The sequence below is a fragment of the Uranotaenia lowii genome, chromosome 2 (assembly GCF_029784155.1).
Source record: "Uranotaenia lowii strain MFRU-FL chromosome 2, ASM2978415v1, whole genome shotgun sequence".
Lineage (NCBI taxonomy): Eukaryota > Metazoa > Arthropoda > Insecta > Diptera > Culicidae > Uranotaenia > Uranotaenia lowii.
In genome coordinates this window covers 354710260-354782348 of record NC_073692.1, presented here as the reverse complement: position 1 = coordinate 354782348, position 72089 = coordinate 354710260, and the positions used below count along the sequence as shown (strand labels likewise).

General features: G+C 36.8%; 2 protein-coding genes across 3 annotated transcripts; one reads left to right on the top strand and one right to left on the bottom strand.

Moving 5' to 3' along the window:
• The first annotated feature begins 26243 nt into the window (after positions 1 to 26243).
• On the top strand, positions 26244 to 27137 carry LOC129748215 (uncharacterized). The gene is made up of 3 exons (XM_055742730.1): positions 26244 to 26420; positions 26484 to 26624; positions 26691 to 27137. Exons 1-3 carry the CDS (start codon positions 26363 to 26365, stop codon positions 26984 to 26986), a joined length of 495 nt encoding a protein of 164 aa, XP_055598705.1. The 5' UTR covers positions 26244 to 26362; the 3' UTR covers positions 26987 to 27137.
• A 1852-nt stretch (positions 27138 to 28989) lies between these two features.
• On the bottom strand, positions 28990 to 58509 carry LOC129747217 (NADH-cytochrome b5 reductase 2). 2 transcript variants are annotated; one of them, XM_055741313.1, is made up of 5 exons: positions 58299 to 58509; positions 57408 to 57498; positions 39183 to 39765; positions 30148 to 30245; positions 28990 to 30085 (listed from the first exon to the last, which is right to left on the bottom strand). In XM_055741313.1, exons 2-5 carry the CDS (start codon positions 57426 to 57428, stop codon positions 29813 to 29815), a joined length of 975 nt encoding a protein of 324 aa, XP_055597288.1. In that variant the 5' UTR covers positions 57429 to 57498; positions 58299 to 58509; the 3' UTR covers positions 28990 to 29812. The 2 variants fall into 2 exon arrangements, with proteins under 2 accessions (XP_055597288.1, XP_055597289.1); XM_055741314.1 differs by lacking the exons at positions 57408 to 57498; positions 58299 to 58509 and adding an exon at positions 50681 to 50916.
• Positions 58510 to 72089: the final 13580 nt, after the last annotated feature.

Here is a 72089-nt window from a genome sequence, read left to right as displayed (position 1 = left end):
GTCGTCGCTTTGCGTGAGCATATATTCCTATATGTTGTTGACTGAAATACGTATCATATGTTTCTTTTATTTATCAAGCAAAAAAAAGTTAGAAAAATTTACTTACATAATTAAAAAAAACACCCGCTAATTTCATTGGTGGGGAACCTAAAGTGCATAACAAAAATAAGCTCATACGCTTATGATCTTAGTTTTGTCATGATTTTTCACGTCTAAAAGGAATTTTTGATGAAACATCAATAAGTCACACAAACGCAACCAATTTGCAAATCATAGCTTGTGGGGAATCGTGGGCCACACATCGTAAATCACCTATATTTTTATGTTTTTATACACAATCAGAACTTAAAATACGTTTTCCCTATCTGCAAAGTTTTCTTATGCAAAATAAAGAGTTATGAAAAATATTTTGTCCATCTTATATAAGAAATTTTGCCAAAACGTTCGCTAGCCAGGTTTTGGAATCTATGCGATCATACACAGCTCTCTTTTTTATTTCATCATCTGAAATTGCTTTAAAATAACGAAATGAATTAGGAAATCACAGTTTTGGGTCAACTAATAAACTTTGCATGTTATTTGGTCAATTTGGATTTGGTGGCCCACAATTCCCCACCATTTTTTTAAATCTAAAAATAATTGCTTTTTTTCAAACAGTCGAAAATTAGGGGAAAACAACTTATTAAAAAAATTTAAAAAATACCTTATGATACCTTGAAATGTAGAAAACCAAACCATTTTATATTTTCACTTTATCTTTTATAATAAAGAAGTTATGGAACAACGAAAAAAGTGGCCCATGATTCCCCACTCTCCCATACCAATTCCAAAAATAAACTGGAGCTAAAGAACCAGATGATTTCAGGAGGATATCATTATGTAATTTGGTATATAAAGTCTATGCAAGATGGTTAGATAAGAAGATAAGGTCTTTTACAGAGGAAGTAGGATTACATCAGCTTTTGCAGCTTTTACAAATAACCGATCTACAGAAGACCATAACTTTGTAGCTAGACGAATGATGGAGGAATATTGGAATGCAGGACAGGATCTTTATGTTTTGGCACTAGATACTAGGTATTAGAAAAGCATTCGATAATGTAGATTTAAAATGCATAGGAAATGTATTAATCAGTTTGAATGTACCATCTCGTCTGACTGACAGAGTTCTAGCAGCCATCAGAAACGAAATGACGAGAATAAGATGGGAGAATCAGCTTTCGGAGGAAGTTAAGAGAGGAAATGGTATCAAACAGGGTTGCCCTTTATCTCCACTGTAGTTTAACTTAACAATGCAAGAAGTTCTGCTAAAAGTACAAGAAAAAGGACCTGAATTAAAACTAATGGGACATTTTACAATTACCACTTCTCTTAGCTTTGTTGCTGATAGCCTTAAACAAAGCTTAACGCGCAGCTACACAAGCTCACTACATGCGCAGCTATTTTGGCTCGCTTCATGCGCAAACAATTAAAGATAAAATAAACAATTTAAACAATTTAGATAAAATAACTGAAGCTATAGAACTAGAACTAGGAAAAGTAGGACTTAACATCAATTGTCATAAGAGTCAAGTATTGGAGAAGTACCCAGATAATTCCAAACAACCAGAAGAGTTAGTAATAAATGGGAATAAGTTCAAAGTATGCTCAAAACTGATACATTTAGGAGTTTGCATTACTGCAACATTGAAAAGGAAAATGTCCAACAGAGGTAGATGTAGAAATGCGCTGAGGGTATCTATGTTAGTGATAGAATTCTGTAAAAAATTCAAACCCAGTTGGGAATTGGGAAAGCTTATATATAAAACTGTGATCGCACCATCACTTCTATATGGAACTAAAGTGTCAGTTATTCTGGTCAAGAAAAGTAGGATTTCAATGGCCAATTATGAAAAGTTTATCCTCCGACATAATCCTCCGGTGATGAAATTAAACATTGAAAACTCAAAAAAAATTAATGATGAATGAAGAATGAATGAATATGCCATCGTTTTATTTATCTTTCAGTTTTTTTATTTCCTACTGTTTAGTACTCTTCTTCATTTCTTTTACATCCGGCATAACCATTTTGTTCATCAACATTTAATAATTATTCAATTTTTATTTCAGGAAGTACAGGTTTGCTATAACTATCATTATTGCCTATATATTCATATTTGGAGGGATGCACATCCTATGGAACATTCCACATAACAATGACTTGATTTTCAATTGATTGTCAATAAATTGTACTTTCGGTGAAGACATACTATCCTTACCCCACAGAATAGTACAGGTTACTCTACTTGTACATTCATTCTCTTGAAACAGTCCACTGAAAGGCATTTTTAGTCAATGATTTGGAAATCAAGATCGAATTGTTATGTGCGAATAGTTCGCTGCAAACTGGCTGTGCCACGCTACATAGGATGTTAGCTTACATCATACATCATACTCATAAATTTTGCGCGTTATCTAGTCAGTTTTGATATAGTGGCCCACGTTTGCCCACAGTTTTTTTAAATAAAAAAAAACTTTTTTAAAACAGTCAGAACTTAGGGAATTAATATAATTAAAAAAAATACATAAAATGCCAAATGATACATTAAGAATGTAGAAAACCTTTCTATTTATTTTTTCTTTTATGATAAAGAAGTTATGAAGCAAAGAAAAAAAGGAGCCCATGATACCCCACTTTCCCTATACAATGGATAGAAAACTTTAAAAAAATGGCCGAAAATAAATATAGATTCGAAACTTTAGGTCTGTTTTTCGTATTTACTTAATTAGAATAATTTTTTTAAGTTATTTTTCAATTTTTTTCCATGTTATTTTTGCTCACTATTTTGGAATTTCGAAAACAAAATATGTATTGAATTTTTCGATAAACACACAAAAGTTAAAATTAACTTATGTAAACGTTACTTTTAAATTTTGCAAAAAAAATATGGATGAATATTGTTTTACCCCGGAGTTTGAGAAATCAAAGAATGACCCTAAGTCGATCCAGTCTACTCAGCATTCTGTTTTCAAGTTACCTTTATAAACATGTTCCCAGAATTAAAAATTAAAATTTTTAATTAAATTTAATGTTCCAATTCAAAGCCATAATGACTCACTGCTTTAGTAAAAAAAATCATCACAGGAACAATACCGAACAAAGAAAATCTGTCTTGGAGAATATCTCATTTACAGGGTGTCAAGGGTGTGTGGATTATACTGAACACTACTAATGCCCTGTGCATATATGAGCGCCCTTCCCTCTAACTCGCTAGTCGTGGTTATGCATCACTATTATAACAGACCTTACTTCGTGCCACCCGGCCAGCAGTCAGCTTAACATCAGCTTGGCATTATGTGGTTTCCACAATGGCGAGTCTTAAGAATAAACTCCTAAAATTGAATTAGTTAATACAATATTACAAAATTGAATAATTAGCGAGGCAATTTGGCTGCATATTAAGCGAACCCGAGTGGTTGCGCATGGAGCGAGCCAGAATGGCTGCGCATGTAGCGAGCTTGTGTAGCTGCGCGTTAAGCGAAACCGGTTGCGCATTGAGCGAGCTTAAGTAGCTGCGCGTTTAGCGAACCTCAGTGGTTGCGCATGGAGCGAGCCAGAATGGCTGCGCATGGAGTGAGCTTGTTTAGCTGCGCGTTTAGCGAACCCGAGTGGTTGCGTATTGAGCTAGCTTAAGAGCTGTGCGTTAAGCGAACCTCAGTGGTTGCGCATGAAGCGAGCCAAAATAGCTGCGCATGTAGTGAGCTTGTGTAGCTGCGCGTTAAGCGAACCTGAGTGGTTGCGCATCGAGCGAGCGAGCTTAAGTAGCAGTAGCCTGAATGGCTGCGCATGTAATGAGCTTGAGTAGCTGCGCATGAAGCGAGCCCGAGTTGTCGCGCACTAAGCGAGCTTGAGAAGCTGCGCGTTAAGCGAGCACTAGTGGTTGCGCATTGAGCGAGCTTAAGTAGCTGCGCGTTACGCGAATCTTAGTCGTTGCGCATGAAGCGAGCTTGAATGGCTGCGCATGTAGCGAGCCTGAATACCTGCGCGTTAAGCTAACACGAGTAGTTGCGCATTGAGCGAGCTTGAGTAGTCATGGATTGTTCTGAGTGTTTTAGCGTTAAGTGATCAGTGGTTGCGCATTTAGCGAGCTTAAAAGGCTGCATAATAGGTACATTTAGGTGGCTGCGCAACAAATAAGCCAACTAGAGCTAGAGATGCTGCGTAACAAGCGACCTTGAATGCCTACGCTAGACCGAGATTGATCAGCTGCATGATGTACAGTTGTGCGCAACGAGCGAGTCTGTATGGCTGCGCAATAAACGAGTCTTGGAAAAAGGAGGTGACGCGAATCTGCAATATAAAAGAATGGCAACTGGATGTTCAACATGCAAATACCTAAAACTTAGTTAAAAGTTGCCGAAACTGAACAAACAACCGAAGGTTTATAGTTAAGAAGATTATAATAAAGGTAATTACCCGTGATGGTGATGGTCGTTCGATCATTTGTAGAAGAGAACACCTTCATTTATGTGTTCCTCAAAGTAAAGACCTTCCGAAGACGAAATAGGTTGGTCGTTGAATGGAGTCAATGTTGCCACCGTCGAGCTCATGCCGGCAAGAAAGTGCTATGATGAAATGCCAGAACCCAGAATGAAAGTTCACGAAATTAATTGACTGTAAGTCGTTAGTTGGCACTGTTCTATTCCAGTTGATCCGTCTATGGACTGCGCTGTTTAAGTCACCATGATCACCACGGTAAGCAATCATGGTTTTGTTATTATTCCCTTTGCTCAGGCGAGTAAAGAAGAAACGACTTGCAGTGGTCGAAGCTTGGATGGACACCTTCGACATTGGTGAACTCCTCCTTGCATTGCAACCATCATTACAACAGCCCAAAGGTGCTACTGTTTGTTTCTGTTTTGTTTTTTTCGGAGAAGAGGGTGAATGTGTGGATTATACTGAACACTACTAATGCCCTGTGCATATATGAGCGCCCTTCCCTCTAACTCGCTAGTCGTGGTTATGCATCACTATTATAACAGACCTTACTTCGTGCCACCCGGCCAGCAGTCAGCTTAACATCAGCTTGGCATTATGTGGTTTCCACAAAGGGATCGATTTCTCTTTCGCTGTAGGAATTAGCAATTCCATTTTTCATGAAAGCTTTTGCAGCATTGGTGTTTATAAAAGGGTTTATAAAATTTAACTAAGTCTTCGAAAAAAAAAACTCCTCTAGTTAATTCGATTCCATCGTGGGACAATATTTTCCCAAAACACAAAACAACACGTCGGTCCATCATAGGCTTAACTTTTGATCAAAGATGAAAAAGCTCCGCCATCATCAGGACCTGCCGGCCATCCGGTAGGGAACGCCAAACAATATTCCATTTCAGCTGGGGACAACACGTAGCAATTTAATCGTTCCATTCTGTAGATGGGCAGAAAAAAACCCTCGGAAAAACGGGGCCAAAAGTTTCGCTGTATCGATTTGACTGAGCGGAAAACTTTTTACGTTTTCGTCGAGCGCGCGCGGGAAAACTGAAACTTTGCAGCAAAAAAGCGTTTGGTAAACAAAGCAGTATCAGCGCGCGTTATGTTCCCAACGCTTTTGGACTCCCATTCAGTCAAACCGGTCAAACGATATGGTCGAAAAAAAAATGGATCCATCGAAAAAACTTTGCTGCATTTGCTTGCCGGGTGCCACTACGTGTTTAACTTTTATGTGTTTTTTTAGTCAAGGGGAAAATTTGATACACCAAGTGTAAGGGAAAACAAAAATAAAATAAAAACTCAAACTGCATATTTATTGACAAATTTTAATACTTAAACGTGCTTAAACTGTTAGTTTATAAACGGAAGTTATGATTCTGTAATTTCTGATATTTGTCTTTTCTAATCTTTATATATATTTTCAAAGTGTAGACATTACGGTGGTCCAGTAAACCGATATGTCTCGAAAGCGAAGCTTTGAGACAAATTTAGGGTGGAATAGAAGTATTTTCCCTTAAAATTGATAACATTTAGCATGGTGTCTTCTTTCAGGTCAAGGCACTAAATAAGCTCCCAAGTTTTTGGCTACGGGATATATTTTTTTACCACCCTAATAGGCTTCGATATACCAGTTCCTGAAACGAAGTCGAGGTGCTCCCAAAATCCAAACAGAAGGGTATTAGCATCAAAACTTTCAGCATGATTGGATTGCCCTTTTTGTTTACCGTGAGCGAAAAACATCTGCACAGTAAACGAAAATTACCGAGTTCGGTATTTTTTTTACCGAAATCCTAACATGTGTAAATCGTTAAACTGTTCGGTAATTTTTTCGGTAAAAAATAAACGAACATCGGTAAATGAAGAGTTGATTTACCGATGTTCGTTTATTTTTTACCGAAAAAATTACCGAACAGTTTAACGATTTACACATGTTAGGATTTCGGTAAAAAAATTACCGAACTCGGTAATTTTCGTTTACTGTGTGGAAGCATTCTTTTCTTGGTTGGTTGAAACGAATTCATTCCAGAATAAAACTCGTTATGGGGAACTTATTTCTTAAAATACATAACAAATCGGAAGTTGGTTAAAAAATACCATTTATGCAGGTGATGGAAAGAATTAAAGAAACATAAGCTATCAAAGAACGAAAGAACATAAGCCGTAAATATCATTAATTTTTCGAAAAAGATACAACGGCTCACCGGCAGGACTTGAACCTGCAATCTCCGCTTCAGTAACGGCGTAACGGAGTAACGGCGCGTTAGCCAATTTCACCACGGTGAACGTGGTGAAACCGGCGAACACGAGCAATCCAGCTCTGCCGATCAACTGCTGGACCTTCTATCGAAACACCATGTATATCCCGCATGTGATCTTTCCCGCTATTGATCTCTCTTGTTTCTCTAACCCCACCCATCGACTCGGGATTTCACGCCTAACCTTCGTTCACCGTGGTGAAATTGGCTAACGCGCTGTTGTACTGAAGCGGAGATTGCAGGTTCAAGTCCTGCCGGTGAGCCGTTGTATCTTTTTTGAAAAATTAATGGTATTTACGGCTTATGTTCTTTCGTTCTTTGATAGCTTATGTTTCTTTAATTCTTTCCATCACCTACGAAAATAGGAATATTTTCAGGTACAAAAATGTACCAAAGCGATTTCATAACATCAGTATTGATACCATTTATGCAATTTAGTGTTAAAAAGTGAACATTTCGACACTGAAAACAGTATCGAAAATTGCTACTTTCGCTTCATGTAGGGGAAAGTCGGGTAAGACGGACACAGCGGGTAAAACGGACACTTTCAATATTGCGAAAATCACGATGTTTGTCTCAAATCTAATGATGGGAATTTGTTTGCCTAAGTGTTTCAACACTTTCGAGACCCTTTGTTTATTTACAGCAAGCAAGGTCTCATAATAGTAAACAAAACAAACAAAAACTTTAAAGATCCAGTATCTGATGTAATTTTCTCTTCTCAGAGAATAGTTTATAATTCGCATCATTTTCGAAAGCTTCAATAGCTTTCAAAGGTGGAGTGTTTATTAGGCTTCTCCTCAACCATCTGCAGGAAAATCAACTAATTTCGATCAAAAGGCTTGAGCAACAAACGTTTTGAAAAATCCTCCTCAAGGTCGGGTAAAACGGACACATGAGTTTCTCCAGGTATTTCAAATTTTTCATCGGTTAGATCCTTTATATGCATTAAAAGACTTTGGTAAGAGCAATCGTCGGTAGAAAAGCACTCACCATCTCAAACAAGCCATAAAAAACTGTAAAAACTTGATCACCGATGAAAACAGCGCCTATAAAATACGGAATTCCGAAAATCACACTGTTTCGCTACTAGACTGGGACCAGTTGGTTCCGTTTTGATTCAAAAACGTTCTGATATAATAAGCTAACAAAAATAAGTACCTTTACAGCAAATTTTCCAGAAAAATGTATCACTTTTAGGCAGTGTCCGTTTTACCCGACCATTTTTGAAAAGTTCAATTTACAAGCATCTTTGAGATTGTTATAGAAACAGTCTTGATGGAGGAAATTTATTATTTCCAATGGTTAATGCGATAGCAAACAACCTAAACTACCTATCTGCACGAAAACTGCGATGAGAAAGGCAATATCTGATTTTCTATTGCGATTCTACCTTAAGGTGTCCGTCTTACCCGACTTTCCCATAGGTAAATTAATGAATATTCAAGAGAATTATTCTGATTTGCACAAAATTGTGTATGCAACTCGTTGCAAAACTCGATTTTTCCAGCACTATTTACTTCAGTGCTATTTTTCGAAACTGTTTTGATTTGAAAGTTATAAACTATAGAGGAAAACCACATTATCTAAGGAGTGTATTCGAAAAAATGCAACACTTTGTTTTGTGAATAACTTTTGAATACATGAATGGAAATTGATGAAATTTTCAGCAAAGTTACCTGATATTTGATTGATTACATGTGCAAAGTTTTGTGAAGTTATGTTAAGTGGTTTTTGAGATAGCATCCAATGAAGAATTTTTTCGACTTTAATTTTTGGGCAACACGTGCGCCATCTGTAACGCATACTATGAATCACCTTTTTTTTCTAAACAAAGCTATTTTTGATTCCGTTTGCTGTTTCCTGAAGCATGACTTTCAAAACAACTCAACATTTTTAGTTTGGTCGAAGTTATAACAAATTTAGCTGATTTTCCTCCTTCGGCACAAAAACTTCATATTTGACTTTTTATCACTTCACCACCGTTTTTGCGTAATGGCACGGTTCCAGATCAAACTTAAACAGAGTATAAACTTTGACCTATTGGAGTGCTTTGCAGAGAAAACGCTCGCATTTTGAGACAGTTTTCTTTATATTTTTAGCCATTAATCGTGTCGATCGTTATGATAGACTGAGTAATTTGCAGTTTCTACAGATCGTTAGCCTCCTCAAGTACTAGACGTTGAATTTTTCGAATTTTTTTAAGCTTGTTTATCTCCGGGAAACACAGGAGAGGCTTGACAACGAAAAGTTTCTGGTTTGCAACCTGCCAGGTGACTGCTAAAGAGTTCGTTTTACTGTCCATTATAGAATTTTTCAAAATATCTCCCCACAAGCAGTTCAAATATTTTGCGCAAGATTTGACCACCGTATTTTGTTTATTTAAACGGTGAGCAGCTTTTTAACCTTGTAGAAATGAAGCCAGACCTATTTATAAGTCAGCTAGACGAACCAGTCAGAAAAATTTAACTTTTTTATCACTTCCTCTTCAGATTGAGATTGAAAAAACCTCTCACAATCCTCTCACCACATGGAATCAATAACACTAGTTTACAAAATTTGAAAAAAATCGTTAACTTTATTAACCGACCTATATTTTTAATGTAGAATCGGGCGCTGAATCCGTAAATGAAATTCAAAAAATCTCAGTAGAACAGTCTTTGGGTTATGCTTCAAATATGAAATTTTGGAAAAATAAAAAAAGTACATGTACTTAGATTGAAATATCTCGGACTGCATAACCGTAAACCTTATCATAGTATAGGAAAAAATCAACCGTACGTATACTGCGGTTCTTTAAATTATTCAAAAATGCAAAAATTACTGTTATGGTAAAGTAACCGTAACTTCTTCAATTTTAAACCGATTTTGAAAAATAACCACTTGAAATCTTTGTTTTGAATTTCCATTTAAGGCCAGTAGAAAATCAGATTTTTTAAATGTTACCATCGAGCCTAAAATTTTCACTCAAACAAAATTTTATCTAAAAAAAATGCGTTTTTTATAATTTTTTCTTCCATAAAGCCACTTATATCAACAATACTGTTGATGATGCGCAAAAATGACGTTCAGATGTTCGATTGCGAATTTGTTCACATTTAATCTGCAAAACAGATATTTCAAATTACTGTTATGTAGTCCGAGATATTTCAATCTAAGTACATGTACTTTTTTTATTTTTCCAAAATTTCATATTTCGAGCATAACTCAAAAACTGTTCTACTGAGATTTTTTTTAATTTCACTTCCGGATTCAGCGCCAGATTTTACATTAAAAATGATCTTCAGTTTACTACACAGTAAACGAAAATTACCGAGTTCGGTAATTTATTTTACAGAAACAGTTCTGTAATTCGAAAATTTTCGGTAATTGATTGAACTGTTTTTACAGATCTTCATTAATTCACATCTAGAATTACCGAAGCTCGATAATTTATATGTAAACAAATCATTTTGCAATATATTTTTGGTAAAAAACACCGAAAACTGTAAAGTAAAACTGAAAATATCGTTTCTTTCAAGACAAACATCAAAATTCGATGGCAGTATTTCTCATTCCCCTTCTCGCTTTTGCAACCGTGTTCAATCGTGTGCTTGAGAAGCCGTCCGTCAAATTATTTAACAAGCAAGGGTCGCCATGATCGTCGGTTCGCTTGCGTGGAATTGTTTGTGGATTTGTTTATTTTAGCGTCAAATTAAAGGTAAGTATGAAATTGTTAATAGTGCCCCATCAACCTCACTAAAACCAGCAAAGCCGCCACACTTGCTGCAATAGGATTCGTCCAGATGGAGCAAAAGTGCACAGCAGCTGGAATGTCAAAATCACCAAACATCCGCACTTTTTTTTCCTTTAATCAACTTGCATTTCCGTTTCTTCCAGAGCAGAACGTCACTACTACCGGAATGGGAATTAACATAGTGGCGGCCGCAACATGCATTATCATCCACGTAAATAAAGACAAATGATTTTTTGAGAGAAGTTAACCATCGTTAATTAATTTTGTAAATTTATTTTTCGGCATATCGGTGAAAAGTAGTTCTGAAATTGATAAAGATGGATAGAGAAGTGAGGAGAAAATTTACAGATGTTGAAAAGAGCGAAAGAGCATTTTTGCGAGGAAACTTATTAACGTACACCATACTTTACCCTGCAACATTTCATTATTTAGGAGAAGTAGTACCGGTATAGAGGTGGCACTACCTTAACCTATACAATGAAATCTGGTTGGTCCGAAGTCTACATGTGGTGAACACGTATACTCCGGACGGGCCCGTCCGAAGTATACGTGTTCACCACATGTAGACTTCGGACCAACCAGATTTCATTGTATAGGTTAAGGTAGTGCCACCTCTATCCCGGTACTACTTCTCCTAAATAATGAAATGTTGCAGGGTAAAGTATGGTGTACGTTAATAAGTTTCCTCGCAAAAATGCTCTTTCGCTCTTTTCAACATCTGTAAATTTTCTCCTCACTTCTCTATCCATCTTTATCAATTTCAGAACTACTTTTCACCGATATGCCGAAAAATAAATTTACAAAAATAAAGACAAATGTTTATTCAGAAACATAACCATATAAGTTTAGTTGTTTTATATTTACTCACCATACCTTTTACCGAAAATTTTGTAGTATTATCGAAATGCCGGTAACGTTTACCGAAAACTGTAATATTTTCGGTTATGTTAATCAATTTATTAGCCATATCGATGAAAGTTATGTTCTTTTATTAAGAACATTCAAGATTATGAAAATTACAGATGTGTTAAAAATTAGAAGAAACCAAAAGACCTTCAAAATGATCGAGTAGAATTTGATTCAGAAGCATTTTCATCACATATCATCAACGATCATTCGTTCTTACTTCAAGCTACACTTGCTGGGAAAACAACACTTTGTCAACTACTTTGGGATGGTGGGGTCAACTTTTTATGACAGCCTTATTTCAAAATAGTTGATCGGTGCTAAACAAATTCATGACGTGTGATGAAAATGCCTCTAAATAAAATTCGCTGATTTTCAAGGTCTTTTGATTTCTTCTAATTTTAACACATCTGTAATTTTCCTAATCTTGAATGTTCTTAATAAAAGAACACAACGTCCACCGATAAACAAATAAATTGATGACAATCACCGAAAATTTTACTATTTTCGGTAAATATTACCGGCATTTCGGTAATAATTACAGAAATTTCGGTAAAAACTACCGGCTTTTCGGTAAAATTTACCGGTTGTTCTGTAAATATTACCGAACTTTAACAGCTTTTCGGTAAAAAAAAACACAGTATTTCGGTAATATTTACAAGTATTTCGATAATAATTACAGGTATTCGGTAATAATTTAAGATATTTCGGTAATAACTACAGGTGTTTCGGTAAACTGTACTGGTTGTTCGGTATACATTACTCAGCTTTTATTGCTTTTCGGTTGAACATTACCGGCTTTTCGGTGTAAATTACAGGCATTTCGGTTCAACAATACCGGTTGATCTGTAATATAACGAGCTGTCACGTTGACTACTGTCAATATTTTGACAGATGAACTTAGACATGATCAGCCGAGTTCGGTATTTTTCACCGAAAAAGGTCCGTAATATTTGACAGCTCTCACTTCTTGGCCATGAAAAAATTACCGAACAGTTTAACGAACTCCACATGTTAAGATTTCGGTAAAAAAATTACCGAACTCGGTAATTTTCGTTTACTGTGTATCACAGTAAACGAAAATTACCGAGTTCGGTAATTTTTTCACCGAAATCCTAACATGTGTAAATCGTTAAACTGTTCGGTAATTTTTTCGGTGAAAAATCAACGAACATCGGTAAATAAAGAGTCGATTTACCGATGTTCGTTTATTTTTTACCGAAAAAATTACCGAACAGTTTAACGATTTACACATGTTAGGATTTCGGTAAAAAAATTACCGAACTCGGTAATTTTCGTTTACTGTGTGTGTTTTTGTTAATTTGCTCCAGTATTTTTACGACTTGTTCAAGATAATTTTTATTGTTAATTTAATTTTTAATATTTTTGCCAAAGTTTTTGATTAAAAATCCTCTTTTGTAAACATTTTTTCAAGTAATTATTCATTTTTGAAGGAATCTTAACACATCTAAGTTCAAAAATTTAAAATTTGGAGTTCTTGAGAAAAAATATAAGCGAAAACTTGAAAATTTCGCTTAAGTATTTTGTTAGCCAAATCTTAAAAAAAAAGCTGTTCTAGAGCTCCCGATCGATTTTTTTCCTGAAAAGCGCGTTAGATGAGGGAAAGTCTCCTCTAACTAAATATATAATGTGGTTCAAATCAAAACAGTGTCAAAAATAGCACTGAAGCATCGCTGAAAAAAATCGAGTTTTGTAACAAGATGTGCAAATGAAAATAAAATCCCTTGAATATTTATTAATTAACCTTAGGAGGGTATTTATAAAAAAAGCAACACTATTGAATAATTTTGAATGCATGGATGAAAATTGATTAAATTTTCAGTGAAACTACCTAGTAATGTAATGTGTATGTGTACAAAATTTTGTGTCAACGTGTCAAGTGGTTTTTGAAATAACGTCCGATAATGAAATTCATTGACATAATTTTTTGGGCAAGATCCAGAGAAATCCAGGAAAGTCCCAATAATAGACCCAAACTCAGCTGAAAATCAACTATTCGACCAAAGTGCGCAAGGTAAATCCTTTATGAAGTCTTAGGGGATCAGTGAGTTAAAATTTGAATAAAAGTGAAGAGTGAAGATTACACTAGTTTACAGCATTTTTGAACTTACACAGTAAACGAAAATTACCGAGTTCGGTAATTTTTTTACCGAAATCCTAACATGTGTAAATCGTTAAACTGTTCGGTAATTTTTTCGGTAAAAAATAAACGAACATCGGTAAATGAAGAACCGATTTACCGATGTTCGTTTATTTTTTACCGAAAAATTTACCGAACAGTTTAACGATTTACACAGTAAACGAAAATTACCGAGTTCGGTAATTTTTTTACCGAAATCCTAACATGTGTAAATCGTTAAACTGTTCGGTAATTTTTTCGGTAAAAAATAAGCGAACATCGGTAAATCGATTCTTCATTTACCGATGTTCGTTTATTTTTTACCGAAAAAATTACCGAACAGTTTAACGATTTACACATGTTAGGATTTCGGTAAACAAATTACCGAACTCGGTAATTTTCTTTTACTGTGTACACAGTAAATGAAAATTACCGAGTTCGGTAATTTTTTTACCGAAATCCTAACATGTGTAAATCGTTAAACTGTTCGGTAATTTTTTCGGTAAAAAATAAACGAACATCGGTAAATCGATTCTACATTTACCGATTTTCGTCAATTTTTTACCGAAAAAATTACCGAACAGTTTAACGAATTACACATGTTAGGATTTCGGTAAAAAAATTACCGAACTCGGTAATTTTCGTTTACTGTGTACACAGTAAATGAAAATTACCGAGTTCGGTAATTTTTTTACCGAAATCCTAACATGTGTAAATCGTTAAACTGTTCGGTAATTTTTTCGGTAAAAAATAAACGAACATCGGTAAATCGATTCTACATTTACCGATTTTCGTCAATTTTTTACCGAAAAAATTACCGAACAGTTTAACGAATTACACATGTTAGGATTTCGGTAAAAAAATTACCGAACTCGGTAATTTTCGTTTACTGTGTACACATGTTAGGATTTCGGTAAAAAAATTACCGAACTCGGTAATTTTCGTTTACTGTGTAAGTTATGTCAAAATCAGTTGAGAAACAAGAATGATATACATATCTAGCGATTTTAAGCGAGGAGTGTCGAATTGACAGTCAAGGTCTGATTATTTAAGGGGTTTTTTGTATGAGCTTTCATAAAAAAGTAATGATGCGAAATTAATGATTTCAAGAATTCATTGAGATTCCTAAAAGAAATCGTTTTATTTGTTAATTGTAATTGTAATTTGTTAAGTTACAAGCCGTTACAAACTTCCAATAGCGTCATAATGCAACTCAAAAGCTTGGGGATTAGAGCTTGTCACAAAATTTTGCGCAGTTTTCAGATTTCGAAACGCAAGATTCGGTTGATGTAATAAAACACCTTCTGGTTGTGCAAAAAAAAATTAAAATGGCACTGAACATTCTCTTTAAAAACCAAGGTGGAAAGTTTTCTGAAAAGAGAGACAATATAAATTCATACAAACCTCTCGAGGGATACAAATTAATTCAATTGATTCTCCGTCTGTGACGAAAAAAAAAAGCCACCACTAAAATAGCTTCCTTAGTATCTTCTCTAACATAAAGCGATACAAAAATTCTAAGTATAATAGACTCTCCATCGCTGCTGCGGATTCTAAATTTGAATTTCCAATCAATCATGAGCTGCTTCCAAATTTCTCAAGGTTGTGGGCACTCTGGGAAAAAGTTTCTCATCCTTATGACAGCTTACCTTCCCATGTGTTTAGGCTAAAACTGAGCTGGAGGAGGTAAGAAAAACGAAAAATTGTATCGTTTTGTCCTGCTACACAGTAAACGAAAATTACCGAGTTCGGTAATTTTTTTACCGAAATCCTAACATGTGGAGTTCGTTAAACTGTTCGGTAATTTTTTCGGTAAAAAATAAACGAACATCGGTAAATGAAGAATTGATTTACCGATGTTCGTTTATTTTTTACCGAAAAAATTACCGAACAGTTTAACGAACTCCACATGTTAGGATTTCGGTAAAAAAATTACCGAACTCGGTAATTTTCGTTTACTGTGTAGAACCGCGCCGAAACGAGCGACATCGAATAGAGCAAACTTCGTAGAAATTGCCCCAACAACGTTGACGAAGAAAAGTTCACCGAAACAGATTAAATATTAAGCATTATTCGTTATTGAATTTTATATTTCTGTGCCGCTGTCAACGCGGCGTTTTTCTCACATCCTCGCACCATTCCGAAAATCTTCTTCTGATGAAATTCTTCCAAGAAAAAAAATCGTCTTCCAAGATCAGCCGACCAAAGATGCTGGGATGAGGCACAGCGAGATTTTCCATCATCAACAATGCCATGTTTGCAGATTGGTTTCAAACAGTCTCACTGACTCAATCCGCTCCTTTGGGACGAGGACGAGCGAGAAAAATTTCACATGCTCAAGGGAAGGACAGAATTTCGTGGAAATTTACCTATCTACACAGTAAACAAAAATTACCGAGTTCGGTAATTTTTTTACCGAAATCCTAACATGTGGAAATCGTTAAACTGTTCGGTAATTTTTTCGGTAAAAAATAAACGAACATCGGTAAATCCATTCTTCATTTACCGATGTTCGTTTACTTTTTACCGAAAAAATTACCGAACAGTTTAACGATTTACACATGTTAGGATTTCGGTAAAAAAATTACCGAACTCGGTAATTTTCGTTTACTGTGTATAGAATAGGAGTTTTCCCGCCAAAGATACTCCAGCACGTGGGTGTGTATTTTTTTCCTGGATGTAAAAAACCACATCACATTCAACAATTTGACTAGGGAAAAGAACAGATAACACAGAAACAGAAAAATTTGGCAATTCCTTAGAGACTTTTTGAGTAAAATATTTACAATTCTTAAAGCTTTTGGAAGAGTCAGCTATTTTTAAATTTACAAAAACATGCAATTTTCACCCTTTTAAATGCGATTTCCACCCGTTTAAGAAAAAGCAACAAACTTTGATTCTAATGAAAAATCAAATGAAAACGATTCCAAAATTTATAGTTTTTAATATATTTGTCATGTCTTTACTCATAGAGCACCAATTTCAGTAATTTTTGGTATTGTTCGAAATAAATTTAAATAAAAATTAAATCTGAATTCTGAACTTGAATTCTGAATCTGAATTCTGAATCTGAATTCTGAATCTGAATTCTGAATCTGAATTCTGAATCTGAATTCTGAAGCTGAATTCTGAATCTGAATTCTGAATCTGAATTCTGAATCTGAATTCTGAATCTGAATTCTGAATCTGAATTCTGAATCTGAATTCTGAATCTGAATTCTGAATCTGAATTCTGAATCTGAATTCTGAATCTGAATTCTGAATCTGAATTCTGAATCTGAATTCTGAATCTGAATTCTGAATCTGAATTCTGAATCTGAATTCTTTTTTTTTTTTTTTTTTTTTTTTTTTTTTTTTTTTTTTTTTTTTTTTTTTTTTTTTTTTTGTACGCTTTATTTATAGAGGGTTTAACCAATTGTTTTCGCCCTCATTTCAAAGTTTCGACTGTTTTACATTTCACTAGATTTCACTGAACAATTCACTTTGTTTAAGAAATTCAATAAGTTTTTTCTCACTATCCTTGTTGTTTTCCAAAATTTTTTGTAATCCACCTTCTATTGAAAAATTTTGTCTTTGGATGGAGTATTTTCGGCAGTCTGATAATAAATGTTTCACTGATATCACTACACCACAAGCACTACATGTTGGTTCTTCTTTCGCTTCAAGAATATGACCGTGAGTCATCCTCGTGTGCCCCGTTCTTAGTCTTGTGAGAATCCTTTGTTCCTTCCTGCTTTTGACGTCCGTCCATTTTCCTGTCGTAGATTTTATTTCTCGAAGTGCTGTTTCCTGTTCGTTTCGCCAGTTCTGTCCATGTGATCTCCAAAGTGTTTGTCGAACCCACTTTTGCGCGTCCGCTTTGGGTGTTTTAATCTGGATCATTTCACCTTCTCTTCCAAAATTAGCAAGTTGGTCTGCTCTCTCGTTTCCAGCTATTCCAATATGGCTCGGAATCCAAACCAGTGTTACATGTTTTATATTTTTGTGATTCAGAATATTTTGAACTATTGGATGTTTCACTCCGCTTTCTAAGGACTGAAGTACGCTGGCTGAATCTGTAAATATCGCTGTTGTTCTATTCGCCTGTTGAATTGCAAATTGGATTGCTAGTGCTTCAGCAGAGAATATGGAGTATGAATTCGGCAATTGGCTTGATATATTCTCATCATTTGAGTTGAATACACCAACACCCACTTTACCATTTGCTAATGATCCATCAGTATAGATTTGTTGACTGCAACGGTAATCTGTGTTTTTAAGATTTGTATACATTGCAATCGCAGATTGCTTGTTTTCTCCAGTCTTGAACCTTTTTTTTATGGTCCAGTCAATCTTAGGAGTATTATCATTCCAGATTTTTCCGTTTTCTGTTTGTAGTTTTAAAACAAGAGGGATTTTGTAGCTAGTGATACTTTCAAGAAGTGTATTGGCTCTGTTCAAAATATAATTCTCATAAGAGTTCACCCTTTCGGCTATCCAAACAGCTTTCCTAGCCCAGTTTTCGGCCGCAAGGAATTCAAATGGAAGAACGCCGTTTTCTACACATAGAGCTGGTATTGGTGTAGTGTAAAACGCCCCAGATGCCGTTCTTAACATGGTATGGTATATGGGCTTAAGTTTTATTATGTCTTGTGGTTCAAAGTTCTCGCATCCGTAGAAGAGTTTAGATATTACTGTAGCAAAGCCAATTTTTAAAAGTGTTTCACGACTACCATATCTACCGATTATTTTTAAAAATCGATTTCTGACTTCACAATCTTTTTTTACAGTTTTGATATGATCGTTGGCATTTCCTTTTTGGTTTATGGTTACTCCTAGTATTCTCATGTTTCTTTTTCTTGAGATTTCTGCTCCACTTGCTGTCAGTGTTTTCATTCTAAAGAAATGGTGACGACCTTTCGTACCTGAACAAGTGTGAAGAAGAGCGCTCTTTTCGGCATTTATAGAAAATCCGTTTTTTTCTGCCCATCTTATTGTAGCATCTATTCCTTTTTGCAGGTTTTTCCGACAAACTGCGGAAAATTTACTCCCACAAATCAATAGTATATCATCAGCATATATTAATACGGTTGTGCATCTAGGAATGACTTCGAAGACACCGTTAATCACCAAAAGAAACAATGTTGGCGAAATAACGGAGCCTTGAGGAACCCCTGTTTCTTGCTGGCGGGCAGAAGAAATTGCACCACTTACTCCAACGCGGAACGTTCTATTCTGTAGGAATTGCTTCACCATTTGATATGTCCTATTTCCGATTTTTGATTTAATTAGAGCTTGTAGTATACCTTGTCGACAGGTTCGATCGAAAGCTTTAGAGAGGTCTAAAGACACTAGTTCTGAGTGCTTTTTTTCATGGCGGTGTTCCGTTAAGGTATCCTTTAATTGGCTAAGATAGCTAGTGGTGCCTCTGCCGCTTCGAAAAGCATGCTGATTTCGGTGCAGGATATTATTTTCTTCTAAATAATGCTGAATCCTACGGTTGATCATTCTTTCGTATATTTTTGCTACGCATGAAGTCAGTGCGATTGGGCGAAAGCTGACAATTTCGCCAGGTTTGGGAATTGGAATTATTCTGCTTTCCCGCCATTCTAGTGGGTAATCTCCCTTTTGCCATAAATTATTGAAGAATTTTAAAATTATTCTTTTAGCAATGGGCGGCATGTTTGTTATCATGCTATATGTGATTTCATCCGGCCCTGTAGCTTTACCAGCACATTTGCTCAACGCGAAATTCAGTTCTGCTCCTGAGAAATCTGTATCCATACATTCGTTGACTGGAATGAATGGGGGTAGTGTATAAATGCTTTGACCAGTATAGTTGTGCGTGAAATTTTCTTGAAAATTATCTGCTATGTAATTGGCTATCTTAATTGGGTCTTCTGAATATTCTCCGTTTATCGTCATTGTTATTTTACGACTTCCCAAGTAACCAAAATTTCCATAAAACAGTCTCTTAAAAGCTTACTCAGCCCTTCTCGAAGGCTGTATAGTATTCTATTCAGTTGAAAATTTAAGTTCTTATCCACACTTTCAATTTCTATAATCAAAGCTGAGTAGAAGGCTATTCAGCCTTTGCATGAAACTTTCAGTAAAGAGAAAAAAGGAAAAAAAAACATAGCGTTCACTTTTTACGTACTTTGAAATCTATCAACTCTCAAATCTGTTGTAAGCTAATTTTAACTGTTTTCTAAATTCATTTCATACTTACTTAAAATTATTGGCATGTTTGAAGATTTGAACCTGGACCTACGTAGTGAGAACTGAACACGCTACCGCTGTACCATGGCCAATGCTTAAATTGATGTTATTAAAAACATCAATTCAAAGTTTTCACTTTTTCTAAGCAGGCTAAATTTAAAAATGTAAACATTTGTTTTCAACACATTATGCATAACATATTTTCAAACAAGACCTGCACGATTCGAAATCAAACTAAGTTTATTTAAGTTTTATTTTACTTTTAATGATTTGTGTGCCAATGCTGTATTGTGTTTTTGCCTTTACTTTTTCTTTGAAAGAAGGAATAGTCCTTGCGGTTAGTCGGCAAGGTATTTTTTATATAATCCGACGATAAAGTGCTGCGGAATCAGTTTCGAAAAAAATAAATGGAATGCCAAATGGAGCTCGTGAAGAAGTACGGTATTTCAAATTTGTATTTTGTTTTGTTTTATTTGTACCACTAACGATTATTTTCCAAATTTTAGATTGGATTGGAGACTAAAATCGCTGTTTTTCAAAATAGATATGAAAAAAAAACGGAAAAGATGCATATATTTGATTATTCTCAGCAGTAACAAACCAAGTAAACGGTTGGTTTTAATATTATGTGTGATTCCGGTCGCATTAAACCATCCGTGTCAGCCAGTGACGACCTTGCTGTAGGTGCGGAGGTGTTGCTCTGTTTCTACTGTGGCAATTTTTCTTCTAAAGAAACAATCAAGGAGATTCGGTGTGTGTAATATAAACAAAGAAAATTTTCAAAACAAAATGTAAATAAAATATCAAACTGTTATGTTCGTTTGGTGAAAAAACTATACTTTCAATGATTATGATGTATGACCCTGTGATAGATTAATGATGTTGCTAAAGTTTACGTCGTGATTCTTTTCCCTAAGCCAAATTTTGTTCAAATTATGGGCTTCTTTATTTTCCGAATAATCCATATATCATTCGTTGTTAAAAATTGAGAACAACTCCGAAAAGTTTTCAGGAGAGTGTTAAAAACCATCGGAAAGTTATCGACAATATTCAATACACATGGAGTTCCATAGAAGTTCAGAATAGAACCAATAAGTTCGTTGGGAATTCAGAATGGAACCAACAAGTTCGTTAGGAATCCAGAATGGAACCAAAAAGTTCGTAAGGAGTTCATTAGAAGGTACGAGGGTTGACATTGATATTCAAACTACACAAGTCACTTAGAACGCACAAACATGAACTATGATACTTCTAGGGACTATTCATGTCCGTCCAGAAGTACAAATTGAGCACTTACGAGAATCGGTTATCATTTCTCTCGAGTACCTTTTACTCAGCCAAATGTGAACTTTTATTGTACACGATTAAGTAACTATGTGACTTTTGGTTACTTGGGTTGTTTTCTTTCCTGTAATTTTTCCGAATCTCTGCCACATCAAGGAGGCTGGTGTGTGGATGTTGAAGGAGCTTGCAAATTCTATCCATGCTTCTTTCTTGGCCTTCTGAACTGCCTCCTTTGCCACAGCTCTAGCTCTTCTGAAATCGTTGTTTCTTTCTGCCCAGTTTTCATCAGTTTTAAGCGTTTTGCGTAGAATTTTCCAATATTCTTTACGAGTTTTAATTTTTTCGTTTATGTCCTCAGTCCACCAGGAGGCATACTTTGGAGCAGTGTTTCCTGTAGTTCGTGGGATTGTTCGTTTAGCTGTTTCATATATAGCTTTTGTAATGTTGTTAACGTTTGATTCCGTAATAGAAAGAAGTTCGTCGCTTATTTCTTCTTGGAATTTCACCCAATTGGCCTCTTTAATTTTCCATTTCTTGATAACAGGCAATTGTGGGCAGTCACCATTTAGCATAACGAAAATCGGTAAGTGATCGCTATTGCATGGATCCGAATGGATTGACCACTTTAATCTTTCGAGGATTGAAGAAGATGCAAAAGTCACGTCTATTGATGTATCTTGATTATCTCGAGATGGACTGAATCTTGTAATAGAGCCATCATTTAGTGGTGCCATTTCGTAGTCTGCTGCCCAATTGAAAACTGTTTCACCCATGAAATTGGTGACTCTATCCCATGATATGTGACGTCCATTAAAGTCTCCACCAACAAGAAAGGGGGGATGAAGATTTTCTATAAGTGATGTTAGCGCTTTTTTTGCACTGCTTCGGTAACCAGATTTGAAGTGGTTGTAAACACATATCAGAGTTATTTTTATGGGGGAAAGTAACCTAACTGCTACCGCTGGAATTTGTGGATCAAGTTCGATGACTTCATGTGGTACATTTTTCAATATACCAAGAACTGCGTGCCCCTTTTTTGAGTTCGGTCGGAATTTAGATTGGTATATGTTATAGTTACCCTCCCAGAAAGAGTTGTAAGTATCGGTTAGTGTCTCTTGTAACATTATACTTATCGGTAATTTGTTCCAGACCAGTTTCGTGAGCTCCGTTTCGTTCCTCCAAAATCCTCGAATATTCCATTGTAGAACTAGTGGCTGACCTCTAGACCTCGCGGGACGAGGCGTCGAAGTTGTGGATGGATTTGTAAAATTCCTACTGGTTCCTTCGCCGGGGTCAAAGTCTGTTGTTCTGTTCGCCCTTTCTGGTGTAAGCGAATTGTAGGAGATGTGTTGTTCCGAATTTTGGGTTGACCTAGGAAAGGGGAGCGAGTTTGAAACTGTTCGGCTTGGATTGTTAAGGGAACTTACTTGCAAGTGCCCCGGTTGCCCCCGTACGGCACACTCTTGACGAACATCTGGCGTCCCAGGATCATGCCAAGCAGCCGACGGGGGGCGAGGGCTTTGGGACAACGTTGCGCCTATCTGGGCTGTGGGAGAAGGTTCACCGTCGACGGGTATGAGGATTGCGTCCCGGAGGGTTAGCCTATCATCCCACATATTACCCGGGAACCCTACTACACTTTCGGAGATCCCGTGCCACAGATGGCCTGGTTCCGTGGATTGATTGTTTATGTTGCTGGTTGTGGTAGTTGGTAAATGTGTGGCGATCATTTGTTCTGTTGTTGCGTTTACTGTTATCCATTTATTTCCGAAAAAACTGCTCCTTGTCGGTATCCATAATGCTTTCGTCGTTTTCTTCCAATACTGCTTCTTCATTCTCTTCATCTTCATCATCATCGTTTTCATTTTGTTTCGCGTTCTTATTTTTCTTTTTGTTGGCTAGTGGAGATGGTGGTCCTCTTTTTGTTGGCTTATCATCGTGTTTAGTTTGTTGTAGTGATTTAGTGGCTTGTCTCGTCGCCATTGGGGGAGGAGGCTGTGTATTTGCTTTTTTTGGAACGTTTTTAGGAACTTGAAAACCTAATTTTGGCTGTTGTTCTTGTACTTGGTGTTTTTTAAGTTGTTGTTGTACTGCTGCATGAAATTGTTCTGGTTGTTGCTGTTGGTTGGAAACAGGAGTTGTCCTTCCAGATCGATTTACTGGAGAAACAGCTCGGCTGCGATTTTTGTTTGGTGTCATTGTTGGGGAAATGTTATGTTCTCGGAAATAGTTTTTAACTCTTTCCTTATATAATGCAAACTCGGCTTCAATTTTTGAATATTGCTCTTTTTCTTTCATTAAGATTTCAACTTTTTCGTTAAGGTTTTTAACGTTGGCTATCAGAGAATCAATCAGCTTATCCTTTTTAACACTGTCCGCATCGGTGACCGACGCATAAGTGGGTGTAGCGTTTGGCATGCTAACCCTTTTCCGAGCTTCAGCCCAGGAAATGGACTCATCCGTTTTTACACGGATGACCGCTTCCTCATGGCGATACAGAGGGCATTTCCTTCCCGCCGCGGAGTGTTCGTTGTTCTCTTCCGGACAGTGTGGGCATTTGAAATTTTCCTTACATGAATTATTAGTGTTCGAGTGATTTCCGGCACATCGAGTACAGCGCGTTTTTCCTTGACACCGTTTTTTGGTATGTCTGTATTCCAGACAATTTCTGCAGATCATTGGGTTTTCGTAGTACGTACGAACCGCAACTTTCATCCACCCAAAATACACTTCTTTAGGAAGACGTGTACTGCCAAATGTTAAGACCATTAATGGTGTATTAACTGGCTGTTTATCAATGAATTTGGTAATTTTCCTAACGGAAATTACTCCTTGGCTTTTCAGCTGATCTAGAATTTCGCTTTCGGAGAGATTTGTTGATTCCGGTTGGTAAACTATTCCCAATGTTTTATTCAATCCCGGATGATCAAATATTTCCACAGTTGTGTTTGTATCAAGGACTTTAATTTTTTTCAATTCCTCTGCTAGCTTGATGTTATAAGTACTTAGGGTGTAGCTTGACCCTTTTCCGTCGATCGCCATCTCAACCTCTTTTTTAAGCGGTTTTCCCAACTTGCTTTCGATGATTGATGAGAACCAGAATGGATTGTTTGGTAGAGGGTTGGAGTTTTCTGCTGCACGTTTAACCATAAGGAAAATTTTGCGACCATCAAATGTTGATGAACGCATATATGGGGGAATTGGAGACGAATCCACATCAACTGTGGGGCCCCCATCCCCGGGGGACGCGCCTGGCATGGCGCTTTAGATTTTCACACTTTTTCTTCTTCCCACGTTATTTTTCCACCAGGTAAGAAAGATTAAAGGGAAATACCCCTAGTAACCCAAGGGGAGGGACCCTACCCACCCCTCACTTCCGTTACTTTTTTCAGGGATCACAAGCAAACTGTCGCTACCAGGCGACCAGGTTCGCTAGAGTGTGTTTGCTATTCCACCAAACACGAGCACGTGTTTTCTATCGAGCTTTTTTTCCCTTATTTCTCACTCCCGCCACTGCGCGTGCGAAACGCTCCGCTCTTCTTTTATTTCTCTCGCTCCCGTTCACTTTGACCCGTAAGCTTTTTATGGCAAGAGCGAGCTTTTGCTTCGCTGCTAACCACTATTATTCACTCTCTCTGTTTCGAACTACTCAGCTGTTCCGCTTGTTTGTCTTCGTAAACACTACCGCGCGCCAAAACAATTTCGAATTTTTTAGCCCTTCACTTAGGCTGCCCGATATACGGGACTTCACGCACACTATTTCGTGCTCACTGTATAGATATCTATTGGGGACTATCTATATGTGCTTTACCCAAACCCGAGGGGAATTATCGAAACAGTATCACTCCAATAAATCTCTCCTGTGCTCACTTCACTGAGTTATACTTTCAAAACACCATAAACCGGATGTTCATGCGTAAGCTTAACGATAATTAATACCCGTTTGTCACTTCCGACATGCGATTATAGGAAAAATTCTCCGCCGAACGATTTGATAGAACTGCCTCTTACCACTGAAATCTGAATCTGAATTCTGAATCTGAATTCTGAATCTGAATTCTGAATCTGAATTCTGAATCTGAATTCTGAATCTGAATTCTGAATTCTGAATCTGAATTCTGAATCTGAATTCTGAATCTGAATTCTGAATCTGAATTCTGAATCTGAATTCTGAATCTGAATTCTGAATCTGAATTCTGAATCTGAATTCTGAATCTGAATTCTGAATCTGAATTCTGAATCTGAATTCTGAATCTGAATTCTGAATCTGAATCTGAATTCTGAATCTGAATTCTGAATCTGAATTCTGAATCTGAATTCTGAATCTGAATTCTGAATTCTGAATCTGAATTCTGAATCTGAATTCTGAATCTGATTTCTGAATCTGAATTCTGAATCTGAATCTGAATTCTGAATCTGAATCTGAATTCTGAATTCTGAATTCTGAATTCAGAACCGTTTTCGCCATGTGCTTGATTTGGACTTCTGAACGAACATAAAAAGTCTAAAAAATGAGCATATTACGTATTTGTGTGTTCTAAGTACCTTAAAATGTCCGGATATCCATTCGGCCTATCAAGCTTCGTTAAGAACTTCATACGAACTATCTGGTTCCAGAATTCAGAAATCAGAATTCAGAATTCAGATTCAGAATTCTGAATTCTGAATTCTGAATTCTGAATTCTAAATTCTGAATTCTGAATTCTGAATTCTGAATTCTGAATTCTGAATTCTGAATTCTGAATTCTGAATCTGAATTCTGAATTCTGATTTCTGAATTCTGGAACCAGATAGTTCGTATGAAGTTCTTAACGAAGCTTGATAGGCCGAATGGATATCCGGACATTTTAAGGTACTTAGAACGCACAAATACGTAATATGCTCCTTTTTTAGACTTTTTATGTTCGTTCAGAAGTCCAAATCAAGCACATGGCGAAAACGGTTCTTATTTCTCTCGAGTACCTTTTACTCAGCCAAATGTGAACTTAAAACGTACTAGATTAAGTAGATTTGAAACTTTTGTTTACTTGGGTATGAACTTAATTTTTAAAGGAGCTTTATTTATTGGTTTATCAACACAAAAGCTATGAAAATCCTATTTTCCTACATTCGGATGATCTTTTCTGGAATTGAGAATCAACAAAGCAAAGCCAAAAATGACCTCCATAGCCGGATCGTGTATGCTATAAAAAAAAGTTATAGCACGCGTAGCGAGCATCTAGCGTGCCATAAACGCCTAACTTGCATTAATTACTCATTTGGGCAGGGCGTTGTTTACATTCCAGTAGATTAAGGATTTTACCTTTTTAACAGTTTATAACATTAAATTTTAAGTTTTAATCGTACAAAAACCAGTGTGCCTTACCGAAGTCATGACTTCCGCTAAAATTCTACTGCCATGCTTGCTGCTGCTGATCGCAATCGAGCGAGGTATGTTCTCTCCACCTTCATTAAGTTGCAGGTGCAAATTAAAAACAAGTTCCGTTCCAACAGGTTCAGCAATCTGGTGCTATCGTTGCACCTCGGCAACACCCGGTTGCGGAGATGATTTCAACTGGCGAGGAATCGGATACCTTGGGGATCCATGCCCGGAAGATGACGACATTTGCGTTAAGGTGATCGAACGGAAAGGAAGTATGTATCGAAATTGTTATTACACCTTCGATGTTCAGCTTATTTAAATTTGATTGTTAATTTTAGCAACCGAAACGATCACCCGTGATTGTCTGAGCGCCCTTCAAGGGTTCCGCACAGACATTCCGGCCGATAAGTACGAGGGTTGTCGGCCCCGGGCCAGGGATGAGCAGCTGGCTCATTACGTTAACAACTCGATCAAACAGCTGGACGTCCGGAGGGATTTCTTCGACGAGACGATGTTCTGTTTCTGTTTCCTGGATCATCGTTGCAACGGGGTTGCCGGCATATATCCCAGTGGGAAGATTGCGCTGGCGTTGATTGGGTTTATGGTTGTATTCAGAAGTTTACTTTGGAAGTGAGAGCTCACTTCCAGGAACTAATAACGTATCCGTCCATTCATAGGTAATTTTAAGAAAACGTTGGGTCCGAATCAGTTTTAACAAGTAAGCTAACATAGTTTATGACAGCGTTTACTCAAATTCCGATCTGATATAAAGTTCAAAAGTATAATATGAAGTGTATTTTTTCTGTCAAATATTCGAAAGCAATGGTACTCAACACAAATTTCTATGGGTATTTGACTTTCTTACATTGTCATCAGTCTTTCTTATTTTTAATGGTTTTAAACATTAAGGATAAAAATATCTTTCAAGAAGAAGGTTACGGTAAAGAAATGATAAGATTAGTTTGTTATCAAATGCTATAACATTTGAGTATTTATAGGTCATGAATTTCATCGGATTGTTTTCAAATTCAATTTATTACCAGTTTGATGGAATGACATTTTTTATATGGCAAACCTTTATGATACCTTATACTTTCCTTCAAAGATATCAAGATGCTGTATTAGGATTTTCTGTCCGTTCTTTTTCGAATTTGCGTCGGAAAACAGGCTTGGATCAAGTGATAAAATGATCCTTAATAAACAAAAAAAAACAGGCCATAGTTGTGATGTCTCAAAATAATATTGTTGAGTAACAATTACTTTATAAATTCTGGTTTCTCTTTTTCTTTAGATGTGACATAATAGATGGTCCAGCGATGACATTGTGCATAAAATCGACACAAAATCCTCCGAGGTCTAATTTCCAGTGGCAGACAAGGAAGCGATAACTGAAGATGGATACATCTAAACCGGTAAGCGTCCTTTTTTTATTTTCATTATTGTTGACTGAAACTCTTGTTAAATTGATGCGCATGTGGTGTATGAAAAGCGAAATTTTTAGCCGCTTATATTTTGACTAGGGCTGAGGACTATTGCATCGAATCCAATCCACATCTCAGTGCTTTTCTGCTGAATCCGATTAACTGGTAGGTAAGCAAAGCTTAACATCCCTCCTATTTATGCCAGTTTTAACTGTACCCGCATTGGGGTACCATGTCGCATTTTAAAAATCATCATATACCTCTTGCTGTTTGATTCACTGATGAACTGTACAAACCATTCGGACTTGATTTAGGGGTGGCTTTCAGAGCTTTCAAAGTATCGATTGTTACCCTCTTAAAAATAGTTCATTCAATCGGGAAAATTGAGAGAAAAAAAAAGTTGAATACCAAATGTTTTAAAAATACATAAAACGTCAAGATCTTCGGTAGTAAAATATTTCGAGAAAAAATAATTACCCGAAAATCGACTATCTGTGCCTTTGTCGTTTTTCGGAATTCTTGTGTATTGATATGGAATGAGTAAGAAGAATTGTCTTGTGAAATATGTAAGTAAATTAAAACTCGCTTCAAAGTACTAACTTTTGGAATGTTAATAAGGCATCATAAACTTATTTTTTTCTGGAAAGGTAGACTTTTCTCTCTAGGGTTTTATGTTACTATTTTAGAAGTTAAAATAATCTCCAATGACTGATCGCAGCTTATCCGATTTTACATTTTTGTCATCTGGGTAGATTACTGAAGTCAGCCCTAAATCGGGAAATAAGGCAAATCACGTCACGTGACTCGCAGTATAAGTCCCAATGTGTATTCGAAATTAACAATTAAAAATCTACTGAAAGTGGTTTTTATAACTTAGTATGCATAATCATGGCATTTAGCGTTTGCAAAACTAGTCTTAAATTAACAAAAAAATAATTGACAAAAAAATTCCAATTGTCAAAATATTTTTTATTATCTCGTTGAGTTTCCAAATTGTTATCAAAGTTCGTGATTCTTAGTTATAATTTTTTAACGATTTTTCGTGCTTTTCAACCTTGTAGAACTAAATTTTTCGAAGAAATTATTTTGGGATTGAAAATTTTATTGGTCAATTGCACAGAATTTGTTAAAATGGCAAATAAAGCAAACTGTTTAAGATACGCTACGTTTCCTCGTCCCATTTCGGGATAAATATGTAAATGATAACGCTTATACATTTTTCCACTAAAGAAATATTTTATTTTTAAATCTCTATAGTTTAGTAAACCGGGAACCTAACCCGCACATAGTAGTTAGTTCATTGTCTTTGACAAAGACACCGAAGCGTCTGGTGGGTAGATTCAAAATCTACGTTCCGGAGTGAGATTTAATATCTTGGCCTTGTAAAGTAGTGGTAGCATAATTTTCTCTTAAATTTTTTTTTGTTTCTAAATTTAGATCCAACGTAAATTCCTTCCTAGCTTTTCTCTAAATGCACTATCCGATTTACGCCTTGCTTCCACTTGTTTCTAGAAAGGGGGCTAATGCAAATAGTTCAACGCGGTTATTTCAACTTACGCATCTAAACGTACTGAATTTTCATAATAGGTCCTACCAGTGGCTTAGAAACCGGATGTTTTGTTTCAGTTATTTTTACCGTTCCAATGTAGAATATCTATATAAATACATGTAACGAATGATGTTCCTAAATATTAGTTAGTTCATTAGTTCCGAGTTCTCGACACTTTAAGGCCAGACGACGGCAAACTCTCGACTCGATGATGATAAGCACGACGATGAAGGTAGTGTGCGCAGGCACCAGGACGACAACGACGACGACCTGACGATTATTAATCACATAAAGCGTCCCATTTATCTGCAAATGCAACCGGTTCTTCTCTAGAGCGGGATTCTGATTCTATTAAAACATACTTCTACCACAGAGTGGTTTAAATTCGTTAAGGCTTTGCTACGATGCGCAGGTTCTCAACAACATGGGAAAACGCAGGATGAAGGATGTCTTTTGAGTGTGTTATGATAGTTTTAACGTGAACACCACGTTAGTACGCGAAGGTACGGTCCATCTGGTAGCCAAGTTTCTCCAGAGCCGGAATGCAAGCGTAGTTAACCATCGGAGGAGGTCCACACATCAGCACCAGGCTGGAGGATGATGGCTCGAACAGATGCTCCTTGATCATCTCGTCGGTGATGAAACCCTTGCCCTGGGTCCAGTCCGGCTTCGGCCGATCCAGGGTGTACCAGAGCTTGAAGCGATCCGGATAACGAGCCACCAGGTCGTCCAGTTCTGGTTTCAGCAGGATATCGTCCTCGGTCTGAAAGATTGGGAGTGGGGAATTACTTCACTGAAGCCTTGCATCAAAAAGTGAATACCCACCTGATTGGCGAAGATCATCGAAAGCTGAGTTTTGTCGGTATCGGCATGTTTGACAATTTCGCGGACCAGTTGCAGCATCGGGGTGATACCGGTTCCACCTTGAAGAAAAATAATAGTACATTTCATAGGTAATTCGTTTCATTCGTAACATAACATTGTCATTTGTGTGTTAAGCTTTCTCTCCCAAACTCTGCCTCGACGTAACCTAGCTGTAGGGTTTTATATTGAATTTTTAATCATTATCAAGAATCTTAAGTTTCAGCTCCTATGAGTTGCAGCGCTCCACAATCACATCTACTATCATGAGCTCCTCAACAATCTTTCAACCCTTCTCGGGAATTTTTTTCAAACCATAATCATTCCACTACTGACATGACGAAAGTAGGACAAAACGAGAGAAACGTTCTCCCAGATACTTTCGAGGCGCCAACATCGAGTCAGACCACTATCATCTGGGGATGGTGAAGATGCGCCCAAAACTCGCCGTGAACAACATACGAAACCGTCGCCCGCTTCGGTTAAATATCGCACGACTGAAGTAACCTGAGGTCGTGGCAAACTACACGCGATCGCTCGAAGCCGCGCTGCCGGCAAAAGGCGAGCTTGACGAAGCCCCTCTCGAGGACTGTTGGGACACCATCAAGATAGCCATCAACAGCGTTGCGGAGAACGTCATCCGACATGTAGAACGAAATCGACTGAACGACTGTTCGATGAGGTGTGCAGGAGGGTGATGGTGAAGCATCCGTCCAAACGTGGAGGAGCTCAAGAAGCTCGTTCTCAAGAAACACGAAAGTTCTATCATAAACCCAACGCATACCGCAATGGCTACGTGCCGGCCGAAACGTGCGGGATAAGGACGGAGGCATCATAACGAACAATCGTGAGGTGATCAAAAGGTAAAAGCAGGACTTCGATGAACACCTGAACGGCGCAAATGCAGGAGATACATCACCGGCGTAGAACGGAGTGTGGAGGCGAAAGATGAACCACAAGCTCGCACGACTCTACTGCGAACCCTGTATTCAGAAGTTGGTGAAGGCTGACCGGATACGCTGGGCAGGACATGTTGCGAGAATGCCGGACGACTGACTGTCTTGCAAAACAGGTGTTTGCTATGTATCCGGTAGGAATGAGACGAGCAGAGGCGCTACGAGCGGTTAGACCAAGTGATCTGCCAAATGTGGGATGCCCGAGAAATACTCAGCGTTCCAAATATTGCAGTGAAGGCCGTGATCATGAATGTCGTCGAAATGTTCCGAACGTCCCTCTAAATTTGTATTTTTATTAGTTTACTAGGTACCTAGCTAGTCTGGATTGCGGTCCAAGGCACATCGATCTACCGCATCGATCCCTAATTTTCTACTTTGGGTCTATGGGTGCAATTGTATAACTCATGATATTATGTACCCCTGCGCCATAAAGTCCACCTGAAACCTATGGTCATAATTCCTATGGATTAGAGACCATACTCCACCATACAACCCCACCTCTTGTTATGATTCAAGACTTTCTTTTCAAGATTCAGGACTTTTCTTTCACAACCTTCGTGTGCTCTGCCTCGAGGTCACTCTTCAAGGCCCGACCTCTTCTCTAACGATTAGGTCTGGATTCCGCTTATGTTGGCTCGAAGCACTCTTTTTTGTCCGTTTGTGTGCCGAATCGAGAGCAGCTTCACCTGGACAAGCGTTTGTTACAGCACACATCCGGGACTTTACAGAACGACTCGAGAGCAGCTTCATCTGGACACGCGCTTGTCACAGCATACGTCCTGGACTTTACGGAACCACTCGAATGATTCCGCAACGTGAATACTAGGTGGATCATTATCAGCGGATCAACGCATGCGGCGTACCTAGTAGATCTGGCTGTGGGGTAGCGGCCAAGCTTCCGAAAAGTACTGCATTGCGATGACAGCTTTTTCTTCGCCGAACAAACTGTCTCGGTTTGCCTTACCACTCGGTTCGCTGCTGTACCGTCGGTGACGAATCAAAACGCTTCGTCTACGTCGCACACGTTCGGGAACGAAGACTGTATCTGAACAATCGATTCAAAGCTTGCGCTGCCGAAAATGTTGTGCTTTAAGCTGTAGCGAACCGAACCGACAGTTCGATTTTCATTCTTTCATGCCTCCTGTTTCGCAAATAATTTCATCCTAACTGTCCGCTGTAGGACGTGACAGTTTTGCGCAGGACTGTCACGGGCGACTGTCATGCCCATACCGTATCCATGCCCGGTCGTATGCTGCTGATGCTGCTGCTCGGTTCGAATAGATCGAACGAGCAATTTATTCCAACCGAGCAGCAGCATACGACCGAGGCGTAACGGGATGTGTGGTGTCGGTGAAGGTTATGCGAAAATTGTTATAATAATTACCTTCGATAAAAAAAACCTTAAGAAGACATGAATTCAATCTTACAGTTTAATACTTTTTTATTATTTTATTTTTATTTTTTATTTAGAATCATAGCCTTAGAAATATTTCACTCACGGGAGAAGTGGGTTGGGATGGAACACATTTTTTGTGTCGATTCGAAGGGAAACTTGGCCGTTATAATTTTTCTCTAGAATTTGTTTGAGTATTAAAAAAATGTAAAAAAAAATTGAGAAAGCGAATTGATAAAAACTAATATAAAAGGCAAGTGATGGGGACCATGAAACATAAAATAAATACTCGTAGAAATAATCATTTTGGGGTGAAAATCTCGAAGTGAGATCTTGTATTGAATCTCAATCTGAAATCTGAACCTGAAACATAAATCTAAGCTTGATACCTTCAACTAGAAAACTGAATGTAGAATTTTAATCTGAATCAGAATATAAAACCCTTCTCTGAAATCTGAATCTGAAACCTGATCTCAAAATTTGAACCTGGAATCTCAATATTAGATTTGAATAAAAATCTGAAATCTCAATCTTAAATATGAATCTGAAATATGAATCTAAAATTTCAAACTGAAATCTGAATCTGAAATTAGAATTTGAAATCTGAATCTGAATCTGAAATCCGAATCTGAAATTGAAATACGAAATCTGAATCTGAAATTCGAATCTTACATCTAAATACGAAATCTGAATCTGAAATCTGAATCTGAAATCTGAATCTGAAATCTGAATCTGAAATCTGCATCTGAAATCTGAATCTGAAATCTGAATCTGAAATCTGAATCTGAAATCTGAATCTGAAATCTGAATCTGAAATCTGAATCTGAATCTGAAATCTGAATCTGAAATCTGAATCTGAAATCTGAATCTGAAATCTGAATCTGAAATCTGAATCTGAAATCTGAATCTGAAATCTGAATCTGAAATCTGAATCTGAAATCTGAATCTGAAATCTGAATCTGAAATCTGAATCTGAAATCTGAATCTGAAATCTGAATCTGAAATCTGAATCTGAAATCTGAATCTGAAATCTGAATCTGAAATCTGAATCTGAAATCTGAATCTGAAATCTGAATCTGAAATTTGAATCTGAAATCTGAATCTAAAATTTCAATCTTAAATCTAAATTTGAAATCTGAATTTGTATCTGATTCTGAAATCTGAAATCTAATTCTGAAATCTGAGTCTTAAATCTGAATCTGAAATATGAATCTCATATTTGATCCCTAAATTTAAATCTGAAATCTGAGTCTGCAATCTGAATTTGAAAGTTGAATCCGAAATTTAAATCCTAAACCTGAATCTGAAATCCGAATTGGAATCTAAAATCTTGATCTGAAGTATGAATCTGAAATCCGAATTTGTATCTGAAATCTGAAATCTCATATTTCAATTTGAAATCTGAAATCTTGAACTTTATTATTCATAAACGACATCCAATTTCAGGCTGGAAAACAACACGCATCAATGCGTGTCGACCAACTAATAACGTAAGGTTAGCCAGCCGCAGTAGCTAGCTTGAGCTTCAAGCAGAAGATCGTTAATTCTAAATTTACTCGACCCGAGCGTGAGCCGATGGTGATCCAATGCGAATCTCGGCTACAGTCGGACGTAATTAGCAGTACTGTCATGCGAAGTTTAACGCATTGAAAACTGTCACGAAGATTTTCCCAAAACTGTCACGGAGCTTTAAAGGCTATCATATCCACGAGCAAACTTTTGTATGAGGTTAACCAAGGCGTCGTTGTACATCGCACGACCGCGCCTTTTAAAACTGTCGGGGAAGAAATATTCGGAAAGCTTTCACCGAGGTGGATGTGCGACGTTCGCAAGAATACTGTCGTTCGGCAGTACTTTTCGGAAGCCTGGAGCGGCATTAGAATATTACCCCGGGGTCACTGACCCATGTTATAAGAGGCGACTAGATTCAGCAATTTCCCCCCCATGATTAACCTACGCAAACGAACTGACGGCACCCCTCTATGGATAAAAAAACACGCAATGAACTCGGACTTTTCCAACGGAACTTATTGGATACAACGACCCAAGGTTGCCCAAAGTGTGTCCCTCTTGGGTTCGCGAAAACGCCTCTATGCGAAAGACCGTTCTGATGAGGTGGAAGGCTGGCGTGTCGAAAATGTGTCAGTCGCAAAACGGTAGCATGTGGGGCACCAGGACACATTGCACAGTAATGAAGTCCTTGCTGCGCTAAAGCAGGACACTGGCGCAGTAGACCGTATATTTCTCTAGCTACTCGTGAGACTAAACATGAACCAAAACAACAACAACAACAACATCAAAAATAGAGTCAACTGACGTTAGCTCGAACGAAGGAGGAGAAGGTAGAAGAACGCAGACAGAGGTCTTTGCTAAGGACTCCTTAGGTCTCCTCTACTAAGCAAAGTAGTAGAGGAGCTAGGAAAGGAGATTGGCAGGGAGGTTGCCAAGGAAGCGGGGAGAAGCCCGGCCGCAGATAGGTCCACTGAGTTCCCAGCAAGAGAAGCAGGTCCAATCGCAGGAAGAGGTGCACCAAAAAATTGTGGCCTTTTGGAGGCAGCCGACATGGTCGACAAAATGCAGGAGTTTGTGCGAAGTACCAACAACGTGCACACGCACATCAAGACCTGGGTGCAGAAATTGATGGTGCTTCTGCAGAGTGCCGTCGAGGAACGAACGGAGCTGGTGCGGAAAGCCGAGGCTGCGGAGAATGGATTGGAGGAAGTAAAATTGGTTGCTTCTCAAGGATCTTCCAAGGAGTCCAAGCCGAGAAGAACCGCGAAAAGAGATCGCGACTCCCCCGTCGTAAACGATTCCTACAAAAAAGGAGGGGTACGGACTACGAGGATGCAGACGGATAAAGCAGTGCAGGAGGCTGGCGAATGGTTTGTAATAGAAAGGAAAACACAAAAAGAAAGGCCCTCATGAAGCCGGAACTACCCCCAAAACCAAAACCCCAACGGGTGATGTCCAGAAGTGATGCCATTATCGTGGAAGCGTAAGAAGGCACAACGTATGCGGACTTGTTCCGGAAGCTATGCGCAGAACCAAAATTATTTGCTCTTGGCGAGAGCGTCACCAAAACAAGACGCACTTCAAGGGTCTTGTTGAAAGCACCCTAAGCGATGAAGCGACTGTCCGAGCGCTATCGCGGACTTGGATGAATTTACCACTGCAGAGGAGCTCGACAAACCACTCTCTAGCATACCTGATATGAGCAACGAATCAGCAGCTATAAAACTGAGAAAGGCGTACGGTGGAATGCAGATTGCGACGATTCGTCTCTAGCCAACAGCGGCCAACACTCTACTGACGGCAGGGAGTGGGAGAGTTGGGTGATCAGTGGGGCAATTTAGAACAGCACCCAGGATACCGAAAAAATGCAACACTGCTTTAATTGCTGGGACTTTGGTCACCAATCCCGAAGCTGCAACAGACCCAACCGGTCACGATGTTGCCGAAGATGTTGTGAAGAGGGAAACTTCACTAGAGTTTGCAAAAATCAACCGAATACAGGCATCATAAAAGGCAAAGGCAAGCGAGTAAAATTGGATGTATTCCAGCTAAACTTCGACCATAGCGTGGTCGCACAGCTTCTGCTGGAGCAAACGGTTCTGCAGCTGCTACGCTTCACCAAGATGGACGATCGGGGAGTTCAACACAATGTTGGATGAACTCACTCACGCACTAACAGGAAGGGCCCCTGTAGTGATACGAGGAGACTTCAACGCTTGGGCGATTAACTGGGGTAATTGGTGCAACAACCCTTGGGGCCACAGTCTGCTAGAGTCCTTCGCAAGACTGGAGTTTGAGTTGTGCAACACTGGATCTATCAGCACCTATCGCAAGCATGGAATACCAGACAGAACGTCAGTGATAGATATCACCTTTGCGAGCCCATCATTAAAAACTGACATGAATTTGGAGAGTGTGTGACGATTATACGCACAGCGATCACCAGGCGATACGTTACAGCGTGGGAGACCGAAACCCGGTGAAAGTAAGGCAACTTCCAGTCCATGAGCGAAGATGGAAGATCAAAGTTTTTGATAAGGAAGTGAGCATTGAAGCTATTAACATTCAGAAAGCATCGCAGTTCCATAATGCTGAGCAGCTGACGAAAATGATGGTAGCGGTGTGCGACATGACCATGCCCAGAAGGTATACACCGAAGTGGAGACGATCTTTGTGTGCAAAGTGGTTGCACATCTTTCCCCGCAGCATGGCCCGACGCAAGCCACTTATCCCGTACGACGCGGGTGCCCACGACATCGAGCCAGTAATAGGAAGCTTCTTCGAAAATCGAGTCCTGACGTACAAAACCGAAACTGTGTTACGGTCTCACGTACTCAGCTACGATCTTTCCTACAGCAAAAGGAAGCGAAGACACCATTCGGGGTAGTCGTGACGGGATTCTAGCTTGGTAGTTTCTCAATCGGCCATGCCTTGGTGGTTAGAAATCCTGCGGGATGCTGTGACGGGCGCGAGTTACTTTGGAAGCGTTACCTGACCGGCACACGTCTCGATTTTCTCCCGTACCAGTCTGAAGTTGGCGATAGAGGAAAAGGAGAACGAAGAACTTGTAACTATCGCTAAGAAACTTGCGGCGAATTGAGCCCCTGGTCCGGACGGAATCCCAAATGCAGTGCTGAAGGTGGCGGTACAGACCATTCCGAATGCTTTCAAAGTAGTGCTACAAAAAGGGATCGACGAGGGATCTTTTCCCAATTCGTGGAAAACGGTGAAGTTGGTACTACTACCAGAACCTGGGAAACCCCCAGGGCATCCATCATCATACAGACCCATTTGTCTGCTGGACACCCTTGGTAAGCTACTGAAGAGGATAATATTTAACAGACTTATTATCAACACAGAAGGCGAAAGTGGACTGTCGGACAGACAGCTCGGTTTTCGGAAAGGGAGATCTACGGTGGGCGCCATCCGAATGGTGACAGGGTACGCGAAGCGCGCTTATAAAAAGAAGCGGACAGGTGTTCGTCATTGCGCCATTGTGACAATCGACGTTAAGAATGCCTTCAACAATGCCAGCTGAGAAGTGATTGCCAAAGCACTTCACAGGATGCGTGTTCCCAATACCCTCTGCAGGATAATAGGAAGCTTCTTCGAAAATCGAGTCCTGACGTACAAAACCGAAACTGTGTTACGGTCTCACGTACTCAGCTACGATCTTTCCTACAGCAAAAGGAAGCGAAGACACCATTCGGGGTAGTCGTGACGGGATTCTAGCTTGGTAGTTTCTCAATCGGCCATGCCTTGGTGGTTAGAAATCCTGCGGGATGCTGTGACGGGCGCGAGTTACTTTGGAAGCGTTACCTGACCGGCACACGTCTCGATTTTCTCCCGTACCAGTCTGAAGTTGGCGATAGAGGAAAAGGAGAAGGAGGAAAAAGGAGAAAGAGGATAAAAGAGAAAGATGATAAAGGAGAAAGACCAACATTGAGAAAAAGGAAAAGGGTATATATATGAGTGCATGAGCGCAGCCAACCCCTTGATGTAGTATCATAGGGTGAAACCAAGGGGCACATCTGACACACGAAGCCCAAAGTGGTTTTAGTAGAACGAACCCACTCACGGAAGCAAACACTCGGCTATTATGGTTTGAAGTCAAATTTCCATCTTGTAAAAAAAAGTGCCAAATAGATCCCCATACGCAAAAGGTACAATTTAGTTCATGTCTACAGTCCTCCAGAAGTGAAAATATTACAAATTCTGTTGAACTTTAGTGAGATTAGTATTCCGAAACAGCATACCCAACAACGATGCGACGGTTCAAAACAATACAAAATAATTCGAGCTAAAATTATGAGCATTGTATACAATTGTTTTTCCTGCAGACTACGCAAAAGAAAATGCTTCAAGTTTTAGACATTTTTCAAATGCTGTACTTGACAAACTAGACATTTTGATGCAGAAATTGCAGAGGCAAGTATAAACCCGTCTCGGGACTCAAACGTAATGAGTACTTCCTAAGTAAGCCTAAAGGTACCTCGAACATCGAAATGTGTTGCTGTAAAACTGAATAAATCTGAAATTTTGCCTCCACTATTGAAATGAAAAACCCTATTAAAATACATCCTTGACATTGAGCTAGAAAACGATCTAATAAGCGTCGCACCGACGACGACGTGTCTCTCGCCATATCAAAGCAAAAGCATTCATACCTTTCTGACAAGGAAAAAAACCGCATAAAAATAAACAAACGGTGTGACCGGCTTTTTTCCAACAGAGTCGGCGAGCACGCGGCTCGGTCACCAATTGATCCAATCACCAGCGCAATCTGCGACTCTCGTCGCCGCGCGTCATTGATGCCAAATCAAGTGCCCACGCATACAGAAATATCTCCCATTAGATCATCAATACCTCTACGTATGTACACACAGTTTAATTGAAATTGCTTAGGAATGAAATCATTTGCATCTCAAATTACTGTCGTTATTATGGTAAGCTTATCATTGCCTCGGAGCAAAGCCTCTAGTAATTTGTGTTAGAGTAAGTGAGTTAGATTCCTTTAGACGACTCCTGAGCTCAAAAGTCGTAAAAATTTAAAAAAAAATGTTAAGGCATGTCTTCATACTAAAGTAGATTTTAAACTGGATCTCACTATGCCCAAAGACTACCAATTTTGTACTCACCAGCGATCAAGCTCACTTTATCAGCTTCGTAGATCTGGGCCGGATCTTTGCGCAGCTTCTTGATCGAAAACTTTCCGTTTCCGAGATACTGAAGCCGTCCCGAGGGTCCACGGAATGCAATGCGATCACCGATGGCCAAACTCTCCAGATGCTGGCTCATCTTGCCTCCTTCCGGAAACTTGGGATGGACATTTTTCTTGTAAACCTTAACGACCAAATCCACGTAACCATGATCGTCATCGCAGGACACCGGAGTATAGGCCCGGATCACAAGTTCCTCATTAATCGTTGCCGACAGATGAATGTGCTGTCCAACCGGAAGTCCGAGCACGTGCTTATCCGAAGGCAGTCCGAACCGGAACCGGCGGGTGTCGTGGGAGATTTCCTCTTTCTCGATCAGTGGCAGCAGATATTTTTCTTGGGGATCCAGAAGGGTTCTAGGCTCGCTGGACTTTTTGTCGCTGCTGGAACCTCCGCTGCTGGTTTTGCTGCCCGATTTACCAGATTTGTCTTTTTTGAGGAGTAAGTTGGCTAAAACGGCACCAGCTACCACTACCAGGACCCCGATGGCCACTGGGACCACCTGTAAAGAAATGAAGTGGAAAAAGATTGAAGATTTCTACGTTTTTCTTCATTTTGCAAAGCTGGACATTTGTGGATATGAGGGAATCCATCAACGTCTAAAAGCACTCAATCTAGTATAAGTTATCTGACCTTCAAAATCAATTACTTAGAATAATAGATAGCAAAATCTAACCTGTTGATGTTCCTTAAACCTTATCCATCCATTCAATCAGGTTGAAACGGACCATTAACTTCGAATAGACACAATTTAATTGAAAGCACTTTATAACAAAAAAAATATACCGCAGGTGACTCCCAATTAAGGGCTTTCGGAAACTGCATCCCATGAAATGTTAACGGAAAAGTTTCGCATCATTTCTAATTCAGGTGCCGCTTAATGGACGAAAGTTCGCCGAGCAAGATAATGAACAAAAAAAAGTCAAACAACACACACGAGGTTAGTTTTTGTTCGATCCCCTAACAAGTCCAATTCTGCCTTGGGACACCCCCAAGTTTAAAATCTTCAATTCAAACCTGCTGCTGCTGCAAGATGAGATACCTAAATGAAAAAATGCTAAGTCTAAACCACACCATCGGTTCCGGTATTGGATCTGCACAAGGTCCAATTTTCACGCTCTCCTTCACATTTTGCTAGGCAAGAGGCCAGGTAATTTATTCGATCTGAGAGGGGGGAGTTTTTTTTTTGTTTACCGGAAAAAAATGTACACGATCAATATTTATTAAATCCATATTAAAATGTGCGAAATGCTCTTATAAGTCGAAGCAAATTCAAAAAAAAATTTAAAATATTTTTGGTTCGGACAACCGTTGGGAGAAAGTCGTCATCAGCAAATGCCACAGTAATATTTGTGATGTATTGAGTTTTCTCAACGTCCGTTGCTCTATCCATCCGCGGTACGTGACAAATTGATTTCGACTTTTATGAGAATCTTTTACGGGACACATTCGAACAACTGATTCGAAAGTAGACATATGACCTAAAATTGTTCTATTTCGGTTAATCTTATAGCTACTTGAGATATATTTTTCTAAATTTCTATGTTTGATCGAAAAAAAAAATCAGCACTTTTTCTTCAATTTAAATACTGTCAGCGACTGAGTTTTTTTTAAATTGTGATGCTTTGAATCCTTCAATACATTTCACAAAGTTATTGAAAAGTAGGAGCTTATCGAAATTTCCATTCTTTATAAGGCGGCGTCCATGTATAACGTAACGCTCCTGGGGGGGGGGGGGGGGTAGGCAGTGTGCTCAAGCGTTACGAATTGTGATTTAGAGGAGGGGGCTATGCTAAACGTTATGTAACAAAAATATGACAAACGAAAAGGTGAAATATGACAGAACTTATAAAATACGACAAATTTCACGGATATGACAAAACTATGCCAAATGCCAAATTTAACAAAATATGACAAAACTCCGAAAAAATTAACGAAAAGATGGCGAGTCAGTTCCCAATGTCAATAGTTCGATTCCCAGTGTAATCAATGAACACAGTTGTACCATTGTACCGAATAAATTTCTCAGTAATATTCCGCCAACTACATCGTTGATATAAGTCGTGAATGACATGAAGATGTTAAGTTAGGCTTACAGATACTTCAAGAAAAAAAGCGGGGCATTTCACGAAAAAAGTGGGACATACTGGAAACTCTTAAAAGCCTCATGTTTATGATCATTCCCATACATATGTACATTAGACTGAGTCGATTTGGGGTCATTTTTGAATTTCTCAAACCCTGGGGTCTTAAAAGCTTCGTTTTGGTCCAAAACTCATCCATGGTTTTTTGCAGAATTTTTAACTAACGTTTACTTGAGTAAATTTGAACTTTTAGGTTTGTATGGGAAAATTGAATATTTTGTACTGAAAAATCAACATCATTTTTGTTTCTTCTGTGGAACCGACCCTGCTGATGGTTTTTGTGCCAATTTATAAATTTCTTACAGGAAATTTTCCGCTGAACAACTTTGTCGAATATCATAACTTCGTATCTTTTTAGACAAAAAAGTTATTAGCTCTTTAACAGGTGTATGTCTTTTGGCATTGATAAACAAGAAATTCAATTGACACCACTGCTGGGTGCCTAGCGAAGTATTGCAAGACCACTTTTCATGCCATACTTCGTGCGGCACAAGCAGTGGTGTCAATTGAATTCATGATTTATCAATCCAAAATGACATACACCTGTTAAACAGCTAATAACTCTTATGTCTAAAAAGATACGAAGTTATAATATACAACATAGTTGTTCAGCGAAAAATTCCCTGTAAGAAATTTATAAATTGGCACAAAAACCATAAGCAGGCTCGGTTCCACAGAAGAAACAAAAATTATGTTGATTTTTCAGTACAAAATAATCAATTTTCCCATACAAACCTAAAAGTTCAAATTTACTCATGTAAACTTTACTTAAAAATTCTGCAAAAAATCATGATGAGTTTTGGACCAAAACGAAGCTTTTAAGACCCCAGGGTTTGAGAAATTCAAAAATGACCCCAAATCGACTCAGTCTAATGTACATATATGTTTCTTCAGCTAAACTAGTGCATAGAAAGTAACAAAATATGAATAAATGAAATTTTTTTGAAAAATTGCATTCTTAAGAAAACTTTTATTTTTGTAAACTGCAAACACTTCAGTTGAAAATGTTGTAGTTCAGAGTAATTTGAAATCCAAATTTGAGACAGTTTTTATCTTTTTAAGCAGCCTTTTTTGATCATTTACCAAGTCTATTTAATTTAGCTCGTCAATTCATCCATTGCTTTATTCAAAATGGTTATTTTTCGCTCGTTAATTCTGTTCTATTTTATCTGGAATTAAACTTTTTCCTTAAGCTGTACATTCAGAAGATTCTAGGATGCTGAGTCATTATCATTGGGAAGCAGCTTAAAGAATATCTCCTCTAATAGAAAAATAACATCGCTGGAACGTGGTCAAAACAAACGCTTAACTGAGCCCAATTGTTATGGTGATGGATAAGCTTGCCAGATTTCCCGGTCTTACACGGACTTGCCCGGATATTTGACACAAAGTTTAGGAAAAGTTCGGTCCTACCCGATTGCCCGCCTTTTAAAAAAAGCCAGGATTTTGTACAGATTTCTTCACTTTATTTTCAAAATTGAACAAAAAATCATAAATTGAGTTATTTTTTTATATATATTTGCGTCCAAAAACGATTTTTCTTTAGAAAGTTTAATCTAAATAACCATGTTTTTCAACAGTTGATCGGATATTGCCCAGATTTTTGATTGAAAATTTTCAAATCATATGCCCGGATTTTGCCTGGTTTTAAGATAATATTGCACGGATTCGCCCGATATTTATTCTGGCAACTTTAAATGCTAAGAACTAAACGAATTATTAAATCTTGTCTTGTATAAACTTTGGAAAAAAATGCTGCTGGTTTTGAGAGTAAAAAACAAAACATTATATTTAAATGATTTCCTGTGTTGAAATAGTGAATTTATATTGAGGCTAAATTTCGGTTTTTCTAGTGTTAGTCAGTGAAACTTCATAAACGTTTTACCTATTTAATTTTTCCAGCCTTATCGATCATGTTTTTTATATATGAACCTTTCTAGTTTTGAAAATCACAAATGGATAAAAGAAGATTGAAAAACAGAAATGAAATGATCGAGGAGAGATTCTACATAAAGCGTTTTCATCAAGCACCGGCCAACTTTTTTGAAGTGGTAAAATCGGGGAAGGTTGAGTCTTCCACAATAATTTTCTCAAGAAAAAGCGGGACATTTTGAGGCAAAATTGGGACGGCGGGACATTTCCTTAAAAAGCCGGACATTCCCTAAAGAAGCAGGACATGTCCCGCTTTTGCGGGACGGATGGCAACCCTATGTTAAATGGATTTTAATTGAATGATTAATGGCATTTCGGTGAAGTATACATTCTAACAGGAAGAATTTCAAATGAAAGTAATGAAAATTATAGACGGATAGATTAGATTAGGAAGCATGAAAGGTGTTGAAAATGAGCCAAGAGCGTGATTTGAGAAAACTTCTTGCCGCACAAGACCATTTGTCCCGCACCGCATGTTAAATGGAACAAAAAAAAGAAAAAAACCATGTACATATTTTTACAATAAAATGAAAAAAATCTGACAGAACTATGACAAATGAAAAATTTACAAAATTATGGCAAAAATTAACAAAATGACAAAAATCTGACAGAACTTTAACAAAGTTTGATCTTTTTTTTTTGTTCATAGTGATGTGACAATGTCATATTTTTATCACATTTGTCAGATTTTTGTCATATTTTTATCACATTTGTAATATTTTTGTCATAGTATTGATATATATCTGTCAATTTATTGTCATATTCGTCATTTTTTATTAGTTATTATAGTTGTCATATTTTTATCACATCTATCGTATTATCCATATTGTTGTCAAAATAAAATTTCTCGCAAATTTTTTGTCATTATTTTATCAGATTCAGATTTTTTTCATGTTATTGTCAAATTTCTGCCATCTGTCACTTTTTTATTTAATTTTATTCTATTTTGTTCATGGCTTTGTCATGTTATTGTCAAAGCTATCAATTTTTCATTATATTTTTCTCATATTTTTGTCAGTTTTTATCACATTTGTAATATTTTTCTCATATTTTTGTGAAAGTTTCGCAATTTGTTTGTCATAAATATTTGTGCTACATTTTGGTCATACACGCAGCGAAAATATTTTTGATTTCAAAGAAAAGTGCCGCAAAAACAAAAGATTTTTTCCTTTGATTTTGGGATAAATAAAAATCCCTTTGATTCAAATTTGGCATTTTCCTTTGTTTCCAAGAATTTTTCTTTTGAAAAATCTTTGAATCAAAATCATAATGCTTTGAAACAAAAAACAGTTTCATTTGATGCAAAGTTGTTTTCGTTTGCTACAATGTAATTTAGATTTCGATTTAAAAGGATTGGTTCATTGAACCATTTTCCTTTTATTCCAATTGGAAGAAATATTTTCTGTTGTCCCGAAGTTTTTATGAGGAATTTTGAATAATAAAAAGAAAGATGTAAATTCATTCTTATTCACAAACCTAACACAAACACTGGTTCACTATAATTAAATCATCCGGTCCTCATTTGCACACGCCATTTGTGTAGTCTATGGCCCGCTTAAGGCGCCAAACTCGTTTTGTATGTTTACAATTGTTTCAGGGTGGCCACTCAAAATCAATTTTTGATTTTCCGCATTTTTCCCGTTTTTTTCCGCATGGTCTCACGAAATTCCCGGTTTCATACAACAGAAAACCAAACAAAATTCCGAATATTCATTTTTGAAACCATATAAACGAAAATCGATTTAGCTTTCTTTTAGTGGTGAATGATCTTTAAATGGTTCTTTTTTCAGTTATGTTTACCAATTAACCTACAAATCATATCACTCGATTCGAATATCTTAAACAAAAGAAAAAGGGTATTAATTGAAATATGTTTGATAATCATTTTTTAATTTTATTTGTATCTCATATATTTTTAATTATTTTAATTTTTTCGTCCATCAAGCTTGCCTCTCCCTGAGCGTCGGAAAGCAACTTCAATTTTTTCGCTTCCAGTTCCTTAACCTTCTTTTCTGCCTCTCGCTTCCATTTCGCTATAGTTTTTTCAGATTTTCCTCCATTTTTTGCTTTTAAGGACTCGACATATCTCGAGTGAGAATTGCGGGTATACTGGATTAACGATTTCGTTACCGTTATAGCTGTAACTCCCCCTGACATGTTGATTCCGTCGTATACGATACGTTGAGTTGTCAAACTCTCCACGGTTTGGTTTTCAACTAGGCATTTCGCGTTAACGGAAAAGCCGCTTTCCATCATCGCGTTGCCATGAGACAAAATTAGAATTTTCTTCAATATCATTGTGTTTTTCTTCGATATCCCGAAATGATGTTTTTTTTAAGGTATTACAAATAATTGTCCGAAATCGTCCTTAATTTTATCGGCACAAGCTCTACTTAAGTGTTGCTTGTCAACAAGTACTTTTTTTACCGAGTGATACCGAGTGATGGGATAAGATAAGGGAGATCGTATAGCCATTTTATTCAAAAATCTACAGTAAAACGAACGACAGGTTTTTTTCGAATACAAGGATATCTTATTCGGAAACATGACCAGACTCTTTTGCTTTCTTAATTGCCGATTTAGTTGAGAATGCAATTTCTACGCTTCCAGGAGGTAGAAGATTTATTTCTGAGAGTTCAATTCCAATAATTGTTTTTGAATTTATGTTTAGTCGTTCAGGCTTTACAACTTCCTCCATTAATGCTCTTATAAGCCCGGTTAAATCATCGAAGGGAAACGAAACCATCGGTGCTTCTGTCTGATACTCGCGTAAAAAGAACTCAACAGTCGAAGCGGCCATATCACAAAAAACTCAATTTTAGTCCCTGCAAGTTATCATCTACAGCTTTAGCTTCAATGTCCAATACCTTCGACCGGGAAATCGATATAAAACTCCGCTTAAAATTTGGATGGTTTTCCTTAATCTTTTTCTCCTCTTGTTTTTTTTAGCTCGTCGACAAACCGTTTGAGGTACGGTAGCATCCTGGCAGCCGTTCTGCAACGCGTTCATTTTCCACCCAGCGAACGTCACAAAATTTTAACGGAAATGTAGTTGAACCCGTTACTGCAGTATAATCTGCCCTTTTAAGTGGAATGTTTTTGAACAGGCTATACAACGCCCCCAAAAATTCATCCAAATTTCATTCACTACTCCTTAGTCCCTCCTTGAAAGAGTTATGTACACTGTGAAGTCCATAGCTCCCAATGGTGAGAATCTCGTACGCTGGATTCGAAACAAATTCTTGAACCTCGCTAGTTAGTTCTTTGAGGATTTTACAATTTACTGCTGGACCATCCATGGAACACTGGATCACTCATTTCAGTAGATCAGGATTTTTCGAAAAACATATTTTCAAGCCATTCAGAAGGTCATTCGAGCGCGTCGACGATAAGAATGTAGATTGTAGAACCAATATACCTTGCTTCAACTAGGTTTGTGTTTTGATTCCAGAAGCGCACACCAATATCCATTTGTTGCTTCTGCACAATCTTTTTTAACGTTTCGTCAAATCCTAATACGAACTCGCTGCAATTCTGTAGTAAATTGAAAACTTCATTCAAAAAATAGGGAGAAATATCGTGTGAAATCAAATAGCTTATTTTTGTTCTTCCGATTTCTATTCGATTAGCAATCTGACTGTCCGGGAACATCCTTTTGTTGTTCAATGAAGCAAGTTCAAACTAATCGAAACCGATCAAGCTCGGCCAGAGGATTCGTTTCGACCTGGTAGAAATCGGTCGAAGTCAATTGGAAAAAGACTGGTGATCAACTGTCAATCCATTTCCACTTGTTTCGACCTATTTCGACTAAACTTCATTGGACAAACTTTCACTGAGCCAAAAATTCCCGACTTTTCGAAAAAATTCCCGGCTTTTTCCCGCTTTTTTCCCGTTGGATTTGAATTCCCGTCTTTTTCCCGCTTTTCCCGAATGGGTGGTCACCCTGTTGTTTGCTTAGGTCTAAATCGTCACTTTTGGAAGAGAACAGGAAATAGCTTCAAGTGAAATGTAAAAAAAGACTCATTTCTTCGTGAACTATCGAATAAATTTTTGCTGCTTCCATCACAGAATTTCTGGGTAAAATCACAGAAAGTCAGAATTTCTTTTTGGCAAAAACTTGGAATATTTTAAGGCAACCTTGACGCTGATTCCAAATATGCAATTGGTTTTATTTTCTATCAGCTTCTGTTTTCGGGATAACTTTTGAACAAGATTTTGAAAATAAAAGTTCTATTTCAATGATAAACTCCCCCGAAGACTGCGAGAAATTGTGAATTAAAAAAAATTAAAGATTTTTTTTTGTCAATTTTCCCCATGCTGCAATAAACAGGAATGTTTCGACGAAATTTTAATTAAGATTTTGACCAAATAGAATCTTCGATACTTCTTAAAGTATAAGTCAAATCGTTTTGCTATCTTCAACAAAGTTGTTAAATGAGATAAAATCTTCGATTACAATAATACAGACCCCGTTCGTTTTGGCAACATTCGACTTTGTGGCAACATCCAATTTTGGCACATTACCCTACAGTTTTCGCTATTACAGGACCAATATAATTTAGACAAACATCATAAAAACGTTTTTACGTTCTTGAATGGTGATGAAATACAGCAACAAAAACATAATTTGAAAAAAATTTGGAGTACTCAAACATGACAAAAAAAACTAAAAAATGATGAAAAATGTTAAAAATAGCAAATATGACAAAAAAATATTATAAACAAAACAAGATATGTGCTAAATCTAAATGCATAAAATATATGATATAAGAATATTAAAAATGACTAAAAATACTCAAAAATTTACAACAAATGATGTCAATGATGATAACAATAACTTTGTTCGTGAAAAAATTGTTCAGAAAAAAACCGTTCGACTTTGGCAACACATAATTTTCGGGCTTGTTGCAAAAACCGAACGGTTTCTGTGCTCGACGACTTTCTTGAGTGATGTCAGAAATAATTGTTGCGGACGGAATAAAGAAAACGCCGATTTTCGATAGCAGTTAACACAGCTTCAAACTGTAATTATATTTTAGATATAAATCTTATATTTTAGATTATTGTTGTTTTAATCCTTTTTACTTACAATTTCAGTGTTCTAAGTGGCGTCCGAACAATTAGATTCCGTACTATTAGATTTAAGTACTTTTTACTATTTGATTTAAGTATAAATGTAATGTGGAGTTCTCAACTCGTGTGTTCTCTAACTTTTCTGTTTTGATCCAACGGCCGTCGATAAGAGTCCTTTTACAGAGAGTCGTTATAAAATGGAAGACCATTTTTCAGAGAGCCGACAATCTTCGATGTTGTTACGATGTCCAGTGTTGCTGATGTTAACAATAATTGTTGTCTTATCTATTCAAATTTCATAAAATCGTAAAATTTATTTTTTTAAGGCGTTGTTCTTCTGAAACTATAATATCTTAGCAAGATCTGAATCCTTTTGAATGAAGGAGACAGATTCAAAATCTGTTTTTAGTTTTCATGACTGATCAATTTTAAAATTTCCATACACTATATCATCAACACTAGAGGTGATAGACAAAATCTGATGAATGATTTGAATTTGAGACGACAAAATCTTCCAAAATCAGCTGATAAAACACAGGCACCAAAAAGGTTGTTATTTTGTGTAATCTTCGTGTTAAAACTCCCTCAAGAGAACTTCGAATTGGTGCATCTCTCTTATGAATCAGTGAATGTTTTACCAAATACACATTGATTTGTTGCTTTAATGAATCACATTAATGCATGTATACGTTCCTGACCTTCTACAGAAGAGAACCTGGATATGTGAGAAATCTCTTTAAGGGGGGGGTAGGGTCTTACACTTTCAAAAAATCGATTTTTTTATTTTTTTATTTTCTTATTGTAAAACATTTCAAGAATGTTGTGTCAAATTTTCAAGTCAATCGAAGCAAAACTGTAGAAATTATAGGCCTTTATCTCCTCCTATCTAATACTGCAAGAAAGCAAGAGCAGAAACTTCAAACGCGTTTTTCTCGAAAGCACATTTTTAAAGTCCGTGGACATCGTCATTTGAAAACTACTTATCCGATTCTTTTCAAATTTGGAGCATATTTTCTACATATAAAATACCAGACCCCAACGTTTTTCTTTTTTTGTTTTTTTTTACTTTGGGGAGATTTTACAGATAAAAAATGGCAGATTTTTTCGTGAAAAATCGTAGTTTTTACTTCAAACAGCCACAAAAATTTCATAAATTTTTTTTTAAGTTAAATAAAAACGTTGGGGTCCAGAAAAACATCTATTAAAAATATTTTGCTCTGATTTTTTGACTTCAGATGATTCTGTGCTGAGATACGGTGTCCACCGCAAATCCTGTTTTCTAAAAGGCATCCTCGAAATTTTTCAATATTTTTCTACGAAAAAATTACTAAATGTTCTTTTAACAATGCTTTATATAATGCAAAAAATTTGAATACATTTGTTTGAACGATAGCTCTAGAAAAAAATCGTGAAAATGGTGATTTTTTTTACCCGTTAGACCCTACCCCCCCCTTAAGGGAGAAAAAATCCAGATTCGACTGTATTTTTGTGATAAGTAATTTGAATCAAAGTTGCATGGATTCCAGGATTTTGCTCGTTTTCCTATAAGTAGATCACTGATCTGAACAAGAATCTTCTCTATGTAGACGAGCTTCAAATATACTCAATAACCGACTTCTTATTAAAAATCCACCTGTTATACATATCTTATCAACTGTTTTCTGACAAACACAGGTCTAATTTGTATTATTACAATCGACAGTTTTGTGCCGGAGTTACTAAAGTTTTTTTCACAATGAACAACGCAAATTTTGCTTGTAACAAAGTGATATAAATAATTTCAATTAGGAACGCTGTCAATTTTTTTTGAAAACTTCACTTCAAATTATACCAAAACAGACTTCGTGAGATGTATGGAATCAACACAAAAGGTTAAGTCTATCAAAATATAATCGATCAGTGAGAATAATCTTGACTTGTGAGAGGTGAAGTAAATTGCAAGCGCAGCAAAACCACACACTGAACATAGTAAACGTATGATTATTTAACATCAGAAATGGCTCCATCATAAGGTATAGGTTTCCTCCTATTTACACTCTCGACGAAAACCCTGATAAGAATACAACCAAAACTGCCCGTCACCTATCATCGGAAAAGATTGCCGTGAACATTTTCGACTCACACCTTAATGAGCATATTTCATTGCGTAACTTTGAGGGGAAAAGCATTCTTCGCTTTAGTAAAACAAACAAAAATGTAGATGTTCATTGAACAACATCAAGAATCTCCTTGGATTTCTCCTTTAGAAACTAGACACACACTACTTACATCAAACTCGGACATTGTATTGTTGTTTTTGCCCAAATTAACCTTGACCGACGCCGGCAACAGCAGCAAAAACCACAACAACTTTGTTGATTCCAATCACACTGCTGACAAGCTCCGGCGACGTAATCAGATGTTTCCCCCAGCGATTAAGGGAAAAAAAACCGCGAAACGCACCGCGCTTTATAGTATATTGTGAACGATCTACGCGAGAGCACTGCTGCTACTAGACTAACCGACCGAGCTACCGGCCTTAGCTCATCGAATCGATTCTTCTAACGCTGCTCGCTCGAGCTGAGCGGCCACGTTTTTTTACTACTTGACTGACTAACTGGACTGTATTGATTATAGTTATTGTTGAAAAATGAGAGACTGGGAGATGCAATTTAATTCAGTTGAAATTCATCTCCAATCGCAAAAAAAACGAATTTCTACGCAGTAATACAATGTTACATCTCTACTTGAGACGTAAAAGCTGTAAAATTGTCTGTTCTAAAATAAAAAAAAATATTAAAAAAAACCATTGGAATAACCAAAAAGAATATGAATCAATATAAATTACAATGTTAAGAAACAATATCAAACAAAACGGGTCTACCGACTATAAACACTTCATAAAACTGTAATTGAAACCGGTAAAACGTAGACAATTTGCTCTCTCGAAGGGGAAAATTAAAAAAAAAAATGTACACATTTTTACTCCCTCATGCATGCTTGAGTAATTGCTGATAATAAAAGAGAGAACTTCGAATCCTGCCTGCACACTCCCGCGAGCATGAGCAGAGAATTCAAGGTCAGCCAAACGTAAAACCTGCTACAACAGTACAACACCGGCATCCGGAACTGCTCGAATCGGAATAACGCGGTCGAAGATGGGGATGTTCCATTTGTATCGTGGTTGAAATTTGTTTTGCATATCACAAAATCGACCAAAGAAATTACTGCATGGGATGAGACTTAAGAGTGTGAAATAGATTTTTACCTCCTTTTCATACCAGCCAAGTCACCACATTTGTAGATGTTTACTAAAAATAATAGGTCTTTTTTTTTAATTTTTGGTTGTCCCAAGACGACTAAGACCAGAAAGGGCCAACTTGCCAATCATTCTCATTGGGTGAGCAAAAAAGAGCGTGGGAATGACAACAATATATCTCGTTGTTCGGCATCAAAAGGGTTGAAAAATACTGGCCAATAAGAAAATTCCTAAAAAAATGATAACCAGACTTCCAAAGTTGCTAGCGAACCAGGAATACCGGGAAAAACTTTGGAACTTCATTACGTCAACAGAGGAAGGTTGTAGGCCTCCTGACGGACAATCGTGAGCGAGGGATTGCAGTGGAGGGAGAATTCTTTGCATTTAGAATGGTAATGATCAAAATTCCACAACTGCTTAACAAATTACAACAATTAGCACATTTTCACTTTCTCTGAGCACCGGTTTCTCTCATTTTAACTTAAACCTTCTAATTCTCTCTAACAAATTGCAACAAATTACCACAAATTCAATCATTGGCTGCAAAATTTGTTTGATCATAAGGTTGAAGCAGCACTTCGATGAACACCTGAACGGCGCTCATGCAGGAGTCCAAGAACGGTGGGGGAAGGTACATCGCCGGCGTAGCCAACGACGTAAATAGAGGAGCCACTCCTAACTATGAGCGAAGTTAAGGAAGCCTACAAAGTGCTATCCCGAATCCTACTTCGCCGCCTAACGCCACAAGCGAACGGATTCGTGGGAAGTCATCAGGCCGGCTTCATGGAGGGACGGTCTACGACGAGAAACGCTTTTCCGGGAAGCTGACCAGATTGATCGAGGCGACGATGGATGGAACGCAGTGTTGTGTGCGGATTTCGGGTTAATTGTTGAGTTCATTCGAATCACGCAGGGGGGTTCGACAAGGCGATGGTCTATCCTGCATGATGTTCAACGTGGCGCTAGAAGGTGTTATTCGACGAGCGGTGGGCGAAATGCACTATTTTCAACAGATCCAGTCAATTTATCTGCTTTGCCGACGACATTGATCATCTGCGGCGTCGTAGGTGATCTACCGCAAACTGAATAGATGCACAAAGTGATGAAATTATGTAGCGTAAACACTTAGAGCTACAATGTCAGACACAAGAGGTGTCAGATGAGGCACAGTGTTGTGCTGGAGGTGTCAGGGTTCGACACGCGTTTCGGAAATTGATGCGCCCCAATCGCGAGTGTAACCTGATAAGGGCGGTCTACAGCTCGATTTGCGCTGAGTGGTGACTTAAATCAACACTAGAGGGTTCGGAGGCGTCTGAGTTTTACACGTGGTTCAGAAGACCTTACCTACTGACTCGCGTGTTCGACCAGAGAAAGTGTCGTCGAAAACTAGCTTTGTGCTTCTGGACTTCCTGGACTAGATTCGCAAAGTTAGTAGTTGCGCTAAATGTGAACCTCTTCTAACACGATGAGATGTCGGGTCTTAACTCGTCGGAGGAGAGGTTGTGCATCGAGTCGTGTTGAAATGAGGCCATTTCTGAAAGGGGTTTCGGAAACGAGTATTGCCTCGGAGCGCTTTAGCGCGAAACGACCTCTCACCGTTAAAGATAAAGTGTGTTAAACAGTTCGAGATGGGAACAAAGGTCAAATGGCCCCAGGTGGACTTTACGGCATAGGAGGTACAATGTTACTTACAGCATTATATCATGAGTCGTCCAATTGCATCCATGGACCCAGAGAAGCAAACTGGGGGCACGCGGGGGCTTCGTGCCTTGGAATGCAATCCGTAAAAGGGATTTACCACCTAGGTTATCACAAATAAAAAAATATGCTGGCCTGCGAATCCAAGATCGACCGATCACGCTTGTCCAGTAATAACAAGGTCACGATCGACGGCGACGAGTTGGAAATACTCGAAGACTTTGTCTATCTAGGTTCACGGGTGATCGCAAACAATGACACCAGCTGGGAGATCCGGCGGCGATTGATCAGCGGAGGTCGTGCCTACTATGGACTCAAAAGCAACTGCGGTCGAGGAGACTTAGCGATCGCACGGAGTGTAACCTTTACATGATGCTCATTAGACCGGTTGTCCTGTACGGGCACGAAACGTGGATATTGCTCGAGGAGGACCTGCGCACAATCGGGAGTATTCGAGCGACGATTGTTAAGAACCATCTTTGTTGGCGTGCAGGAGAACGGAATGTGGAGGCGAGGACCACAAGCTCGCGCGACTCAACGACGACTCCAATATTCAGAAGGTGGCGAAGGTTGGCCGGATACGCTGGACAGGGCATGTTACGAGAATGCAGAACGACTGTCCTGCTAAACATGTGTTTGCTAAGAATCCGGTAGGAACGAGCGAGGTAGTTAGATCAAGCGTGATCTGGCGAATGTGGGATGTCCGAGAAATTGGAGAACGGTTGCCATGGACCGAGTGAATTGGAGGAATTATGTTCATCCGGTTATGTCGCACAGTGGGTCAGGAACCACACTTTTGCGGTCAAAATTGACTGCAGGCCAGAGGCTTCGTTGTAGCTCATCGGTGTCTTCGACAAAGTTACTCGACTATATTTGCGCTATCTATTGATGGATTTGAATTAGTTCTATTTTTCTCCGCAAGGTGGCGCCAAAATCTAGCTTTTTACAGGAGCAAGAGACAGGCATGGTTTCTTCTACAAAGTTGTTTATTACCTTTAACATCAACTTTGTAGAACATTATTAAGCTCTATGTTGTGAACTTGCCTTGCAGAAATAATAATTTAAGAAACCCTTGCAAAAAAATGGTTATTTTCACGATTTTCGTTTTTAGCTATACTATACCTCAAATTTCTACAGTATTCGATTGGAAAAGATTAAAATGAGATATTCTAGTGGAAAACGTTTTCGGTTCGCAGATTTTTACTGTCAAAATCGCAAAAAAATAAGTTAAAATTACACATTTTTCAAATTGCGATAACTTGCTTGCGAGCAGTTTGGCGTACCTAATTTTTTGAGAAGTGACCGTTGTGATTATGATCTAAATGCATGTACACTCAGAAAAATACTATTATGTATGCCATAAGATTCTCTTACGAAGTGGCGCCATAAGAAAAATTAATGAAATTCATAAGATTGTCGTATGACGCGAATGAATTCTGAAGATGAACGCCTACTTCAATGAGAGGTTGTTGCTTTTCATAAGAGATTCTTATGGAAACAGTAAATCACTTTCTAATAAGAAAAATTCTCGATATTTCATGCTGAAAACATTCACTATATTTTTTGCCAAATTTGTTTAAAATTAAATCCTCCATGGTCACCATCAGCAGTACATCAACAGACGGCTCCATCAAAGTTTTTTTTGCCGCATCTTAATCTTCGACCTTTCGTTTTTTGCCGATCAGCTTGCTGAAAAGTAAACAAATAATGTATTTTAGTTTACTAATATATTCAACGTTCACACGAAAAACATCAAATCGAACTTACCATTCCGGAGATAACAAAAACATTTAACATTGAAGGAAAACTATAATAACTATGAACTGGCGATTGCTTCGTACTGTTAGATGATGAAAAAAAACTGATGCTATGAATGAATGTGTTCATCATTTTTTCACAATGCCGTTTCTTCTATTTTTCATAAGAACATCGTACGAAAATTGAAAGAATTTCATAAGACTCTTATGAAAAATTAGTTAGGACGCAAAAAAGTGGTTCATAAGATGTATCTTATGAAATTTATAATAAGATTTCCTCTGAGTGTAGAAATGTCGGTGGGTTCTCGTGGGTTCCTTGCCAAATGATTTAATAAATTAATTAGTTAATTTTAACTTCCTACAAAATGTATATTGGAATAAACTACCGATCTCAAGGAATGCAATGATATATACAGAACGTTTTCCATTCTAATAAAAATGAGATACATGCGCATTGTCATTTTAAATTTGAAACTCTATAACATTTTATACTGATTAAATGTTTTGTGAAAGGATTATCAACTTTTACACTATTATTTCAAGTAATTTGACGTTTCTAAAATATTTGTGATCTAAAATACAGTAATTTTTAGAAAATCGGATTTTTTTTTTATTTCTACCACTAAAACCTTTTTAGAAAGTTCTATCGGTTGTATCAAAAGTTATGCGAGATTCAATATTTAAGGCTCAAACCGAAAATTTCGATTTCTACAGAATTTTGGACGAATGTTTGCATATGAAAATTAACTCATTTGATGTCAAATTATGCAAATTATTTTTCGAAAGCAGGCTAAGAAGTAAGAAGGAATGTCTTCCTGTGAGAACTTATAATGTATCTTCAAATGGAATATTGAAATGAATGATAAAAGTCCAAAAAGTCCGATTTTTTAGAACTATTATATCTCAGGTCACAAATATTTTAGAAACGTGAAATTTCGTGAGAAAATAATGTGACAGTTGAACTACCATTAACAGAAAATTTGAACAAAAACACCATCAGTGTAAAAAGTAGAGGAGGTTCGAAGTTGAAGTGACAATGCAAAGGTATTCCATTTCTATAGAAATATGAACGGTACTGTAATTTACATCATTTCTATATAAAATATATCACGTTGGAGTTCTGCTGCAAAAATAAAATAATTCAAAGGTGTAAATATTCTCTAAAACCGTTTATGATATTATTATTTTCCCACAAAAACAAATATTTTTATCGTTTATAATTCACAAGTTTTAACAGTGCCTCCTGCCATTCTCACAAGAAGTGAAATTCAGATCGCTACCTTCAATCTGAGAATAAAAACAGAAATTTTCACCGATAAGGCCGATAAATTAAGTAACAAACATACATTACGATGATTAATCTCTTTATAAAAGCAATATTTACTTTTTTAGGAATATCTCGAATTTAGCGATACTCAACCGAGATAGGCTATAAAATTCTATGTTAAGGTGAAATTCACATGTTTCTTTATACAGTTAAATTTTAATCAAATGATTGTGAAATGAGGTAAGGTTAAGCAAAAAAGGCTGTGAAAGTAGTGTAAGTGCTTACAAATTATAATTTTTCCAACGAAAGAGTGTTTTAGCAAATTTATACACGACTACATTTGTTTTCATATAACGAATCTCACCAGCTCATCGACCACCTCGTTTAAATTTTCTGCAAGTTCGATTGCGTCCTTCATATTTTTAAAACCCTAGGCACAATGAGGAAAGTTTCGTGTTTTTCCTTCAGCCTAAGCTTCCACTTCACTTATTTTCTTTAAACATGCTATTTATTCACAAAAAAAATTATAGCATTTTTTCGAACGCCTACTATCTACATTTACTATGAAATTTAGAAGAAAACTTAGAAATCCTGAATGAAGTTTTTTGAGATTTCGAAACGAACACTCCAGGAATTTGGAAATATCAAACAAATAGAAACCAGGTTACAAAAATCAAATCAGTGTGCTTATCAGAATTAAGTCTTCAAGTTTAACTTAAGATCACACTTATACGATAAATAGTAGTAATAAAAAATTAAATATCGGCAATAAAACGCAATAAATTAAAGTAGGAAATTTGTTACTTATGTGAATTACTGTTATCTTGATACTTTGATCACAGATCGTGTATGGCTTGATATGCTTATAATTTTTAAAAGCAGGTAAAATACAGAAAAAATACCGTTCCAACCAACTTTATCAAAAAACAAAAACTTAAAATCATTGATTTTATTCCAGTAAGACTTAAAAGAAAACTCTAAAGACCTTCAATTTACGAATTTTCATTGAGTCATATCTCTTACATAAAAACTTACCTGATTTACAGTGACTGCCATCGCACCAAATCGATCGGTGGTTTCTTTTCAGTGGACACACCAAAAATTCAAAAGATGAAGAAAAATCAATCTAAAATGGTAGAAAAAAAAAATTCAATCTTAAATGAAGCTTCCGATTGGCTCGATTTTCCTGGCGATACTGATAGCGAAAATGCCGAAATATTTGCATAAACTCTGTGGGCCGGAAATCGCCGACACACCGCCAGAAAATCGGAAAGAAAGAGAAAACGGATGATGATGAAAGAAAAACCGACCGAGAAGACGCAACACGTAACTTTATGGCCATAAAACGGACAAGCCGCCGGTTAGCCGAGCGACCGAACCAAGCAGAAAAAGTATTGGAAAAGCGATCCCAACTTTTGTGTGAAGTTTCTTTCTTCTCGATGTTTTCGGCTTTCTGCCTTTCATCCGAAACTTTTCCTATCTCAACCTTACTATACTTTGTGAAAACTACATACTTGTCTTATTGTGATCAATTTTATAACTGCCACGAAGCGTGGCATGTTTCATTAGTTATTTGGTGAAAGGATTTTTTTTCGGTTTCGAACCAAAACAGAAATTGACCACACTACTGTAGGAAAACTCATTACGAAACCACTCGGGCGGGTGTCTGGAAAATCGCACATGAGGAAAACGTGACCGACATCATCACAACGTTATGTAATTTTCGAAAACCATTATTTCGGGATGCTGGTGGCGGTTTTCCTTTTGAGATTAAAACCAGAAAATTTTCCCTCTATGGTTGGTTGGAAGCTATTTTTAATGTTTTGTACTGATTTGCGTCAACATCCCAGAAGCGTATCGGATGTAAACAATACTGGCTGTTGTGTAGTTTCCTTCCATATTAAATATATCAAACGAATTACTCACCACTAGATTTAGAACTCGTATCCTGGGATCGCCAAATATCCTTGATACAACTACGTGTTGTACAATTTCAATCTGGATCAGGAAAGATACCTTAGGCTGAGGTGAAGGTTAACGCCACATAAACCGGATTCGCGAAGTGCACGAGTTGATTGACCACTCGTATCAAACCGGCATGCGATGTGTGCTAAATCACCGAAAGAACAACACCAACTGATTCATGTTGAGTTGATAGCCGAGCGGAGCGAGCATGCAAGTTGAAAGTTGATGTGATGTGGATGTGGTGACTGGGTTGCCAGGTGCCCAGATTTGTCTGTAAAACCAAGACTTTTGACCCTCCGTCCAGATATTGGTCAGACACAGATTTTGCCCAGATTTTTGCTGAGAGTGTCCAGATTTTACAGACTTTCAAAATTGAGTGATGAAATCAATATTCACCTATCGGATTTTATACACAAATGCCAGATTGGACTGAAATCTCGCTTATATTCATTGATATTTGAACAACCATTCTTTAAACATATATTTTTTTTTAAATAAGATCAACGTGGAACGTGGTAGGAAACAGTGTTTGTTATGTAGTTCCACTCGAAAATAACTCGAAAATATCAGAAAAGCTATGTCCAATCCACCCCCCCGCTCACATGCATCGGCAAATTTCATGTTTTTAGTATCAAATTTACGATCTTCCTTATGTACAGACACGCACAGACTTTTTTCCTAAATTGCCCAGATTTTTCATCCTCAACACCTGGCATCCCTGTGTGGTGATGGGAATGAACGGAAAACGATTTTCTCGATTTTCAAAAAGTACTAATTAAGTTAGTGTTAGTCCATTTGCAAAGAAAAACTTATTTTAATAATTTTATTGGGAATCCTTTTAACATATTCTGCCGATAAGGTTAACCAAATTATATATTTTTAGCCCTTTTTAAATATTAATTGTTGTGGACGCTTTTTAAATCTCACGTCAACGTGTTTGCTCTCACGCTCTCACTCAGACTCAGAGCTCATTTTCTCTCAATAAGAGATGTGAGCCAGTTTTTTATAGCACTTTTGGTACCCAGCGAATGTGTATTGTTACGGACTAAATCCGGGACAAAAAATTGAAATTAATTTTTGCAAATATTTTCAACTTTCTCACTTATAATAGAGAAATCGGTTATTACAAACCCTGGGCAAATTAGTTTTAAGGACAATTTTATGAATGAATGATTCAAAAATATCCACGAGTTTCCTATAAATAAATATTGGTTTTGTTAGTGTTATTTTAAAATAATTCATTGAAGAGTTGTTAAAGCGATTTATTTTCAATCGCCTTTGTTCACATATTTTATTTCAAACAGCATTTGAAAGAAAAAAAACAGATGTGATGAACACGTTTTGGGAATACGTCTTTTATCGACATAAATATTTGCAACAGGAGTTGCAAACGAATTCATGATTTCACATACAGTACATTTGACATAGTTTTTTTTCAGAAAAATAACGACATGGTAGCAAGGTTGCCGAAATCACAGAAAAATCTGTAATTTCACAGAATTTTGTGCAAATTTTCATCACAGATTCTGTGTCACAGAACACAGAAATTTAAAATATTTACAGATTTCACAGAATTTTTGAATTAAGAATGGATTTCGAAAATTATTTTTTATTTGAACAAAATGAAATTTAGTTATTAAATCCGCCTGGAATGGTTCTTAGCTGACTTGTATTCCGTAGTGTAGTTTGTCAGTATAATTTATTTAAGATTAATAGATCGATTATTATTTTACACATTTTGGAATTCTATTTTTATATTCTTTGAGTAAAGAATAGGAAAACAAAGAAATACTGAGAACCGTTGCTGCCGGTGTCAAGCCCGGAAAAAGAATGAGACAATTTTTTTTTGTTTTTATTTTCTTTTTTTTTAATTTTTTTTTTTTATTTATCTATTTTTATTTTTTTTTTTTTCATTTTTATTTATTTATATATTTTTGTTGTTGTTTTCTTTCTCTTTCAATTTAGTTTTTTTGTCATTAGTTTTTTTTCATTATTTTTTCTTTGTTTTGTTTGTTTTGTTTATTTATTCATTTTTGAATTTATCTTTATTGTTATTTAGTAAGTTTCGTGTCTTATAGATTTGCTCTGGGTTTGTTCTTTTTTATTTCTTTTTATTCTGATCATTCGGAGGTTGGGTTCTTTTTTTTTTCAGATATATTCAAACAGTTGGAAAGGAGTGGGTTAACACATTTAAATACCATTCTCCTCCCCAATGCTCCAGTGGATGTGTATTTGCGGTTTATGAATTACGAGGGATTATTCTTAAATCTAGCTTTTTTCAATCACTGGGGGCTAATTGGGTGGAAATGATATTTCGTGTTTTATGTTTGTGAAACATATCTGTCTCCTGTGTTGTTTTTATAGTGTTTTAGTTCAAGTAACAAACAAACAGTCTTAATCATTTTAAAATCTTATTCAAACGTAGACAACTGTGTGAGGCGGGTAGGGTAGGGCTATGCTCAAACGATAAAATAGGCTCTTGTATCCATATTTTGATGAATTTGCATGATTCTGTGATAGGAATAATGTAGATTACTTCTCCTATTCATTCGAGCTATTAGTTTGAACTGGGCTTCTTTTTATATATTAAAAGATCATATGAACTAAAATCCTTTTTTTTTCGTTTCTTTTTTTTCTCTTTTCTTTTGTTTTTCATGTATGCATGCATTACCGCCACTACCGCCAAATCAATTGGTTATACGATGACCCGGGACGTCGAGTTTGAAATAACTCGAGTAAACTTCAAGCCATCACCTAACATCAAAGGACCCCTAAGATGGTTTCGCAACATATGGCTCTCATCCCAAGGATTTTATCAACAGCTGAACATAGAGTTCTATAACATGGTGAGAGCGTTCCAATTTATTTTATTGTTTTAAATCTATATATATAAAAATGAATGTTTGTCTGTCTGTCTGTTCCCTATAGACTCGGAAACTACTGAACCGATCATCGTCAAAACTGGCATCTGAGGGTTTTTGAGGCCGGGGATGGTTTCTGTAATAGTCAAAACTCCATCCGACTTAGGGAAGGAGAGGCTTCCATACAAAATTTGTAGTTTTTCGAAACAAATTAAAGTCATGACATCCATTTTCTTGAGATTTTTTTTTCCTTTGGGCGGTTTGTTTTTCGTCTCTATGGTCGAGGCGTCGAGTCAACGTCGCAAAAGGATAGTAACCCAGGCATAGCATACTGATCAGTAGGAATATTTTGGCGCGTATTTCTCAACCTGGGGTTTGTTTTTCGTCTCCATGGGCGAGCAAACGTCGACGCAAGGGGATAGTAACCAAAGCACACTGTTCATTAATTGCTGGAAAATTTAACAATAAGGCGCCTGTTCTGCCGTAATCTGGCAAACTGACGTATGCGCCAACATTACTGATTTGTGTTTTTTGCAGATGAACGATAGAAGATACCAAACTAGACCTAATTACATAAAAATATGTTCAGAAATGTTAAAAAATACCAACATAACATTATGAAAACAAAATGACGTATGCGCCATTTCTACTCAAAGTGACGTAAGTTTAATAAAAAATATGGTTGCAATGCTTTGATTACGTCTCAAAGTAACAGTGAGTGTGAGGACCATAATAAAAGACTGTCTTTGTCTAATTCTTTTATTCTACGAATTAAAATGACTAGTAAATTACTAGTGGCAGCTTCAGGACTAATAGAAATGTTAGAAAAAACCTTAATACCATTATACTTTTAAAATGATTATTAATTTCAAAAGGAGTCAATGGCTTTGCCTATTCACGAGGAGGTTGGGAAGGGCGGGAGGAGGTAGGTTTAGGTCTTTATTAAGTCCTTGTGCTTCATATTTTTTTGCAAAATGAATGACGCGTTTTAGTGCCGACTTTCTTTTTGCTAGATACAAACACAATAGGACTTCATCTATCTAACCTGAAAATATGATAATATTCGAATTTATTGACAAGCTGGTTGGATTATTAGATTTTTTTATTTAAATTCATAAGGTATACGTTAATTATAGAGGAAGAATAAAATAATCGATTTATTTCTAATTTATTTCAAAATTATTGACTAGAATGATATGACAAGATTCAGAATTCATCAGTGTTATCGTTGACTTCTTGATCTTCCCAATACTGTCGTTTGTCTTCCGGGATTAAAGGACAGAGTTTCTTAATAATATGTTCCTTTCTTGACTTTTCGATACCTCTATCCAAGCTATTGAATAGGAGAGTGGATTGAAGACTGAATGTTGGCTGTTGTACTTCCTTCAACTGCGATTGAGTAAATAGTTTAACTTTACAGAATTCTCCTCCAAAACGTGTTTTGTAACTGAAATTGGAACATCCTCGCGTGAATCGGACCTGTTTCACGTCGCACAGTTTAGGGCGAGGTTTCAGTTTGCTCAGAACAGATTGTTTAATCTGAATGCTAGGTTGAAATAAGTCGCTGCAGCTCATAACGGTTAAAAATGGTTCCATTTCAACATTAGACTGCTTTACACACTCAACAAAGTCCGAGAACGTGTAGAGTTTTCCTGACTGATATTTCTTCATGCTTCGCTCGACCGCTGCATGGAATGCATCAGCCGACTTAAAGGTATGTCCTGTTTCCAAATATTTGAAGGTAACCTTATCAGTTTTGATGAGCGGTGAGTTTACTAACAATATTATATGAATATCATCAAATTCCAGTTTTTATTTTGGCTAGAGCAATTTTCTAGCCAATACAAAACTCGACTTTCAACTTGAAGAAGCAATCGACATCAGTTGTTTCGTGAAAACACTTGCCAAATCCATTGCTTTCCTGCCGCTTATGGTTTCTTTCCATAGAACAGCGTGGACTGTTCAATTCTTTCCCCCTCCAAGAGGCGCGAAAGTCTCATTAAGAGCAACGATTCGCTTGGAAAATATTACGTCCTTGAAACGTTCCATTCGCGGAAGTTGGATTACCTATTGAAGAATACGCTTCGTTAGTTAGTCCTGTTCCATTTCCGGATTAACCTCAGGCTCACTCTCGCTCATGCTACCGTACTCAGCTATAAACTCCATTTATTTTGGTTCAGATACAGCTCCACGAGCCGCGAATATTTGACTGATTGTGAAAGAAAATAGCTGGAAATGGTTTGTCGCATGCTACGATGGATGTACGTCATTTGGTCTTAGAAACAGTGAAAAATAATAGCTGTTTCCACAACAAAATGACGTTGGTAACATAACTTCCGTTATTAAACCTTTTTCCAGAAATTATGTATTTGACCATGTTTTGTCATTGTTTAAACTCATAGTGTACAGATTTGATTATTGAAATTTGCTCGGAGGCTCAATAAAAAAAAGTTTTTGCAAAAAGCTCCGTACTGAAAATTTTATCCGCTGGCGCATACGTCAAATTGCCAGATTACGGCAGTGTTTCTCAAACACGTGGGGCGATATGCAACCTAGATGTGTTTTTTTCTTGCTTATTTGATTTGTACACAGCACGTGGTAAACAAATGACGCCTAGATGTGACACAGATTGGTATTTTATCAATCGAATCAAAACCAATTGAAATATTTGCAAAAATACTTCCATATTTAGTTCGTGTTAATGTAGGTAGCATTCGACTTTTTATTCAAGGAATATTAGAACATGTTCAAACGTTCAACTTTTTCTGTTAAAAAATTAAAAATTATGTTTTCTTCTAGAAATTGTTACTGCGGCCCAAATACACAACTGAAACGAATTTAGAAATGAAAATGGGAGCTTTTTATTTTAAATAATTCTGAAAAAAACCATCGTACTTTTTGCTTACATACCAATTCAAGTACGTACTTAACATGAAAAGTGTTTTTGTGTTACATGGCTGCATAAAATAGACTTTTGATCCGCTTCGTTTTTGAAAAGCGAGACTTTAGAACTGATATTCAACGGGACGCAAAATTTTTAAGAGAAATTTGTAGTTTACCCTTGAAGTGTTAAAAACAATATTCCCTTCTGTCAACTTACGCGGTGGGGCAAGGGCAAACGTCGAACTTTTAAGAAATTCATCTTCAAAATGATTCAATATGTTGGAAAGACCAGAAGGGGTATTCTGAATGTTGAAACTGCAGCGGATATTGAAAACTCTTAAATGTCTTTGTAAATGGAGGTCATTCCCTTTGAACAGCATTCTTTAAAAGTGGAGTAACAAACATAAATTTATATTGCAAGAATACTGCAGATATATCAGTGAAACTTGATAGAACAAAAATCAGGAATTCGTATTAAATCCATTTTAAAGCCATTACTCTGACGCATCTGTAAATAAGCTTTGCATTGACACTTGCCCCAATATTCGGGACAAATGTAAACTTAGAAATTTGTTTTTGCCTACATTTTTGAATGTTTGACTTTCAAAGAGAAAATAAAAAAAACGCTGAAAACTTATTTAGTGATGCAATTGACATTTTTTTAAATATTTATATGTTTACCGTAGTAAATTTATTTAAAAAAAAGAAATTTGCACTGTATTTAATACATAACTAATATAATATATATTTTTCATTACCATGATACGTGCTGTTTGGGTATCGAGCCGGTTAAATTTGCCTACCTTCTTCAAGCAGTGGGGGACAAAATTGGAAAAGATGGGAGATCTCAAATGTAAATTTAAGATAAAGAGCTTTTCAAAGATGGGACCATATTTAAAAAGGTTTTTTTGGGTACAGAGTACAAATTTTAGATCTTGAAAAACGAGTTTAGAGATCAAGTTTCAGTAAATAATATATACCATCTTTGAATTGCTATTCAGAACTGCAGCTGCAGCTCTCATTTCAAAGTTGTTGGTTCTGAAGTATGATGAGGTTTGATTTCAAACAATGCTCTCTAAAATATAAATTTTAATAAATTTTCACAAACTACATGTATTTCCGGAAGGTGTAGCAAAGCACAACGGGTCAGCTAGTTATATATAAATACTGTAGTTAGATTCGTTGGGATTAATTAAGCGACCTGTCTCAAACCGCCAACGTATTTCCTCCAACTGGTATCATGAGGGGTTAGTTCACTATCTTGTTCTGCTTTCAGTTCATATTCATCTGAAGTGGACTTAAGACTCAAGATCGCTTACTATTCTAAGCTGCCTACTCTAAACTTTTATTTCCCTGACCCCTCTACCCACATTTCATTTTCAGCGTCAGCTTCCCACAGCTATTTAAACGCCACAAAAAAAAAAAAAAAATGAAATTTAGTTATCGTACTTTGAATTACAAAAGGGGCCGTTCACATACCACGTGGACAACTTAGGGGGAGGGGGGGGGGTGCATGGAAATGTACACGCTTGTCCACGGAGAGGGGAGTAGGGGTTTTGGTCATGTCCACGTGGACATACTAACTTGCAAAATATTTTCTAAAGGTGAATGAATATTAAGATGTTTAAATCAAAATCTTAAAATGGCATACCTTTCCAGTTTAACTTTAAACAATAAGTAGCTACTTAAAAGCAAGTGATAAATATACACATGCATACATACATGGATTACATACAACAGTTTAATTTTTATATTTAAAATGAAGAAAGGAATGTTACCAACTTATCTATTGGATGGCCTGCAGTACGGAATCGATATCCCCAGATACAGTACAAGGAGAGCTCAAGATTTCAGATTGCCAAACACGAGAAAAGAGATGAGCAAACGATCTATTTTCTACAACGGATTGAAGATGTATAATGATCTACCGATGAACATCAAAGACAGTCCAAACTTGAATGTTTTTAAGAAACTGATCATATCAATGTGATGAAGTTCTGACGAAGCATCAAATAGAAAATTGTACGGTGATGGACATACGCGGGAGTAAGACGAACAAGTCGTTCAGAAATTGAACTATTAATGTTTATATAATTATCCAGAGGATAAAACAGTCCCTCCCACTCCTAAAGAAGCGTATGGGGTGGAGGGTGGACCCAAATGGGCCAATGGGACCATCACAAAATATGATAATTAAGAAATTTAAAATTTTTAAATTTTTTTTATATCAGGAAATTTTTATTCGGTTTTACAAAATCAGCCATTTCTATAACAAAAAGGAAAAAAGTGGTGATTTCTAACTGTCAAATTATAGGTATTCAAAATAAAAACTTTTTCCAATGTGTCCACGTGGACATCCGGGGAGGGGGGTAGGGGTTAGCCAAATGTCCACGCTTGTCCACGGAGGGGGAGGAGGGGGTCAAAAATCTCATTTTTCTGTCCACGTGGTATCTGAACGGTCCCAAAGTATGAAAAGATTGGTTGTGTTTATTAATTTTTCCCAACTAAAATGTAGAAATGGCCCAAATCATCATGAATTTTCAATAAAATTAAAGGAAATAGCATCACAGAAAACCATCACAGAATTTTTTGGTAAAATCACAGAAAATCTGATTTTTTTCTCAAAAACACAGATTTTTTTTCGGCAACCTTACATGGTAGTTCTTTGAGTTCTTTCTATATACAGTTGCGTTCAAAAACAAATGAATTCGCGTGAAGCTGCGCACTCTCTCGAAACTTTAAATAGCTGCCATTTCTCGCTCGGTTGATATTTTTCATGACATTTTTACAATTGAGTTCAACTATCTAACTAACGCTCTAGAAAATTTTAAGTCTTAACTATAACGGGAAATAAAGATACAGCTATTCCCGTAAAAAAGGAAAATTTGGACTTACTTCACTAAATTTGCTGAAAAATCTTGAAATTTGGTCCAAAGATGTAAAAATCTTTGAACTATGGCCAAGTTTCGTCAAAATCGATTACCGTGATCAAAAATTGTGCCGGTCTGAAAATGAGGTTCATTATTGTCCAACAGACGGTTTCATTCTTTTTGGAAGGATGTTTAGATGCAAAACATCGTACCGTGAACGGCCCTAATTCTGCGCAGTTAAGGATTTTTCAAATGTTTTAAGTTATAAAAAATTGACCTTTCAATGAATTTCCTCAAAATTTCGTGTACAGTTGGGCTAACTAACAAACTTAACGGCAAAAATAATGAGAGCTCAATTTGGGAGCAAAAATGTGGATAATTTACAACATTTGAAAAAAATGCAAGTGGCCCTTATTCTGCGCACTATTTTCTATTTGTTCCTAATTCTGCGCTTATGTCCCATATTCTGCGCACCCAAATAAAACCAATATACCATTCCGTACTGGTAAGACAAACATTTAATTTAATTAAAATGTATAAAAAAGTATGTTTTACACTTAGTAAATTATTGCAAATTATGAAAAAGGGCCAATTCATGCCTTGGATCTTTGAAGCTTATGTGACACTTTCTTTCACTATTTCTTACACTTGCTATATGTTACTTGCAGATGCTTTTTTTCCTGCAGCTCGCTTACAAAATATTTGTTTACCGATCATGTTCTTCGTTGGATCTGGTCAAATTAACTTGTTTCGTTGGTGTGTAGTGCAGACTATTCCGACATACAGAAGCAGTTCCGGCGGGCCACAAAATCGACCCAGCTGGGGGAACTACGCGCTGCTTCATTTGGCCGAGAGAAACTTCACGTAGTTCCCCCAGCTGGGGCGATTTTGTGGCCCGCCGGAACTGGTCCTGTACGTCGGAACAGTACAGTTGGGACTGAACGATAAACACACGAACATGATAGAAAACGCAAATCAAGATTTTCTTTTTTTTTGTCAACAAAACATATAGATTCGAAGGGATTCCTAAGAAACTGCTATCAACTTTACGGATACCCAATCTTCATTAAACTTAATAGAAAAGTGTAATTAAAAGTTTCCTAACTCGCTGAATTCAATTCCTTGCAGCTTTAACATCAGTTCTCTTTGGTGCTTTTCACTCTGCGCATTAGGAACATAAGTAAACCAATGGTTTCAAATTCTGCGCATTGGTAAAATCATTGTTATGATTTGAAAAACCACTTTTCTCTCAAATTTTTTAACAGTCATGTTCAGAATGATTTCATCTTCCACGTAAAGGCATTTTCAATGAGAAAATTTTGTTTCACATTGTTTCATTTGATCTTTTTGTTTTCCTAACACTTAAGCCGTACTGCTAACGGCGGCCATTTTTTAGCGTTTGCTTCCTATATTTATTTTGATTTTTCCCATTTCTCGCGAACCATTCATCAGATTTCAAAATAATTGGAAGCTTTTTGAAGATAAACAGCAACTGAAGAGACTCAGCTTGTTTCATGAATATTTTGTTCATCACATCTTGAAATATTTCTGTTTGAATACAGTGAGCGAAATAAGAATAGCACCACTATGTGTTTTGCTTGTTAAAATATGAATGATTGAAATTTACGAAAATTTTCTTCCACAGTTTGTTCTGAATTGCTCAACGGATAAATCAAGCATAAGTTTACTTTTCTTGGACGTAGCAATTGGCGTTGAGGACCAAAAATGTGAAAAAAGGGTGCGAAATAAGAATAGCACCACTTGAGTTTTTCAACAAAAATAAGATTATTTTTAAAAATTTACTGTTTAAAAGTGAATAATAATGCTTCTACGAATGATTTGAATAGCTAACTGCATTTTAGGAGTTTTCCAGAATTCCAAAGGTTAACAAAGGTATTAAAAGGGGATTTTAAAAGATGCTCTTCTAGCGTTAAGGAATTTTCTATGAAACTTTATCAAACTGCTTGATTTCTTAATTAACATTCATAAGTATGATGCAAAATGATGAAACATAGATTTGAGGCTGAGTTTGAATTCAAAAAGCAGGTTGGAGTTAAAAAATCACTAATGTTTTTAATAGTCAAACAATATTTCTCTAGTTTTAAGTCATAGATGGCAGCACTATCTTGTCATTTAACCAAATTATTGCACATTTTCGAAAATCCGGAATTAATTAGCGAGTGCTGGATGATTTTGGTCAAGAAATTAAAACATGTACCGTGTGAACGCATTGGAAATTTTAAGATAACTAAATCCAAAAAAAATTAGAATTGCATCAAGTTCACTAAAAGTGAATTTTTGGACCGATTATCAGAATAAAGTTATACTTTGCGATGGAGCTTGATGGACCAGACGGCTAGCAGTATTATTGGTATGATTTGCAATTGAATCGGAAGTTGAGATGAGCAGGAATTCTGGCGGTTGTACATTTTTATGCTGGTGATTCTTTTTCAAATCCGAAAAAGCTTTCTGCAGCGTGAACTTCCACAAAGCTGTGATGGGAAAATACGCCAAAATGATGAATTTGGGCTTGAATAAACCTGAAAAATCAATATTGAGACTAAATTTGGTTTTAACTGCAAGATAGTGCTGCCATCTACGATTTGAAACTGGAAAAAGTGTGGTTTACTGGACATAATCAAAGTTTTTTATTCCCAACATATTTTTTTCTTATTCAAAATAAATTCCGAATGATTGTTTCATCATTTCCCGTCATTTTAATGAAGACAGTAAGTAGTTTGGTAGAGAACTACAGCTCAAATATCAAATTCCTTAACGCTAGAGGAGCATCTCTTAAAACCCCTTTTTAAAACATATGAAAACCTTTGGAATTCTGGAAAACTCCTAAAATGCAGTTAGCTATTCAAATAATTCGTAGAAGCATTATTATTCACTTTTACACAGTAAATTTTTAAAAATAATGTTGTTTTTGTTGAAAAACTCAAGTGGTGCTATTCTTATTTCGCACCCTTTTTTCACATTTTTGGTCCTCAACGCCAATTGCTACGTCAAAAAAAAGTAAACTTATGCTTGGTTTATCCGTTAAGCAATTTAGAACAAACTGTGGAAGAAAATTTTCGAAATTTTCAATCATTCATATTTTAACAAGCAAAACACATGGTGGTGCTATTCTTATTTCGCTCACTGTATGAAAATGCGCAGAGTTTGGGACTGCGCAGAATTAGGGCCGGTCACGGTAATTAATGTTTTCTTGCCTAAATCTTTTACAAAATCAGCGTTTGTTACTTAATTTTCCGAAAATTTCATGCAAAAATAAAAACTGAGAGAAATGGCAGTTTCTTAAAGTTGGATGAGAGTGCGCAGCTTCGAGTGATTTCTTTCTTTTTTGAGCGCAACTGTAGTATAAATACTATCAGTCTGTAATTTTTTTTTAAAACATTCATGCCAAGCAAAGCAAATATGCAAAATGGTGGTGGAAAATGTTCTTGGTTACTAACTTTTCTTACTTGTACGTTTTGAAGAAAGTCATCAAATTACTTCTTTCACGGAAATGGAAATATCAAAGTGAATGAAAGTCTTTCATTCTAGTTTTAAGATACATGAATTATTTAAACATTTTGAATCTAAACTCGCAAAGTTTTTTTTTAAACTAGAACATTCGTGGTAAGCGAAGAAAAAATTATTAAGTGGCAAGACTGAACATAAACGAAGATACGGTATAGCACTGATCATACTGACAGGACACTTAGAACAAAAATTCGATCATTTTCTGGCTAATTTTTTTTTGTCACATTTAGCAGGTTCGCAATACCGACGGTAGGTGGCGAACCTACCATTTTTCCGATACAAATGCCCTGTAGGAAAAATGTACCTGTTAAGCTCGATTTTATCGCAGAAATTGCCAGTGGTATTAGTTTCGATACCAGGGTTAAGAATTCGAAAATTTTATTTTAAATTTAGAACTCTCATTTCAATACTGAATCTTGAGAATAAAAATCATGAGTTTGGATTGATTTTGGAGATAATTTTATATTATTCGTGTCATTCAAATCTTTGTTTATTGCAATTATCTGCCATTCCGCATTGGAAGTAACAAAGTAAACAGTTTAAACCATCTCTAATTTTGCTTTGCCAAACTTTCCAAATCAATAACTTTCAATAGTTTCACCCGATTTTGGCCATGATCCATGATAATCAACTGACAACCCTTTGTATACTGAAAAGCTATCTAAACAAAATCAGTATTTGGATCCTGAATCGTTTTTCTATTTTTCTTTATAAAAAGGATTCCTTCTGAATTGATTTTTTGTTTCGTAGTTCAAATTTTAGACGGAAATTATAACTCTGCTTAAAAAAAACGCTTATAGAAAACGTACCTTTTAATAAACCACACTATTGCACAGAATTTTCTATACGGAACTCTCATCCTGAATTTTAATCTTCAAATTCAAAATTTCGATTCCGTTTAAATCTTCTTATATATTTTAATATTCAGAAATTCCTATCTAACGCATTTTCAATAGGAAACTAAAACGTTTGCTGTCTCAATTTATAGATCGTCACTTAGAATTTAAAACTTAATATTCATTGTTTTTTTTTCTTTTTTTTATTCTTGCTAAAAATTTTATTAACCCTCATCAGCATTAGATTTCATTACCCAAATCAGCACTTGTGGTGTCAATTTGACACCACAAGCTCAAATCGTTATAACTTTTGGCGTGTTAGACCAAATTAAACAAAACTTACATCAAAAGAATTCTTGTAATGTCAGTAAAATATGTTTAGAACATTATATACAGCTAAAGTTACAAGTTTTCTCGTTATTCAGCATGAAAGAAAAAAATCCGAAAAAACATGCCTCACGAAAACTGCTGTAGTTCATATGTTCCACGTCCAAAAAAATATTTGCTTTATGCATATGAAAGCTGAAGTTAATGCCTACATCATGAAGACAAGAAATATTTTTTAAATTTTTTTTAATGAAATGGTCACAAAAAGTTCAAAAAAGTGGTCTAAAAAACCTACTTTTCAATCGATTGCTAGTAAATACTGTTTGAGCGATGGTAGAGTTTTAGAAAAAATATGACAACAAACTTTATTAAAATTCTAACATTTTGCTGTCTTTAGATTTTTGATGCAACAAAAATTGAAATTACTGGAATTTTTCAAAGTTCACT

Bases quoted from the DNA above. Each gene is read 5' to 3' on its own strand.
- LOC129747217 (XM_055741313.1), bottom strand. From the start codon at position 57,428: ATGGCAGTCACTGTAAATCAG. The intron at 39,766-57,407 runs GTAAGTTTTTAT...ATTTCTTTACAG, and splicing joins TGGCAGTCACTGTAAATCAG to GTGGTCCCAGTGGCCATCGG. The intron at 30,086-30,147 runs GTGGGTATTCAC...CCAATCTTTCAG, and splicing joins CGATGATCTTCGCCAATCAG to ACCGAGGACGATATCCTGCT.
- LOC129748215 (XM_055742730.1), top strand. From the start codon at position 26,363: ATGACTTCCGCTAAAATTCTACTGCCATGCTTGCTGCTGCTGATCGCA. The intron at 26,421-26,483 runs GTATGTTCTCTC...CCGTTCCAACAG, and splicing joins GCTGATCGCAATCGAGCGAG to GTTCAGCAATCTGGTGCTAT. The intron at 26,625-26,690 runs GTATGTATCGAA...TGTTAATTTTAG, and splicing joins GGTGATCGAACGGAAAGGAA to CAACCGAAACGATCACCCGT.